Source organism: Hyperoodon ampullatus (genome assembly GCF_949752795.1).
Source record: "Hyperoodon ampullatus genome assembly, chromosome: 17".
NCBI lineage: Eukaryota > Metazoa > Chordata > Mammalia > Artiodactyla > Ziphiidae > Hyperoodon > Hyperoodon ampullatus.
This window is the reverse complement of record NC_136930.1, coordinates 18,142,357-18,214,445: the sequence shown is the minus strand read 5'-3', so window position 1 is coordinate 18,214,445 and position 72,089 is coordinate 18,142,357.

Here is a 72,089-nt window from a genome sequence, read left to right as displayed (position 1 = left end):
TTTGGAAGAGTTTGAGAAGGATAGGTGTTAGCCCTTCTCTAAGTGTTTGATAGAATTCGCCTGTGAAGCCATCTGGTCCTGGGCTTTTGTTTGTTGGAAGATTTTTAATCTCACTTTCAATTTCAATGCTTGTGTTTGGTCTGTTCATATTTTCTACTTCTTCCTGGTTCAATCTCAGAAGGTTGTGCATTTCTAGGAATTTGTCCATTTATTCCAGGTTGTCCATTTTATTGGCATAGAGTTGCTTGTAGTAATCTCTCTTGGTCCTTTGTATTTCTCCACTGTCAGTTGTTACTTCTCCTTTTTCGTTTCTAATTCTATTGATTTGAGTCTTCTCCCTTTTTTTTCTTGATAAGTCTGGCTAATGGTTTATCCATTTTCTTGATCTTCTCAAAGTACCAGCTTTTAGTTTTATTGATCTTTGCTATTGTTTGCTTCATTTCTTTTTCATTTATTTCTGATCTGATCTTTATGATTTCTTTCCTTCTGCTAACTGTGGTTTTTTTGTTCTTGTTTCTCTAATTGCTTTAGGTGCAAGGTTAGGTTGTTTATTTGAGATGTTTCCTGTTTCTTAAGGTAGGATTGTATTGTTATAAACTTCCCTCTTAGAACTGCTTTTGCTTCATCCCATAGGATTTGGGTCGTCATGTCTCCATTGTCATTTGTTTCTAGGTATTTTTTGATTTCCTCTTTGATTTCTTCAGTGATCACTTTGTTATTAAATAGTGTATTGTTTAGCCTCCATATGTTTGTATTTTTTACAGATCTTTTCCTGTAATTGATATCTAGCCTCATAGCATTGTGGTCGGAAAAGATACTTGATACGGTTTCAATTTTCTTAAATTTACCAAGGCTTGATTTGTGACCCAAGATATGATCTCTCCTGGGGAATGTTCCATTAACCCTTGAGAAAAATGTGTATTCTGTTGTTTTTGGATGGAATGTTCTATAAATATCAATTAAGTCCATCTTGTTTAATGTATCATTTAAAGCTTGTGTTTCCTTATTTATTTTCATTTTGGATGATCTGTCCATTGGTGAAAGTGGGGTGTTACAGTCCCCTAATATGAATGTGTTACTGTCGATTTCCCCTTTTATGGCTGTTAGTATTTGCCTTATGTATTGAGGTGCTCCTATGTTGGGTGCTTAAATATTTACAATTGTTATATCTTCTTCTTGGATCGAGCCCTTGATCATTATGTAGTGTCCTTCTTTGTCTCTTGTAATAGTCTTTATTTTAAAGTCTATTTTTTCTGAAATGAGAATTGCTACTCCAGCTTTCTTTTGATTTCCATTTGCATGGAATATCTTTTCCCATCCCCTCACTTTCAGCCTCTATGTGTCCCTAGGTCTGAAATGGGTCTCTTGTAGATAGTATATATATGGGTCTTGTTTTTGTATCCATTCAGCCAGTCTGTGTCATTTGGTGGGAGCATTTAGTCCATTTACATTCAAGGTAATTATCGATACGTATGTTCCTATTCTTATTTTCATAATTGTGTTGAGTTTGTATATGTCCCTTGGTCTGAAGTTGGTCTCTTGTAGACAGCACATATGCGGGTCTTGTTTTTGTATCCATTCAGCCAATGTATGTCTTTTGGTTGGAGCATTTAATCCATCTACATTTAAGGTAGTTATTGATATGTATACTCCTATTATCATGTTCTTAATTGTTTTGGGTTTATTATTGTAGGTCTTTTCCTTCTCTTGTGTTTCTTGCCTAGAGAAGTTCCTTTTGCATTTGTTGTAAAGCTGGTTTGGTGGTGCTGAACTCTCTCAGCTTTTGCTTGTCTGTAAAGGTTTTAATTTCTCCATCAAATCTGAATGAGATCCTTGCTGGGTAGAGTAATCTTGATTGTAGGTTTTTCTCCTTCATCACTTTAAATATGTCCTGCCAGTGCCTTCTGGCTTGCAGAGTTTCTGCTGAAAGATCAGCTGTTAACCTTATGTGGATTCCCTTGTGTGTTATTTGTTGTTTTTTCCCTTGCTGCTGTTAATATGTTTTCTTTGTATTTAAATTTTGATAGTTTGATTAATATGTGTCTTGGCGTGTTTCTCCTTGGATTTATCCTGTATGGGACTGTCTGTGCTTCCTGGACTTGATTAACTATTTCCTTTCCCATATTAGGGAATTTTCAACTATAATCTCTTCAAATATTTTCTCAGTCTCTTTCTTTTTTTCTTCTTCTTCTGGTACCCCTATAATTCGAATGTTGGTTCATTTAATGTCGTCCCAGAGGTCTCTGAGACTGTCCTCAGTTCTTTTCATTCTTTTTTCTTTATTCTGCTCTGCAGTAGTTATTTCCACTGTTTTATCTTCCAGGTCACTTATCCGTTCTTCTGTGTCAGTTATTCTGCTATTGATCCCTTCTAGAGTATTTTTAATTTCATTTATTGTGTTGTTCATCATTGCTTATTTCCTCTTTAATTCTTCTAGGTCCTTGTTAAATGTTTCTTGCACTTTCTCTCTTCTATTTCCAAGATTTTGGATCATCTTTACTATCATTATTCTGAACTCTTTTTCAGATAGACTGCCTATTTCCTCTTCACTTGTTAAGTCTGATGGGTTTTTACCTTGCTCCTTCATCTGCTGTATGTTTTTCTGTCTTCTCATTTTGCTTATCTTACTGTGTTTGTGGTCTCGTTTTTGCAGGCTGCAGTTTCGTAGTTCCCTTTGTTTTTGGTGTCTGTCCCCAGTGGCTAAAGTTGGTTCAGTTGGTTGTGTAAGGCTTCCTGGTGGAGGGGACTAGTGCCTGTGTTCTGGTGGATGAGGCTGGATCTTGTCTTTCTGGTGGGCATGTCCACGTCTTGTAGTGTGTTTTGGGGTGTCTGTGGCCTTACTATGATTTTAGGCAGCCTCTCTGCTAATGGGTATGGCTGTGTTCCTGTCTTGCTAGTTGTTTGGCATAGGGTGTCCAGCACTGTAGCTTGCTGGTCGGTGAGTGAAGCTGGGTCTTGGTGTTGAGATGGAGATCTCTGGGAGACTTTTGCCATTTGATATTACGTGTAGCTGGGAGGTCTCTTGTGGACCAGTGTCCTGAAGTTGGCTCTCCCACTTGAGAGGCACAGCACTGACTCCTGGCTGGATCACCAAGAGCCTTTCATCCACACGGCTCAGAATAAAAGGGTGAAAAAGTAGAAGTAAAGAAAGAAAGAGGATAAAATAAAATAAAATAAAGTAAGTTAAAATAAAATAAAGTCATTAAAATAAAAATAGGAAATAATTATTAAGAAAAAAAATTTTTAAGTAAAGAAAAAAAGAAAATGACAGACAGAACCCTAGGACAAATAGTGAAAGCAAAGCTTTACAGACAAAATCTCACACAGAAGCATGTACATACACACTCACAAAAAGAGGAAAAGGGGAAAAAATAATATATCTTGCTCTCAAAGTCCACCTCCTCAATCTGGGATGATTCGTTGTCTATTCAGGTATTCCACAGATGCAGGTACATCAAGTTGATTATGGAGATTTAATCTGCTTCTCCTGAGGCTGCTGGAGAGATTTCCCTTTCTCTTCTTTGTTTGCACAGCTCCTGGGGTTCACCTTTGGATTTGGCCCTGCCTCTGTGTGCAGGTCGCCTGAGGGCATCTGTTCCCGCCCAGACAGGACGGGGTTAAAGGAGCAGCTGATTCGGGGGCTCTGGCTCACTCAGGCCGGGGGGAGGGAGTGGTACGGAGTGCGGGGCGAGCCTGGGCGGCAGAGGCCGGCGTGACGTTGCACCAGCCCAAGGTGTGCCATGCGTTCTCCCGGGGAATTTGTCCCTGGATCACGGGATCCTGGCAGTGGCAGGCTGCACAGGCTCCCAGGAGGGCAGGTGTGGATAGTGACCTGTGCTCACACACAGGTTTCTTGGTGGCGGCAGCAGCAGCCTTAGCGTCTCTTGCCCATCTCTTGGTTCCACGCTGTTAGCCGCGGCTCGTGCCCATCTCTGGAGCTCCTTTAAGCGGCGGTCTTAATCCCCTCTACTCGCGCACCAGGAAACAAAGAGGCAAAAAAAAGTCTCTTGCCTCTTCGGCAGCTCCAGACCTTTTTCCCGGACCCCCTCCCGGCTAGCCATGGCGCACTAACCCCTTCAGGCTGTGTTCATGCCGCCAACCCCGGTCCTCTCCCTGGGATCTGACCTCCGAAGCCCGAGCCTCAGCTCCCTGCCCCCATCTGCCCCGGCGGATGAGCAGACAACCCTCCTGGGCTGGTGAGTGCCGGTCGGCACCGATCCTCTGTGCGGGAATCTCTCCGCTTTGTCCTCCGTACCCCTGTTGCTGTGCTCTCCTCCGCGGCTCCGAAGCTTCCCCCTCCGCCACCAGCAGTCTCCGCCCGCAAAGGGCCTTCTAGTGAGTGGAAACCTTTCCTCCTTCATGGCTCCCTCCCACTGGTGCAGGTCCCGTCCCTATTCTTTGTCTCTGTTTTTTCTTTTTTCTTTTGCCCTACCCAAGTACGTGGGGGAGTTTCTTGCCTTTTGGGAGATCTGAGGACTTCTGCCAGCATTCAGTGGGTGTTCTGTAGGAGTTGTTCCACATGTAGATGTATTTCTGATGCATCTGTGGGGAGGAAGCTGATCTCCGTGTCTTACTCTTCTGCCATCTTCCTCAACTCCCTCAGGGTTCATCTTTGAGATAAGGAAATAACAAGACTGAAAAGGAGGAAAGGAGAACTGAAGTGACTTTTTTTTCTTTTGATATACTAAGATGGTGTATGATAATCATGTTCTCTTTTCAATGTGGGAAGACAGTGGTCTCTAACCATTCCTGAATACCACCAATTCAAAAGTTTTACAAAATAATGTTTAGTGTCAATTTTCAGGGTGTAAAACTTTCCTATTCTATAGTCTACATTTTTGCTAAAAATACATATGTAAGCAAGAGCTAATATAGACCTACAGAATTAGTTTACAGCTATGACATGGGCCCACCATTGCCTTATCTGCATTAAAGCAAGCACTATCAATAGTGCAATAGACTATGAATAGTTTGTTCTTCACAGATACCTTTAGATCAAGCCAAACTTATTAGTGTGACTGCTTTTCAATAGATAAGCTATTCTTTACTATATTTCTAGGCAAAATATTTAATGTATATTGAGAATATGATACCTTTGAAAAGTGTCATTTAAGCAGCAATTGGAAACCTTCAGCAAACATGCATTGACAGTCTTCTCTGAATTAGAAATAAGTGCTGGCCACTGTAGATACCCTTGTGAATAGACCCAGTCTATTCTTTCAAGCCCCTTGTACTCTGGTAAAGCAAAAGATACGTTACCACTGTAGTCACGGGTCAAGCAAAGGTCAGTTTATGAAATAGTAAAAGTACTAACACAGTGTTACCAAAAATATGAATGAGAATTTCTGACTACAGCAGTAGGGATGGTTTGTAGGAAAGAAGTATTTGGTATGAATCTTGAGAGAAAAGTAGAATTTCATCAAATAGGGGGTGTAGATCAATGGCAAAAGCAAAGGCGAAAGGCTTTAAAGAATCTGAAGTGTTCCGGGCATAGAAAATAGAATTGTGTGATTAGATTGTAAGGTGTATAGAGAAGAAGAAGGTGGGGAGTTGAGACTGAAAAGTTATACTAGGTCCAAATTACAGAGGGACTTTCTGTTATGCTAAGACATTTGAACTTTATTCTCTACTAAATGAGGAACAACTGGTGGTTTTGAGTGAGTGAATGGCATGATGACGATTGTGTTAAAAGAAGATAACTCGTGACAATATGAACAATGGATTGAGAGAGAAAGACAGGCAAGAAAGCATTTTAAAGGATTATTGTTATAGTCCAGGTGACAGATCATGAACGACTGAACCAAGAAAGTGAGAGTGTGCTGTTCAGTGGGACAAATTCCAAAAAATTTGCATAACAGTAGAGTTGATTTAACAAGAAGTTATCTGAATAAATGAAACGAAAACAAGGGAAGAGTTCAAGGAACAGCTGAGTGAGAAGATGGTACTTCTTAGTTAAAGTGCAGGAGCCAGTTGGGGTAGGGAAATCAGAATTTGGCTTTGGTCCCATTGGATAACGTTTGAAAAGGAACAGTCGTACTTAGAAATAATAACTTCCTCTATAAACTTAGCATCAGTAAATTAATGGACAAAAACCAGATTTCAGTGAATACAAGGAATGAAGAGTAGAAGTTGTCAAGGCATCAGATGTAGGCTTCTTTTGAGAGATGTACAACTAATTGGTCTGGTAATGCATTCTTGGATCTGCTTGTCAAATATATTTCTGATATTCTTTTATCTTAAAATTATTTTGAGTGGGACTGTTAGGGAATAAGTCCAATAAAGTATTATAAAAAAGTATGAGGTTAGACAAAAAGAAGGTAACAAACAAAATTAGTCCAGACAGTAATGAGCTTAGGAAGATAGTGCTATCAAAACCATGGCTGCTTAGCTAATGCTACTGAGTTTGCTTGCATAAAATTAAAAATGGAAAAATAGTGTACTTTCAGAGAAAAGGAAAAGAAACCTACTTTGCATTCACCTTAAACATTTATATGTGAGAGCTGGAAATTACCCTAGAGATTACTCCATCTCATTTTACTTGGGAAACCTGAGGCAAAACAAACATCTCTTCCCAATTCAGTTTAAATTTCTCTCCATAATATAAAAGAACTGCATGTAATGCAGGCTCAATAAATGTTAGTAAATGGGAAAATATCTATGACACAGAAGCCTCTGGTTTGTTCCATTTTTATCTATAGATGGGATATAAATGATAAGAAGGCAATCAGACTTGTGCTGTATCTTAAGGGGAGAGGAGAAAACCCAAGACACAACCTCCAGTTACACACTGCAAAGAAACCGCAGCTTCAGACAAAACAGTGTGACCTGAGGAAATGGGAAGTCAAGATGCTGAGAGAAGACAAGTAATGTGGGTGACCAGAATTTGTTTGGTGTCATATGATGCTGAAGTTTAGTCTAGGAATATTTTAGGAAGGATGTTAATTTACATACAGTTTAGATTAATGAATTAGGGAAGATTTAGTAATAGGTTAAGGGGACATTTCATACAGAAAAGTTAGAATGTTTATGATCCAGGTGTATGGAAAAGAAATTATGAAAGGTGGGAAATAAATTGCTAATCTTGGTTCTAGTTTAGAGCATGGAATGGGATGTTATCAGATGGAAAGAAATGATTGCTATAGTGTCAGCATATAGAAAGTTGCTAAAAATATTATTGGGTTAAAATTGGATATGATAGTTGCTCATAACTTTCAGCAGAATCATGCTTATTAATATAAAATTGTGTTGAAGGGGCAAATCTGCTGAGTGTAGAAGGCTGCAAAGGAAATCATTACAAGACAAAGGAAATGGCCTTTAGGAGGAGGCAAAAATAGAAAAGTAGATCACTCTTAAAGGATTCCCAATAAATACTTTGAATAAATCAATTAATAAATAAATTATTGAAAACTAGTGATTAAAATGCATTTGATTTAAAAGCCAAGGCATAATTGGCTTCCTCAACATCACTGTCATGTTCTGACCTTTTGTCAACTCACCCTCATTCACTGGGAAATTGGTACCTGATTTGTTGTCTTTCTTTCCATTCAAATTTCTGATGTATATCCTAGGAGAGTTTATCATCTTCATAGAAAATTTGTCCCAGTATCTTTGCTTTGTAAAGTATCTTTTCTAAGTCTAGTATCTTTACTCCTTGACCTTAGCAGCTTTCACTTTTATTCCACATTCCACCACCTCCCATTCCCAAAGTCACATTTTGGGTCTTGTCATCAACAGGAACTGTTGCATGACAAAAATCATAATCTCAAATATCCCATTTTGTGGCAACTGTTCATGTATTAAAAACCTCAAAATGTATGAAACAAAAGTGTTGCTGGGAAAACAAAGCTAAAACAATCCTGGATTGCACTGTGAATAACATGATGTCCACACTAAGAAATACTGCAGTCTCACCTATTCAATAACTTAAAATTATTATCATTATGATTGCTATTATTATTTCTTTTTATTATGGTAGTTATGAAGCTAGATTTTTAAAATTGAAGTATAGTTTACTTACAATATTATGTTAGTTTCAGGTGTACAACATTCTATATTTTTATAGATTATACTTCATAAAAAGTCTTTATGAAATATTGACTATATTCCCTGTGCTATAGATTACATCTTTGTAACTTATTTATTTTATACCTAGTAGTTTGTACCTCTTAATCCCCTTCACTTACTTTGTGCCTCCTCCCCTCCCCCCTCCCACTCTTCCCTCAGGTAACCACTAGTTTGTTCTCTATATACGTGAGTCAGTTTCTATTTTGTTATAATTGTTTACTTGCTTTATTTTTTAGGTTCCACATATAAGTGAAAACATAGTATTTGTAGTTCTCTGTCTGATTTATTTCACTAAGCACTCTACCCTCCAGGCTCATCCATGTTGTCCAAATGGCAAAATTTCATTCTTTTCTATGGCTGAGTAATATTCATTATACATATATATATATATCATATCATATATACATACATATCATATATATATGTCATTGTACATATACATACATATATATATATATATATATATATATATATATATATATATATATATATATATATCACATCACATCTTCTCTATCCATTCATCTGTTGATGGACACTTAGGTTGTTCCCATATCTTGGCTATTGTAAATAATGCTGCTATGAACATTGGGGTGCTTGTATCTTTTCAAGTTAGTGTTTTAGTTTTCTTTGGATAAACACCCAGGACTGGCATTTCTGGATAATATGGTAGTTCTATTTTTGATTTTTTGAGGAACCTCCATACTGTTCTCCATAGTGACTGCACCAATTTAGACTCCCACCAGCAGGGCATGAGGACTTCCTTTTTGCCACATCCTCGACAACACTTGTTATATCTTGTCTTTTTGAAGATAGCCATTCTGACAGGTGTGAGGTAATATCTCATTGTGGTTTTGATTTGCATTTCCCTGATTTGCATTTTCCCTGACTAGTAATGTTGAGCATGAACCTAGATTTTTATGGCTAATTCTGGGAAACATTCTTGTACTAACAACACCCTACTGATTATCTAGAGGAGGGGACCAAAATGGTTAGAATGTAATCTGAAAGAGCCTGAACCTCAAAGAGCCTCGAGAATAAATAGAACCACACACAGACATAATATAAACTGATGAAAATGAAGGGAAAAGTCTTAAAAGCAGGCAGGGAGAGAGGGAAAAAAAGACAGTATTACTTAAAGGGAAAATGACAACACTAAAAGACCGAAAGACAAGTTAATGAGATCTTTAAAGTGCTGGGGAAAAAAACTTATCAACCCAGGATTCTATATTTAATAAAACCATCCTTTAAATATAAAGAGGAAAACATTTTCAAATCAAAGAAACAAGAAAATACAACATTAGTAGACCTTCACTGTAAGCAATACGAAAGGAAGTTATTCAACATGAGGGGAAATAATACTTGATGGAATCTCAGATTCACAGAAAGGGATAAAAAGTAATGGAAACAAAGCATTGTAATTCAACTACACTTCAATAAAAAATAAATTTTAAAAAAGCAATGAAAATGTTCAGTATCGTTCCTGAAGCCTAATATCTTCTGACAAGCAATGGTAGAAAAATCATAACATTTTAAAATAATTTTCCTTGGAGTTAGTAGAATTGGGAAGATTTCTCTTATGGATAGATATATAACTAATAAATTTTATATGCAGGTGTTCCACAAAAATAACTGAAATTGAAAAATACAGTTTGAAAAGTGGATGGGAATTTATTTCTACACAGATTGGGACAAAGCCAATCAAAATGATTCAGAAGCTCAAGAACATGAGGTTATAGAGGATCTGACTATTGCTTTCTTAACTGTTGCATAGATAATATTCAAAGCTTCCAGAATTTAGGCAACCACAGGAAATAGTTCATACATTATGCAGTTGTCAAAGACCCTAGAATATTTTATTTTGTGGTTTTGGGGTAACAAGATAAACCTAAGTGATGGTCAAAATTCTGTAGGAAAAGCCATTTCCAGCACAGAAACAACAGCAACTATCTGTACTTTGAAATGAGTGCAAAAGATGCCAGAAAATGTTACAGTGAGCTTTAAGGAAGCCAACTCGAAGAGTTCTTGATACTTAGAACAGGTCATATTTACAACAGACTGTTAATCTCTACTAAATCCTAAATCTAGTTTATCCTACTGTTGACTGGTACAGAGTGCCAATGTATTCTAACCAACTCACACACACACACCATATAACTACAAAAGGGGATTGTAGACTATATATTTGCAGAAATGTACCATCAACTAATGTCAATAAACTAAACTATACTGTTGCTTCATTCGTGGTTGGGAAAAAGAACATCTGCTCACTGAATAGTCTGCTTACTGAATCACAGAACTTCATACTGATAAACTTTAAGGTGTGTCTAATGGCAATAATTCTTTAATTATCTGACTAGAGAGCTGATAATCATAGAGAGAACCAAAATATTAATTATTATTAAAAGACTAATATCGTAAAAAGGATAAAAGAATAAAACCACACATTATAAACTTTTTTAAACATCTTTATTATAGTATAATTCCTTTACAATGGTGTGTTAGTTTCTGCTTTATAACAAAGTGAATCAGTTATACATATACATATATCCCCATATCTCTTCCTTCTTGCGTCTCCCACCCACCAACCCTCCCTATCCCACCCCTCTAGTTGGTCACAAAGTACCTAGCTGATCTCACTGTGCTATGCGGCTGCTTCCCACTGGTTATCTGTTTTACATTTGGTAGTGTGTATATGTCCATGCCACTCTCTCACTTTGCCCTAGCTTACCCTTCCCGTTCCCATATCCTCAAATCCATTCTCTAGTAGGTCTGCGTCTTTATTCCTGCCTTGCCCCTAGGTTCTTCATGACCATTTATTTTTTGTTTCTTAGATTCCATATATATGTGTTAGCATACGGTATTTGTTTTTCTCTTTCTGACTTACTTCACTCTGTATGACACACTCTAGGTCCATCCACCTCACTAAAAATAACTCAATTTCGTTTCTTCTTATGGCTCAGTAATATTCCATTGTATATATGTGCCACATCTTCTTTATCCATTCATCTGTTGATGGACATTTAGGTTGCTTCCATGTCCTGGCTACTGTAAATAGAGCAGCAATGAACATTGTGGTACATGACTATTTTTGTATTATGGTTTTCTCAGGGTTTATGTCCAGTAGTGGGATTGCTGGGTCATATGGTAGTTCTATTTTGAGGTTTTTGTTTTTGGGTTTTTTTTGTGGTGCACGGGCCTCTCACTGTTGTGGCCTCTCCTGTTGTGGAGCACAGGCTCTGGACGCGCAGGCTCAGTGGCCATGGCTCATGGGACCAGCCGCTCTGCGGCATGTGGGATCTTCCCGGACTGGGGCATGAACCCGTGTCCCCTGCATCGGCAGGCGGACTCTCAACCACTGTGCCACCAGGGAAGCCCTATTTTTAGGTTTTTAAGGAACCTCCATACTGTTCTCCAGAGTGGCTGTATCAATTTACATTCCCACCAACAGTGAAAGAGGGTACTCTTTTCTCCACACCCTCTCCAGCATTTATTGTTTCTAGATTTTTAATGATGGCCATTCTGACCAGTGTGAGATGATACCTCACCGTAGTTTTGATTTCCATTTCTCTAATCATTAATGATGTTGAGCATTCTTTCATGTATTTGCTGGCAATCTGTATATCTTCTTTGGAGAAGTGTCTGTTTAGATCTTCTGCCAATCTTTAGATTGTGTTGTTTGTTTTTTTGATATTGAGCTGCATGAGCTGCTTGTAAATTTTGGAGATTAATCCTTTGTCAGTTGCTTCATTTGCAAATATTTTCTCCCACTCTGAGGGTTGTTTTTTCATCTTGTTTATGTTTTCCTTTGCTGTGCAAAAGCTTTTAAGTTTCATTAGGTCCCATTTGTTTATTTTCGTTTTATTTCCGTTTCTCTAGGAGGTGGGTCAAAAAGGATCTTGCTGTGATTTATGTCATGGAGTGTTTGCCTGTGTTTTCCTCTAAGAGTTGTATAGTGTCTGGTCTTACATTTAGGTCTTAATCCATTTTGAGTTTATTTTTGTGTATGGTGTTAGGGAGTGTTCTAATTTCATTCTTTTACATGTAGCTGTCCAGTTTTCCCAGCACCACTTATTGAAGAGGCTGTCTTTTCTCCACTGTATATTCTTGCCTCCTTTATCAAAGATAAGGTGACCATATGTGTGTGAGTTTACCTCTGGGCTTTCTATCCTGTTCCATTGATCAATATTTCTCTTTTTGTGCCAGTACCATACTGTCTTGATAACTGTAGCTTTGTAGTATAGTCTGAAGTCAGGGAGCCTGATTCCTCCAGCTCCATTTTTCTTTCTCAAGATTGCTTTGACTATTCAGGGTCTTTTGTGTTTCCATACAAATTGTGAAATTTTTTGTTCTACTTCTGTGAAAAATGCCAGTGGTAGTTTGATAGGGATTGCATTGAATCTGTAGATTGCTTTGGGTAGTAGAGTCATTTTCACAATGTTGATTCTTCCAATCCAAGAACATGGTATATCTCTCCATCTGTTTGTATCATCTTTAATTTCTTTCATCCTGTGTTATAATTTTCTGCATACAGGTGTTTTGTCTCCTTAGGTAGGTTTATTCCTAGATATTTTATTCTTTTTGTTGCAGTGGTACATGGGAGTGTTTTCTTAATTTCACTTTCAGATTATTCCTCATTAGTGTATAGCAATGCAAGAGACTTCTGTGCATTAACTTTGTATCCTGCTACTTTACCAAATTCATTGATTAGATCTAGTAGTTTTCTGGTAGCATCATTAGGTTTCTCTATTTATAGTATCATGTCATCTGCAAACAGTGACAGCTTTACTTCTTCTTTTCCAATTTGGGTTCCTTTTATTTCTTTTTCTTCTCTGATTGCTGTGGCTAAAACTTCCAAAACTATGTTGAATAATAGTGATGAGAGTTGTGCAACCTCGTCTTGCTGCTGATCTTAGCGGAGATGGTTTCAGTTTTTCACCATTGAGGACGATGTTGGCTGTGGGTTTGTCATATATGGCCTTTATTATGTTGAGGTAAGTTCCCTCTATACCTACTTTCTGGAGGGTTTTTATCATAAATGGGTGTTGAATTTTGTCGAAATTTTTCTCTGCATCTATTGAGATGATCATATGGTTTTTCTCCTTCAATTTGTTAATATGGTTTATCACATTGATTGATGTGCATATATTGAAGAATATTTACATTCCCGGGATACACCCCACTTGATCATGGTGTATGATCCTTTTAATGAGCTGTTGGATTCTGTTTACTAGTATTTTGTTGAGGGTTTTTGCATCTATGTTCATCAGTGATATTGGCCTGTAGTTTTCTTTCTTTGTGACATCTGTGTCTGGTTTTGGTATCAGGGTGATGGTGGCCTCGTAGAATGAGTTTGTGAGTGTTCCTCCCTCTGCTATACTTTGGAAGAGTTTGAGAAGGATAGATGTTAGCTCTTTTCTAAATGTTTGATAGAATTTGCCTGTGAAGCCATCTGGTCCTGGGCTTTTGTTTGTTGGAAGAATTTTAATCACAGTTTCAATTTCAGTGCCTGTTATTAGTCTGTTCTTATCTTGTATTTCTTCCTGGTTCAGTCTCGAAAGGTTGTGCATTTCTTAGAATTTGTCCATTTCTTTCAGGTTGTCCATTTTATTGGCATATAGTTGCTTGTAGTGGTCCTTTGTGTTTCTGCAGTGTCAGTTGTTACTTCTCCTTTTTCATTTCTAATTCTATTGATTTGAGTCTTGTCCCTTTTTTTCTTCATGAGTTTGGCTAATGTTTTATCAATTTTGTTTATCTTCTCAAAGAACCAGCATTTAGTTTTATTGATCATTTCCTTCATTTCTTTTTCATTTATTTCTGATCTGATCTTTATGCTTTCTCTCCTTGTGCTAACGTTGGGGTTTTTTTTTGTTCTTCTTTCTCTAATTGTTTTAGGTGTAAGGTTAGGTTGTTTATTTGAGATGTTTCTTATTTCTTAAAGTAGCATTGTATTGCTATAAGCTTTCCTCTTAGAATTGCTTTTGCTGCATCCCATAGGTTTTGGTTCGTCGTGTTTTCATTGTCATTTGTTTCTAGGTATTTTTTGATTTGCTCTTTGATTTCTTCTGTGATCTCTTGGTTATTAAGTAGTGTATTGTTTAGCCTCCATATGTTTGTATTTTTTACAGATTTTTTTCCTGTAATTGATATCTAGTCTCATAGCATTGTGGTCTGAAAAGATACTTGACCCGATTTCAATTTTCTTAAATTTACCCAGGCTTGATGTATGACCCAAGATATGATCTATCCTGGAGAATGTTCCATGAGCACTTGAGAAGAAACTGTATTCTGTTGTTTTTGGATAGAATGTCCTATAAATATCAATTCAGTCCATCTTGTTTAAAGTGTCATTTAAAGCATTTGCTTCCTTATTTATTTTCATTTTGGATGATCTGTCCATTGGAGAAAGTGGGGTGTTAAAGTCACCTACTATGACTGTGTTACTGTTGATTTCCCCTTTTATGGCTGTTAGTAATTGCCTCATGTATTGACGTGCTCCCATGTTGGGTTCATAAGTATTTACAATTGTTATATCTTCTTCTTGGAATAATCCCTTGATCATTATGTAGTGTCCTTCTTTGTCTCTTGTAATAGTCTTTGTTTTAAAGTCTATCTTTTCTGATACGAGAATTGCTACTCCAGCTTTCTTTTGATTTCAATTTGCATGGAATATATTTTTCCATTCCCTCACTTTCAGTCTGTATGTGTCCCTAGGTCTCAAGTGGGTCTCTTGTAGACAGCATATATATAGGTCTTGTTTTTGTATCCATTCAACCAGTCTATGTCTTTTGGTTAGAGCATTTAATCCATTTATATTTAAGGTAATTATTGATACGTATGTTCCTGTTACCATTTTCTTAATTGCTTTGTGTTTGTTGTTGTAGGTCTTTTCCTTCTCTTGTCTTTCCTGCCTAGAGAAGTTCCTTTAGCATTTGTTGTAAAGCTGGTTTGGTGGTGCTCAATTCTCTTAAGTTTTGTTTGTCTGTAAAGTTTTTAATTTCTCCCCTAAATCTGAATGAGATCCTTGCTTGGCAGAATAATCTTGGTTGCAGGTTTTCCCCTTCATCACTTTAAATATGTCCTGCCACTCCCTTCTGGCTTGCCGAGTTTCTGCTGAAAGATCAGCTGTTAACCTTATGGGGATTCCTTTGTATGTTATTTGCTGATTTTCCCTTGCTGCTTTTAATATTTTTTCTTTGTATTTAATTTTTAATAGTTTGATTAATATGTGTCTTGGCGTGTTTCTCCTTGGATTTATACTGTAAGCACATACACTTTTAACAGGGAAAGGAAGGTTATTTTTGAATTTTGTTTAGATGATTTAACAGAAAGGTCGTTCCTGGACTGCAAAGGCTCCTATTGGATTTTAGCAAGCCTATCAAGGCAGGTGGTTTTCATGATGCAATAATTGCCAGAACAGCTCACTTGCTAATTATCTCTTTCAATAAATGAAAAAGCCTCAACCTATTCCCACAAATGTAATCCATTATTGGGAGTTCATGATCATCTTTGTCTGCATTTCTTATACTTTTGATTCATTTCACAAACTGATCATTTAGAAACTTTTTAGAATATGATATATAGGATTAACACTTCTAATGTGTCCCACTTGTTAGGAATATGTCTATTATGTATGACTCCATCTCAGCAACCAGGAGGGAAAGCAGAATGTATAAAGGTGTGCAGTTGTTTTTCCCACTGTCCTTCTCTCTGTCACTTACTAACTAAATCCCAGATGTGGATATTTAGTCTTGCCCTCCCTCCACTGGGAAATTACCTCATGCCTCCCTGACTCATGAGCTATGTACAGAGATACTGTAGCTCATTTCCCACTAATGTATTATATTTTGGAAGCAGAATACTAAAATTTTAAAATAACAGAATTAAAACAGTCCAAAATTCTGAAATTATCTTTGGAAAAGTTCGTGATATTTTATATTGCAAAAGTAGAGTGAGCATATTTACCAGTTAATCAAGACTTGTATTAAATGTTTACATCTACTATTAAGCATAATACATAGACATTGTATGTAAGAGGAGCAAAGCTAACAAACATGGGATAATAATGCAGGAATGCTTGGAAATATGTGACCAAGTGCTACATGAGACTGGTTATATAAATGCAATGAAAATTCAGAGATGGCTGAGAATCTAAGTAGTCAAAGTTTTCATTGAGGCAGAGAGAGGTTGGCCTTAATTAAAAGTGAATTTTAAAAGTGGATACCATTTGGATTGGGATAAAAGAGGAAGGACATGACCAGAAAGAGACTTGACCAATGACACGGGAGGAAAATCACATAGTGTTGGGTAGAAAGAGAAGCTGAGAGAGAAATTGTGAAGACTATATTAGAAGTTTAACTATGCAAAGAAGAACAAGGCAACCAAGGTTTGATTTTTGAGAAACTAAAAAACTGTAATGAAGAGATTAGACATTCTATGATGGGCCATCATGCACCATTTGTAGGTCCTGGAGGTAAAAGACCAGAAGATATTTTGTGTTTTAGGAAGTCTGGACTGAAATGCAAATAGATTGGCAGTGAAGGAAACTTGTGATACAAGGTTGAATCTGGGTGCTGTTGCAATAATCCAGATATAGAATTACAAAATTGTGACCCGGCATAATGGGAGTAGGAATAAGTGAGTAAATACAACAGACATTGAAAAGTAAAACTTAATAAAATTTAGTGGCTGCTGAGTTAATGGAACTAGTAATATGTAATGTCAGAGGAGTTTGTAAAGCCAGCAGCATAAAAGGTTAATAGTGACACAGATAAAGACATTGGCAAGGAATGGAAAGTGATTCCAACATTTTAATTTTTTAATTTAAACATAAGGAATTTATTTTGAACAAAGAATATCCAGATGGAGGTGTTTTATAAGAAGTGAAGAAGATTGAAAATGGAGTAAGAAGTCAGGGCAGCTGATGTTGATTTGAGCATCATTTACCCAGAACTAGTATTGGATTACACTCCTTAGCTCATGCCCCATTCCCCCCTATAATGTGGTGTGATGGTTAAATTTATGTGTCATCTTGACCTGGTCATGTGGTACCCAGACATTTGGCCAGATACCATTCTGGGTATGTCTGTGAGGGCTTCTCTAAATGAGATACCTATTTGAATTGGTAGACTGAGTGAAACAGACTGCCCTTCCTAAGTAGGAGAGCCTCATCCAATCAGCTGAAGCCTTGAATAGAACAAAAAGACTGTCCATCCCGCTGGTAAAGGAAACTTGTGCTGTCTGACTGCTTTGAGCTGCTGTTTCCTGCCTTTGGACTCAAATTGAGACATTGGCTCTTCCTGGGTTTTGAGCCTGAGGGCATTCAGACTGGAACTACACCATCAGTTCTCCTAGGTGTCCAGCTTGATGACTGCAGATCTAGGGACTTGCCAGACTTCATAATCATATGGGCCAATTTTTTATAGAAAATTAATCTATCTCTCTCTATATATAGAGAGAGAAATATTGATAATATTATATAAATTAATGTATGTTATTTATATATAAAATATATACAGAGGGGAATAATATATTTTATGTATATATATTGAGAGAGAGAGAGAAAATATATATGGTTATATGTGTAAGATGCTTTATTACCCCTACTGGACTGTATGAGATTGACAAAATCACTTATTCTTTTTATTTTTTTTTAACATCTTTATTGGAATATAATTGCTTTAAATGGTGTGTTAGTTTCTGCTTTATAACAAAGTGAATCAGTTATGCATATACATATATCCCCATATCTCTTCCTTCTTGCATCTCCCTCCCTATCCCACCCCTCTAGGTGGTCACAAAGGACCGAGCTGATCTCCCTGTGCTATGCAGCTGCTTCCCACTAGCTATCTATTTTACATTTGGTAGTGTGTATATGTCCATGCCACTCTCTCACTTTGTCCCAGCTTACCCTTCCCCCTCCCCAAATCCTCAAGTCCATTCTCTAGTAGGTCTGCGCCTTTATTCCTGTCTTGCCCCTAAGCTCTTCATGACCATTTATTTTTTTGGTTTTTAGATTCCATATATATGTGTTAGCGTATGGTATTTGTTTTTCTCTTTCTGACTTACTTAACTCTGTACGACAGACTCTTATGTCCATCCACCTCACTAAAAATAACTCAATTTCGTTTCTTTTTATGGCTGAGTAATATTCCATTGTATAAATATGCCACATCTTCTTTATCCATTCATCTGTTGATGGACACTTAGGTTGCTTCCATGTCCTGGCTATTGTAAATAGAGCTTCAATGAACATTGTGGTACATGACTCTCTTTGAATTATAGTTTTCTCAGGGTATATACCCAGTAGTGGGATTGCTGGGTCTCATGGTAGCTCTATTTTTAGTTTTTTAAGAGAACCTCCATACTGTTCTCCAAAGTGGCTGTATCAGTTTACATTCCCACCAACAGTACAAGAGGGTACCCTTTTATCCACACCCTCTCCAGCATTTATTGTTTCTAGATTTTTTGATGATGGCCATTCTGACCAGTGTGAGATGATATCTCATTGTAGTTTCGATTTGCATTTCTCTAATGATTAATGATGTTGAGCATCCTTTCTTGTGTTTGTTGGCAAATGTATATCTTCTTTGGAGAAATGTCTATTTAGGTCTTCTGCCCATTTTTGGATTGGATTGTTCGTTTTTTTGATATTGAGCTGCATGAACTGCTTGTAAATTTTGGAGACTAATCCTTTGTCAGTTGCTTCATTTGCAAATATTTTCTCCCATTCTGAGGGTTGTCTTTTGGTCCTGTTTATGGTTTCCTTTTCTGTGCAAAAGTTTTAAAGTTTCATTAGGTACCATCTGTTTATTTTTGTTTTTATTTCCATTTCTCTAGGAGGTGGGTCAAAAAGGATCTTGCTATGATTTATGTCATAGAGTGTTCTGCCTATGTTTTCCTCTAAGAATTTGATAGTGTCTCACCTTACATTTAGGTTATTACTCCATTTTGAGTTTATTTTTGTGTATGGTGTTCGGGAGTGTTCTAATTTCATTCTTTTACATGTAGCTGTCCAGTTTTCCCAGCACCACTTATTGAAGAGGCTGTCTTTTCTCCACTGTATATTCTTGCCTCCTTTATCAAAGATAAGGTGACCATATGTGTGTGGGTTTATCTCTGGGCTTTCTATCCTGTTCCATTGATCAATATTTCTCTTTTTGTGCCAGTACCATACAGTCTGGATAACTGTAGCTTTGTAGTATAGTCTGAAGTCAGGGAGCCTGATTCCTCCAGCTCCGTTTTTCTTTCTCAAGATTGCTTTGGCTATTCGGGGTCTTTTCTGTTTCCATACAAATTGTGAAATTTTTTGTTGTAGTTCTGTGAAAAATGCCAGAAGTATTGTGATAGGGATTGCACTGAATCTATAGATTGCTTTGAGTAGTAGAGTCATTTTCACAATGTTGATTCTTCCAATCCAAGAGCATGGTATACCTCTCCATCTGTTTGTATCATCTTTAATTTCTTTCATCCTGTTTTATAATTTTCTGCATACAGGTGTTTTATCTCCTTTGGTAGGTTTATTCCTAGATATTTTATTCTTTTTGTTGCAGTGGTACATGGGAGTGTTTTCTTAATTTCACTTCCAGATTTTTCATCTTTAGTATATAGGAATGCAAGAGATTTCTGTGCATTAATTTTGTATCCTGTTACTTTACCAAATTCATTGATAAGCTCTAGTAATTTTCTGGTAGCATCTTTAGGATTCTCTATGTATAGTATCATGTCATCTGCAAACAGTGACAGCTTTACTTCTTCTTTTCCAATTTGGATTCCTTTTATTTCTTTTTCTCTTATGATTGCTGTGGCTCAAACTTCCAAAACTATGTTGAACAATAGTGGTGAGAGTTGGGCAACCTCACTTTGTTCCTGATCTTAGTGGAAATAGTTTCAGTCTTTTCACCATTGAGGACAATGTTGGCTGTGGGTTTGTCATATGTGGCCTTTATTATGTTGAGGTAAGTTCCCTCTATACCTACTTTCTGGAGGGTTTTTATCATAAATAGGTGTTGAATTTTGTCAAATTTTTCTCTGCATTTATTGAGATGATCATATGGTTTTTCTCCTTCAATTTGTTAATATGGTTTATCACATTGATTGATTTGCATATATTGAAGAATCCTTTCATTCCTGGGATAAACACCACTTAATCATGGTGTATAACCCTTTTAATGTGCTATCACTTATTCTTAATCTTGTTGTCTCTGACATTGCCTAGCATAGTAGTAATAACAAATGGTCAAGTCAGTTTTGGAAAATAAGTCACCCAATGAAGACCCAAAGTTGAATGAGTCCTAAGGAATGGATATAATGTAAATAAAGATAATATGAATGAAACATATGCTGTAAAATCAGTGCAATATGGAAAGTTCTATGGATTTATTTTTGAAAAATTAGAAGAAATATGAAATTAGCAAGAAGGAGTAGGGCAGAGAACAGTAAAGTTGAACAATATTTCTGTTTGACAATTGGCTTCCTTTCAAGTTTTCATTTCTTGTAGTACAGAGGAATAATATTGCAATTTTTGAAACAAAGAAGGGGAATGGGGAAAATGTGTGAATAGGCAAAGTTAAATTGTAAAGTCAGTAGCATTTTCTCGTTTGCTTTTTATGCAAGCCTGCATGTAAGGTCTTTTTTTAAAATGGGTATTCCTTTTTAGTATAGTCTGAAGTCAGAGAGCCTGTTTCAAAACTCCAGCTCCATTTTTCTTTTTCAAGATTGCTTTGGCTATTCTGGATCTTATGTGTTTCCATACAAATTGTAAAATTTTTTTTCTATATCTGAAAAATGCCATTGGTAATTTGTTAAGGATTGCATAGAATCTCTAGCTTGCTTTGGGTAGTATAGTCGTTTTCACAATATTCTATCTTCCAATCCAAGAACGTGGTATAGCTCACCATCTGTTTGTGTCATCTTTGAATTCTTTCATCAGTGTCTTATAGTTTTCTGTATACAGGTCTTTGGCCTCCTTAGGTAGGTTTATTCCTGGGTATTTCATTCTTTTTGTTTCAGTGGTGAATGAGATTGGTTCCTCAATTTCTCTTTCTGATCTTTCATTGTTAGTGTATAGGAATGCAAGAGATTTCTGTGTATTAATTTTGTATCATGCAACTTTACTAAATTCATTGATTAGCTCTAGTTGTGTTCTGGTGGCATCTTTAGGATTTCCTATGTACAGTATTATGTCATCTTCAAACAGTGACAGTTTTACTTCTTCTTTGCCAATTTGGATTCCTTTTACTTCTTTTTCTTCTCTGATTGCCATGGCTAGGACTTCCAAAACTATGTTGAATAATAGTGCCGAGAGTGGGCACCTTTGTCTTGTTCCTGATGTTAGAGGAAATGCTTTCAGTTGTTCACCATTGAGAATAATGTTTGCTGTGGGTTTGTCATATATGGCCTTTATTACACTGAAGTAGATTCCCTGTATGCCCACTTTCTGGAGAGTTTTTATCATAAATGGGTGTTGAATTTTGTTGAAAGATTTTTCTGGATCTATTGAGATTACCATATGGTTTTTAGCCTTCAATTTGTTAATATGGTGTATCACACTGATTGATTTGCATATATTGAAGAATCCTTGCATCCCTGGTATAAATCCCACTTGATCATGGTGTATGATCCTTTTAATGTGTTGTTGGATTCAGTTTGCTAGTATTTTGTTGAAGTTTTTTGCAGCTATGTTCATCAGTGTTATTGGCCTGTACCACCACTATGAAGAACAGTATGGAGGTTCCTTTAAAAACTAGAAATAGAACTACCATATGACCTAGCAATCCCACTACTGGGCATATACCCAGAGAAAACCATAATTCAAAAAGACACATGCACCCCAATGTTCATTGCAGCACTATTTACAATAGCCAGGACATGGAAGTGACCCAAACGTCTGTCAACAGAGGAATGAATAAAGAAGAAGTGGTACATATATATCATGGAATATTACTCAGCCATAAAAAGGAATGAAATTGGGTCATTTGTAGAGATGTGGATGGACCTAGAGACTGTCATACAGAATGAAGTAAGTCAGAAAGAGAAAAACAAGTATCATATATTAACGCATATGTGAAATCTAAAAAAATGGTATAGATGATCTTTTTTGCAAAACGGAAATAGAGACACAGACGTAGAGAGCAAATGTATGGGTACCAAGGGTGAACGGGGATGTGGAATGAATTGGGAGATGGGGATTGACATATATACACTATTGATACTATGTATAAAATAGATAACTAATGAGAGCCTACTGTATACCACAGGGAACTCTACTCAGTGCTCTGCGGTGACCTAAATGGGAAGGAAATCCAAAAAAGAGGCGATATATGTATACATATAGCCGATTCACTTTGCAGTACAGTAGAAACTAACACAACATTATAAAGCAACTATACTCTAATAAAGGTTTTTAAAAAAGTAAAATGTGTATTCCTTCTTTTAAGTCTCAGTAAATAAGGTTGACAGTTAATGCTGTCTGGTGTTAGCAATGTAGCAAATCATGATTCCCACTTTATAATGTCATATAATTATCTTATTAATAATACTAGTCCATTTTTTTTCTATCGACCACACAGATGTAAGAAGCTGAAATTACTTAAAAGCTTCTAGAATTCTGGAAAAGGTAACGGAAATGTTTAAAACAGTAGAGATATTTAGTCATCTATCCAAAACCCATGGGTTTAGATAACAATCAAACAAATGTTCATTATCATTAATTCTCCAAACCAAACAAGAATAACGTGAATTTTGTAATCAAAACAACTTAAGGTATGTTTATATTTATGAAATTTAATATTCCAGATGACTCAAAGTAAAGAATCATAGTACACAGAAAATGAGATTGCCTAATATCAATCTTATTGGATATTTCAACTTTGCATCAGACTAAGATTTAACTACCACATATTGAGTATCTAGTACATAATAGGCCTATACCAGCAATATCTTGAAAATTGCCCTTTAATGTAAGTATTGTTATCCTAAATTTACACTCCAGTATACTAATGTTTAAAAAGGTAAATTAACTGTCAAAGATTAAATAAGCTAATAAATTTTAAGCTGGGATTTAAGCCAAGTTCTTTTGACTCCGAATCCAGTGCTTTTTCTGATTATACTTTGCTGCATTGGGTATAACTGGAAAATTTTGTAGATGACTGGGTCTTTTGTGATGCCAAAAAAAGAGATTGTTTTGATATGTGTTAGATAAGTATGAGAACCTTGCCTGCTAATGTATTCCAAAAAACCATCTTTAGAACTCTGCACAATGCTAATCCTAAATCTCTGCTATTGGGAAGCTATATCTCCCAGGTGGGATTTTTGCTTGTGATCACAGATGTAAGCAATAGCAGGCCCACAGCATATTGGTTACCCCTAGACAAACTGTTGGTCAAAGGACAGTTACTTATTTGACAAATAATTCTTACCAGCTTTCAAAAATATAAGTAAGTTATGAAGTACTGGAAACATTTGCAATTAATTTAAAACTAAAATTTCTGCATAAGCTTAATTCTGCAGGAGTTTAGAAATAAAATATTAAGGACAAACATTTACAATTTGCAGGGAATAATTGTACCAACTTTACAATACGGTCTAAAGGAAGCAAGAATTTTCTTCTTGGATCTTTTATAGAATTGATTATCATTATATTCAACAGAATCTATAAGGGTAATGGATCAGTGTCTAAGAAGCAAACATGACTAGGACACCAAAATTACCTCAAAATTCACTAATAACAAATCAAAATAATTAGGCTTATCACAGTTGTTTAGGTATGTCAAATTAATAAATTCATGGTGTTTTTATGTGGATTCTATTGAGAAAATCAAATTGACCTTTCAAAATATGCAATTCAGGGGCTATAGGAATAAATGACTATGATAAAATAAATGGTTGACCAATAAATGTTTCCTTACTTTTAAAAACGTCTTCACACCTGAATGACCAGATGATGCAATTCTTAAGAACAAACAAAAACTCTAATGAAATAGAGGAGAAGATCAACACTACATTTTTTAAGAAACTGATGATCTACTAATGCAAACCCATTAGTGATATTATCACTGCATCATTTGAGCATTAAAATTTACCTTATACCTGTCTCCGTCAACCTTTTTCTTTGATTCTCTTTCCTCTGTCTCTTTTTTTCCCTTCAATTGACTTTCTTCTTTACACTGTCTCCTGACATTGCCTTCTGGAAGCACTTGGGGAAAGGCACACTTCGTTCTCTATGAAAACCAATTAGGCAACATTAGGAATTCTCCCTCTAAGAAATATTTTCTTCAAATACATGTGACTTAGTAAAGAGTTTCAGATGAACATCACTTTATCCTAAGGGGAGAATCATATATTTCATTAATTTGAATGTAAAGCAGAGATATAATTCAATACATTTAATTCTGAAATATTCACATAATAGAAGTGAGCTGTAGTTGAATCCAAACAGTGACTAGTACAAAAATAATCTACATTGAGCTAATAATTTACATTTGTTTTTAGTTTGGGGGTTTTGTTGTCAAAGTTTATTTTCTCATTTCTTATTTCTTATGCAAGTAATTAAAATTAATGTTCACTTTCTGAATTAGGATCAGTTTAAAAAAAAGAATTAAGATTTTTCCCACAGAAGAATTCATCCAGTAAGTAACTCCACATATTTGAGTTGAATGTGAAACATTAATGGAATGGTGGTTGCAGAAACTCTCAAAGAGCAAGTCCTAACATTAGGAGAAGCATTCAAAGAGAAAGCCAAAGAGAAGCTATAACTTGTAAAGCATGGATAATAGAGTCTAGAACTTCATGAGACTATATGAATCTTCAAGGAATAAGAAAAATTAGAGACTCAAAGGAAAAGCTATGAATCTTTAAATATTTTCAAAATCTGGCTTGCTCAACTTCTCCTGAACATTATTGAAAATGCACAAAGAATGTATGAGGGGAGAAATGATTCATTCTTTTAGCTCTTACTTATCATAAATGGATTAGCAATATACATGGGAAACTTTGTAGACTTTAAGAGTCAGAACCAGGGTTTATCAATCTACAGACATCTGATGACAAGATGGGAAAGCTCCCTTGAATCTTAGATTAGTCTCCTCGGCTTTTCAGTGTTACTCAGAACCAGGAAATTACACAAGTTTTCTTTTTGTTGCTAAAACTTGGCTTTTAGTCAGAGTTAAGGGTAATGTTAGGTGTAAATCACAAGAGCATTTGGTCCAACTAAAATATTATTTTTGAACTGGGTCTTAGACTAGACCCTCATATATATCAGCTGTTCCCAGGCAGAGTAGTAAAAACATCTGTTTAAAAAACATTGTTTATTTTGTCCTATCTCCTAATGCTGTACTTAAAAACAATTATGACAATACTGGGAAAAAGACTGGGCTTTTCTGTTTTGCATTCATACCAGGGAATTTTTTATTTAAATAATAAAGCAAAGCAACATAGGATCAAAATTAATTCTATTACTTAGTTTCTATGAGTTCTGAACTTTTAGGTGCAAACAGTTTCTGTGATATACTGTCCCTTATATTAGAGCTTCCTAAGATTGTTCCCTCCTCCCTTCCCTCTCTCATTGCTACCCCCAGCACTGTTCCCTTTCCTTTTGCCTAGCCAGGTCCCCTCAGTAGGATCTGTTTTAAAAATAGTTCTATCTGTGTGCCCAGATGTATTCCAGACTGGGACATTAAGTATGGATGTCAGAAGCTTCATGTTCTATATCTAATGGATCTTGAAATTGGATCTTGTTGTCCTTAATGGTGAATTCTAATTACTGACTCTGTCCCTGGGTCTCAGGATTCTGGATGATTTCTCTCTACTCCTCTTTCGAACCAGGGCACAGTTCCTGTCATGTGATCGACAAGCTCATTCCCCTTAAGGAATGAAAACATCTTGAACACAGATTGTTTCTAGTTTTGTTAGCCTCCTCCCCTGTCAGGCTGGATTCTGTGGCCTGTTTCTCTTCTTGTGAGTGGATGGAGTTCCACCATCACCATGAGTGTAACTTTGAGGATAGCATACTCCCTCTGTGAGTCTGCTTGTAAATCAGTGCTCCTCCATGGCCACTGAAAGCTTGAACTGGGTCTGAAACCCCTACTCAGTGTACTCTGTGCAATTGATCATCCTACTGCTCTTATTAGGGCCAGCCCCTTAGATCTGTCAGTTTTCCTGGCCTCACAGGTCTGGCTTCTTTTCTTTCTGCTCACTTCTCTCTACGAACTGAATTACTGACGCCTCACTTGCCACAACTTATCCCTGCATGTTCTCATTAACATATCGACGCACCTGGACCCTTGGTGATATTGTAGAAATATTCAGACTTGTATTCAGGAAACGTGTGTAACGCTCCGCTTACTATTGCAGCCCTGCTCCTCCTCTTCCAAACTCAAACAGAATCGTTTTCTTTCCAAAGCCAATCAACAACAATCATAAGGAAGAAGAATTCTCTCCTGCTCATTTCTTTGTGCTCAACTTCTCCATCACCCACCACAGCAGCACACAGTGTCACCACCCTCCCACCAAAAATCACAAGCGCTATGGAGACAGTCAAATAAATAAGAGGGTCTTAAGGGAGGCCAGGGTGGCTGCAGCAGAGAGAAAAAAAAGAGAACTAGAACTGAGTTTAGGGATGCACATTGAAGCCAAATAACCAAATAGACTAAATCTCTTAAAGCATAGAAATAGACTGATGTAATTTGTCACCCAAAGAGGATCCATTTGAGAGTAGAAATGAACACTATCGATAACTTTACAGATAAAGTTAGGAAAATGATGTAAAATGAGACTACATAGGACTGATTGGAACATATGGTCAACTTATAAATAAGGGAATTTTGTTTCTAGTCTAAGAACAATAAGGAAGCAGTTGAAGTGTTTCAGACTTGTGCATGATTTGATTGGCATTTCAAGAATGCATCTGTGGTTAAAAAAAAAAAGCCAGTCCACACTATGGCTCCAACCCCTCTCTCTAAAATCGATCTTTACTGTGGGAAAGTCTCTTGGTAATTATCACCAACATGCCTGTTCCAAGTTGTGCTACTACCTGGGTAATACTCCTGGGACCACCAGTGGTATATGATTTTTTTCCCTTCACACTTCATAAGGCAATTGAGTTAAACCTGAAGCATTTAAAGATGGTGTGATGGTAGGATCTTAACAGTACTTAATTTTCAAGTGAAAACGTATGTGTTTTAAAAAATAATTATTATGTTATTTTTTCTTCAATACTATATACATGTTGAAAGAACTTTTAAAATATGATAATTATAAATATATTTGAGCCCCTTTTTCACATTACATTACATCATTTTCATTTTCCCATGTCATTAAGATATCTTGGTAAATATTATTTTAATTTCTGCATACTATGCCATTACATGGAGATAGCATATCTTAATTTCTCAATTGTTGAACATGTTGATAAAAACTTTGGCAAGTATATGTAGCCATATTTCAGAACATTGTTTTATAATGGATTCCTAGAAGTGGAATTAGTCTATAAACAGATAAAATCATGTTGAAACCTCTTGATACATATTGCCAAACTGCTTTCCAGAAAGTTTAAAGTGATATGATTTACAATCATATCAGTATTGTATTAGAAAGCACAAGTCAACAACACTGTCTTACCACCACTGAGTATGTGTATTATGTTTTTAAAAGTTTGTCAATCTTATAAGAAAATGCATGGCATATCATTACTGGTATAATTTGCATTTCCTTAATTCATGGTAAAAACAGGATCTCACACATATAAGCTATTTGCATTTTCTCTTTTGTGAATTGCCTATTCACAATGCTTACCCATTTCCTATTTTTTATTAAAGTTATGTTTCTTTTTCAATTAATTTGTGTGGACTTTAGAAAAACTTTTTTTAAACTTTCCTTCCTTTTGCTTTCCTTGGGTTTATATGATTTTTTCTATATTGTTGAATCATTTTAAAAAATTAAATGGTTTCAAACATAAAAATCTTACTTTTTCATTAAAATATGTACTGCATGCTCAGTGAAAACAGTTGAAAACATGGAAGAAAGAATTTAAAGCTTCCCCTTATTTTTCTATTTTACTAATAAAATTATTTAAGATTATAATTTGCTTTCTATGCAAAGCTTTGACGTGTGGTATTTCCTTGATATTAATGTGTCATTAAAATTTAATTTAGTCTTTGCTCTAATAATCATTTAAGGGAGTGTTATTTTGTAAAACTTCTCATACCTTTAAATTTATTGCAATTTTCTAGTTTTGTCACTTAGTTGGAAACACTGTTGGAAAGCCTGTACCATTACAGCTTTACAGAGTTTATTGTGGTTTTCTTTGTGTCCTAGTATGTAATTTAGTTTTGTAAATGTCCCATGAACAACAGAAAATATATCTTTTTAATTTTCCAATTTATAAGGAAGAGTTTATACTCATAGACTAATCAACTTTATTATGTATATTTTTCAAAACTTCAAAACTTCTATGATATCATTCATCTTGTTCTGCAATAAACTGAAAGTAGGATACATTTTGGCTCCTTGACCAGTAGTAAATTAAAAATACACTAAAATACACTAAAATCTTCCACCAGAATAAATTTGTCAATTTTTCCTCATATTTTATGTGACCCTTGATTTGTCCTTGTTTAGGTTCTACTTCTGGATACATGGACATGATCGTGACCCTTGTGTCTCCATTAGGAATTTTACCCTTTAGCAGTAAAAATACTTTATGTCTATTTTAACACATATTAATGTTTCTTAATTAATTATTTCACACATCTCTGACTATTTAATTTTTTTCCTTAAGGTTTCAACTTTGTTCAACAGCTTCAAGTTCATTTAACTGGTTCATGTAGCAAACATAACATTGGATTAACTTAACACAATCTGACAGTCTTTTACTTAATAATTTGATCCTTTCATATGTATTATACTATCATAATTTTATATTCATTCATGTTTCTGTCACTTTGTATCATATTCTCTTCATTAATGTTTTCTTTCTGTTCTGTAATTTTTAAATTTCCTTGTGTGTGTGTGTGTGTGTGTGTGTGTTCTTAGACATCCTAACTCTAGCTGCATAATTTGTTCAAAGACATTTTACAAATATGTGTTTAAATTGAACATCAAAGTCAATAACATACACATTTTTAAATCCTCTTTTAAAGTGGGGGATGTTCACTACCAAATGTAAAATAGATAGCTAGTGGGAATTAGCCACATAGCACAGGGAGATCAGCTAGGTGCTTTGTGTTCACCTAGAGGGGTGGGCTAGGGAGGGTGGGAGGGATTGTGACAACAAATAAATATGTTGTTTTTCTCTCTCTCCTTTACCAGATTTTGTTAATTCAATTAGAGTTGTAAATACCACCAATTTTCTTAAAAAGCATTAATCTTCCTAAAGAAGAATAAAAGGTAATTGTGTTATTTATCTCTATGTGGTCAGTTGTTTCAGTGCTCACTCAAACCATCTCAATCATGACTATTTCATTCCTCTGTTCCTTACTTTGATTTGCTCATCATCTGCCACCACCAGAAACACACCAACTCTTCAGATCTTAGGGCTGAAATTTGAGAAATAAAAATAAAAATTTGAAAAATAAAATCCCCATCTCTCCCATTATCTCCCACCTCAGGCTGATATTAAGAATCTGTACTTGCTTTAGAAGACATCTCAGCTGTCCCGTTGTCCCTTCGATGGATGTGACTGAACCCCTAGGGCTGTGTTAAGGGCTCTTTTCCTTAGGGCTGGAAATATAATGCAGATATGTAGTTACGATGTAAATTGATATGTTTCTTTGGATTAGAAAAATATTCTTTTCCCTTGAATGTTATTTTTCTTCCATCTTTTCTATTCTTTCATTTGTATGTTGGGTCTCAGGTTGAACCTTCCATACTTATTATAATTTTAATTCTATTATCTTATATACATTGCTGGGTGGCACAAGGTCTGTTGAGTCAACACTGGCTAGATGGAGTCCATGGAATGAGTCTCCTGTTTGATTCAGTACATTCTTACCGTAAACGTTGGCCACTCTGACTTAGAAGGGATCTATAGGGAATTGCTCAGGTTCAGCTCCCACTCGTTTTCAGGAGTGCCAGGGTCATGTATCAGTATTCCAGTGTGATTCTTTCCATTCATCTAATACTGTTTGTGATAGCGAAATTTATGTGTCAACATTGCTCAGCTATGGTGCCCAGTGGTTTGTTCAAACACTAGTTTAGCTGCTGCTGTGAATGCAGTTTTTCAATGTAATTAACATTTATGATCAGTTGAGTTTAAGTAAAGCAAATTAATGTGCTTTACTTCCTAAAGTGGATGGGTCTCATCCAATCAGGTGCGGGCCTAAAGAGCAAAGACTGAGGTTCCCCAAAGGAGAAGGAATTCTTCCTCAAGACTGCAACATAGAAATTCTACCTGAGTTTCCAGCTTGCTTGCCTGTTTTTAAGTATTTCAGACTCAACTCTGCAACTCTGCAACTGTTTTTAAGTATTTCAGACTCAACTCTGCAACATTTGCAACCCTACATTTCTAGCCTGCTAAGCTGACTTACAGATTTTAGATTTTCCAGTCACCAAAATTACATGAAAATAAAACCAGTTTGTTAAAATACATCTTTCTGTCTCTCTCACCCTCTGTCTTTCTTCACATACACATATGCATATGTATATTCATATATGTGTGTAAATACTTATATAACATATATTTGTAATATAAATATTATATTTAATATAAATATAATATAAATTATATAAATATATTTACAAATATAAATATACGTAATATAAATATATGTATATAAATATCCTATTCTTTCTGTTTCTCTGGAGAACAATGACTAATATCGATTGCAGCATGCTACCCTACTTTCTAGTGCTGAGGCTGATGTAGATTTTTATCCTACTTCTATATGGTATTAGATGTCTCAGTGGGAATTTGGGAGAGACAAAATACAGTATCATGCTGATCTATTAGACCTAAGTGTCAATTTGGTTATATTTTTCCTTTTGTTTTTTTCATTTTTAATATTCTCCCTAGGATAACTCATCCATTCCCTTATATAATTATTACCTATTTGAAAAAACATTCCAGAAAGTATATCTCAGGTATCAACAAAATACTTCCAACTGCTTACCTATAGTTTTAGCAGAACTGTATCCTCCTCAAATAATATTCAGTGCCTGCTTTCACAGAATACTAAATTTGCCCTAATAGGACATGTAAGGTGATTATGAAATGTGCCCTGTCCTCAAGAGGTATAAAGTATAATGGAAGAAAAACTAATCCTGTGCATGAGTAAGCATAACACAAAGTTGTAAATGTTACATGTCACAAAGAAAAATGTATATTCATTTCTCAGGAATTTCAGAGAAAGGAAAGACTAATCTGGTTCTCAAAGATCAGAGAATTCTTTGTGATGCTAATATCTGAGCTGGAGTTTAAAGGATAGGTAAGCTTTTAGACACATGGAGATGGGGGAAATAATAATACAGGAAAAGGGTAGAGTTTCAGTTAAGACACAGGTACGGATAATATACAGGTAACTATATATATGCCTGATATACTTGGTATAAATGTAAACTGTTTACAGAAAAATAATGGGAAAGGCATTTGGAAAGGTAAATGGAAGCAAAATGATGCAATGGAAAGACAATAAAGTTTTCTGAACAGGAAAGAGAAAGGAGAAAACTACAGAACCAATATTTTGAGTGCATGTTATGTACTTGGCACTTCTGTGTTATTTTATTTAATTTTTGTCCCTTTGGTGAACATTCAAATATTTATTTTGACCTCTTTCTCTGTGAAAAGCAATATTGAAGTCAGTGGGAATCATAGTGAAATAATAATAGCATCAACAGTCTCATTTTGTAGCCAGAGATGTCAGTCTCACACAGGTTAGGCAGTGCACCTAAGATAGTACCCTGCTAGTAAGAATCAATGCCAAGTTTAGAAGCTGTATCCATCTAAGTCTAAAACTAGTTTATTGTTTGTCTGTTGTTTTCCACCATAACATGCCACCTTAACTTGTGCTTCGAATTGAACTTTATGACAGCTTATCTCAAAGAAAAAGATTAATTTTCCATTTCCTGTGCCCCCTCCTTATTTCAGGCTGTTATTATTTGCTTTACCTCTTGACATCCCACCTGTCTCTCTGAGTGCCCAGTGTAAGCATCACTTCCTTTTGAATATTTCCTGATCTCCCCATCATCCTTAACCCAGCAGCCATCTCTGAACCTTAATAACAGAGATTGACCACACCAGTAACATGGCTCAATGTTTTGTAACTAGTTCCATGTTTATTATCACAAATATTTAACTCTCCTATTTGATGGTAAGTCCTGGGAATTTCAGGCTTTATAAACCAATGAAGATGCCTTGGGTTATGGAAACAGTAAGTGGAATGGGCCCTCCATTGCTCCAAGTGAAGCCTTATCTGATTGAAGAGTCACATGTGAACACAGATAGTGACAATATAGTGTGATAACTCCTTAGAGCTGGAAAAAAGTGACCCTTCTGCACCTACAAGAATACCTCACATATAAACAGATAATAAGTAACTATTTTTTGAACAAAGGGGTTAAAACATTCAAGTACTTGTTCATGACAAGATAATTTCTGATAAGTTCCTCTGGAGCTATTCACTTAAAAAATTCAAAATGTGACATATTTCATTTTAAAAACATGAAAAGAGACATTACCTTAAACTTTTCTTGTTGGAAAGCAGGAATGTTCTTCCTACCGTCTCGGCTGTGCTTACACCTTTCTTCTTCAGAGGTCTAGATTTAAGATTACCATAAAGTTGGCCTTCATTCTGTTTGCTTTTTCCATGCCACTAGAAACAGCATTTTTTTGGTATTTCTATTGAAAATACTTTCGGCTGATGTTATTTGTCTCTCTTGCCACAGGGTGTGTGCATGTTCGGGACGGGGGGGGGCGGGTAGAAAATGGGCAGCGCTACAGACTGGCAACAGAATTCTAGAGGAGAATGCTTTAAAACAAACCACACATGGTATTTTCCCAAGTCCCCAGGTGCCTGGATTTCGTCTCTACTGAGAATAAGGAAATAAAGACAAATGCTAACACTGCTTGCCTTTAGAAAGCAGAGCTCCTTAGTGGTCTTAGTGTGAAGAGTTTTCTTCTAATGCTTTTAGAAAGCATCATTGTAAATAAATACATTCAAGGGCCCTCCTTGAATACATTTAGTGACTATGCCCATTTATTTGCAAGGAGGGCCTTTGGGTTTCACTGACTGGTTTCCAAGATACTGGTCCTCTAAAAATTTGGCAGAGAAAAAGAAGAAGGTACGGCCAAAAAGACCTTTGTTATCAAAGATCTTCTTATACTGAACAATGCAGAGCAAAGCAGATGAAACGTAGACATCCTTTCTTTCACTATTCAAAAGATTCTGATGTGGCTGGAGAAATATGCACACCCTTCTTGACCCTTTTCTCAGTTTTTGGAACCTGTTCTCTCTCTTTGGGTATGTTTTTCCCTTAGCTTTGATTTGTCCTTTAATTTGACAACAACTCTAAGCCAACAATTTGAAATAGTTTTAAATATTATTTGGTGACAAGTTGTTCCAATTTTGAAAACTTGAAAAAAAACCAAAAGCCTAAGGTATAAAAAGAGCATATGGTAAGTTAACATCAGAGCTAAAGTGTTCATCTGTCTCTAGTACATTATGCCATAAAACTGTGTATAAATATTATATATGTATATATGAATATGTTATATATTCATATATTTTTATATATGTATGAGCATATACATATACATTCAAACAGGGCTGTGGCAATGTACCATAATTTGTATAATAAGATAGATCTAGTATTGAGTCTTGACTCTATTACTACTTGAGCAAGCAACTTAACCTGAGCTTTACTTTCCTCATCTGTAAAATTTGCATAATGATGTTCACCTGTTATTATTAGGATAAAATTTAATAACATGTATAATCCCCTATCAGAAAACTTGGTTCAAATCAGGAGCTCAATATTATCGTTGATGTTGCTTTTGTTAAAGTTCCCAAATTTACCCAAGAAGATAGCTGTAAAAGTTATCCCAGTTACACAACCCAAAAGAATACAAAAGTTTTCCTGGTAACTTTCCAATAAGCTTTTTTTTTTTTATTTCTTTCTCTTCCCCTGCTTTGACTTCAGTGTTCACCACCAGTATGATTCCAAAGCTAAAGATGGTTGGTCGGCTGGATGCCAGGAGAATAAGATTATTTCATTGGTTAAATGGTGCTTTTTTTTCCATGTTTTTCCTCATGTCTCCCTATATCATGGTCTTTGGTTTTACAAACCATTCTCACAATGAAAAAATAATCCATTTAGATAGTACAGTTAATGAGCAAGTCAATTCCATGTTTAAAACCATTAATTCTATTGCTTTACAAAATTGTGTTTTTTCTCTCCCTCTGGACCAATCAATTAGGTTATAATAATACACATTTTGTGGCTCAATTACACAAAATTTCTCTGCCATTTGCTGTCAAAACAAAAACTGTATTCTTTTACTTGACAACTCTGAAGAACTTGTTTTCTTCACTAGTTTGGTTTCCTAGTAACACAGAATCATGATGTAAGTGTTCACAATAGTGACTTGATTTTAAGCAATTATTACTATGGTAATATCACCAAGCATGAGTCTTGAGTCTTGAGTGGACTCACCATTACCTTCCAGTAGCAGTGCGAAGAGCACATAGGGATTATCTTTTCCTACAGGAACCTGGTCTTTTCTGTTTCAGCTATAGATTTAGGGAATGTGAAAACTCTTGACAGTTTATTTTAGTAACAAGGGGTTAAAGGTTTTGCTCAGCTTTTCACATTTGAAAGGAAGACATTGGCATGGATTTTTCCTAGACTTGTGGAATGCTTTGATAAGGACTGGCCCATTAACAAAGTAAAATATTTGCCAATATCTGACAATGGATATCTCCATGTTTACCTTGTATTATAGGCATCTTTAAGAATTTTTCTAGCACTCCATATTTAATCTATGCTTTGGAGACCTAAAACTCTCACTACTTTTGAGGTCATTGCTTTTTCCTCTATAATCTCTCCACTTTAAATTCAGTGTGTGAGTTTAAAGTTTTTACCTAGAAATCACGTGCATCTCTGTGGTTTATTCCAATGGCCTATGGCCAATCAACACAAAGATTAAGGCTTGAAATGTAACATTTTTTTCCTCATTAGTATAATTGGATATACTCTGAGGGTGGCACTAAATTTCCTTACCTTCCCAACTTTTTCTTGGAAGAATAAACTTACTAAATGCATTAGACAAAATTAAGTAATGGTGCCAGCATTGTTGCTCTTGTTATTTCAGTGAGAATATGCTATGCTTGAGGAGGACTACTTCCAGGGATGGCCAGAAAAAAATAATTAAAATGCTCCTGTTTTTTAGCTGACTTAACTGGGTAATGCCAGTAACTTTTTTTGTTCCTCTGTAATATACAAATAATTTCCTTTCTACAGTAACTTAATATTTCATAATGGATGGCACAACACAGGCTAAAATTTCTTGATATTTTCTTGATACTTGGCATGTAATAAACATTTTCCTTCACAATAATGAGGGCTGGGAATCTCTTGATTAAAATCTAATGCCTCCCAGTCATACTTGATATACAGTGATGTAGGTCATTTCATAATTACATTAGCTGGCCTAGAAGTGAGGATAAGGGAGGCAATATTGTAAAAATTTTTGCATCCTTCATAGTTGATGATAGTTCTACACGCCCTGTCACTTACTATGTCATTCCCCACAATCATTAAAAACGACCTATCTAAAGAACACCAAGAGTCACCTAATCTTTAAGGAGTTCTGATTGGTTTTTTGCTAGCACAAGTCAATGTGAGATCTTGGAAGCTATCTGAAGACTGCCTACCACAGCCTACAATCTGCTATTCAGTGTCCAAAAAATCGTCAGTCATGCAATCCTCTAAAGGGGCCTTAGAATTTATATAACATCCTAGGGAATTCTGCTTATTTAATAAAATACAGACAGGAGTTTTAAGTAAAACATTTCTATATTAACTATCAAATTAAGTGATTTTCTAAGAGGTTGAAATGGGAGATCCTTTTGGATTTGAGTAGTTATGGAAATTTTCATGACTGTAATTAGATATGAGTGAACAATTCTGGCCACATCATTGTCTATTGAACTTAATTTCTATTGCTTGCAAGAGTCCTTCACATACACTTTTTTTGTAATTGCAATTAAGCAGATGATGTGTCCTTCCTGAATGTGGTAATTGATTAAAGTTCTTATAATTAGAGCAGTGCTTCTCCACCGGGCTGATATTGTTCTGCCGTATGCCCCGCCCCACCCCAACCCGAGATATTTGGCAACACACTTTTGGTTGTTGCACCTGGGAGGGGTGATGCTTCAGTCATTTAGTGCGCAGAGGCCAGGAATACTGCTAAACATCCTACAATGCACAGGACACACACACACACACACACACACACACACCAGAAAATTATCCAGCCCAAATGGCAATAGTGCTGATATTGCAAAGCTGAGTTAGTTATAATAAAACAGGGTAGGTCGTGGGAGAAGACTTACTTCCTAAATTTATTCCACTCATTTGCAACTCCACAGCCTCAGTAGGATCAATGGTCACACTATTCATTGGGTTTCTATTATTCCTTCCACAAGATGTTTTAGGGAATCTACAATGTCCCAGGTGCTGGTCATTTAAAGATGAGCAAACACAGACTGTGTCCATGCTCTTATGGAGCTTAAGTCTGGTGGGGAAGTCAGATCAAATTAGGACACTAATGAATAAACAATTGCAAATAGGAATCTTTAAATTAATGGAATTTGATTCTATGAGATGACTTAACACAGGAAACACTAAATCTATAGTGCTAGTGAAGGCTCCCTTGTGGAAATGGTGCTTAAGCTGAGAGCTGAAGGCTGAGTTGGGGAAGCACAGGGGAGGAGTATTCCATATGCAGTCGTTGGTGGCTATAACACAGAGAAAAGGGAGAGAGGGCCCAGAGGAAGTAGAAGAAAGAACAGGCCAGACAGTGCCTCGCTGTGAGACACATTAAGGATGTGATCTCTAGATGAAGAGCAAGGACAAGCCATTAATGGTTTTTATGCAGGATATTGGCAAGATCGGGCTTATTTTAAGATGGCTAAGAGGTGGAATTCAGAGATGGTTCTTCAATGACCCAACATCAACCTTGAAGAAAGACTGGTAGAATGTCACAGTGCTCTGTTGTAGTCTCTTCCTATTCAATAATTTATCAGAAAGAAGATATGACACATATATACAATGGAATATTACTCAGCCATAAAAAGAAATGAAAGTGAGTTATTTGTAGTGAGGTGGATGGATCTAGAGTCTGTCATACAGAGTGAAGTCGGAAAGAGAAGAACAAATACCGTATGCTAACACATATATATGGAATCTAAAAAAAAAAAGGTTCCAATGAACCCAGGGGCAGGACAGGAATAAAGATACAGACATAGAGAATGGGATTTGAGGACACGGGTAGGGCGAAGGGTAAGCTGGGATGAAGTGAGAGAGTGGCATGGACATATATACACTACCAAATGTAAAATAGATAACTAGTGGGAAACAGCTGCATCACAAAGGGAGATCAGCTCGGTGCTTTGAGACCACATAGAGGGGTGGGATTGGGAGGGTGGGAGGGAGATGCAAGAGGGAGGAGATATGGGGATATATGTATACGTATAGCTTATTCACTTTGTTATACAGCAGAAACTAACACAACATTGTAAAGCAAGTGTACTCCAAAAAAAATGTTAAAAAATTTTTATCAATAACTTGGATGGAAATATAGATGTGCCAAACAAATTAATAGGTGGCACAATCCTGGAAGGAAACTCTATTATCATAGACAATAAAATGCTTAAAACCCCAAATTATCTCAACAAACCAGATCATTAAGCTAAAACTAAATAGATGAAAGCTGGAGAGATGCAAGTAAAAACCTCAATTTGGTCTTCTGAATAACTGAGTTTAGAGATTCAGTTATGGACTAGTTTGGTTGTAGTTCATGTGAAAATATCTAAATGTTTTAGCATACTACAAGTCATAATTATGCCATGATTGCATGAAAGAGCCAACACAAGCCCAAGTTAAATTAATAAAGTAAGTAGCCTCTACTTTTGCCAGCCCCTGTGGAGAGTATTATAGGCATGTCTGAGTACCACATCAAAAGCAAGACATTTAGATACTACAATACATCCAGATATAGACAAATTGTATGGTAAAGGAAACTGAAAAAAATGATTCCATGAACCGGAAATCATAATAACATTTTCTGAGCGAGAATTGCAGAGGATTAAAACATATTACCTGGCAGTGTGAAAAGTTCCCTATCATTGAAAAATTCAAGCAGAGTCTATAAGATTGTTTTCCAGAGCACCCTGAAGGAGACCACTTAACTGGAAGGGAGGTTAAACTAAATAGATGAGTTTGGCTTTTTTTTTTTTTTCCATTTCGAACAATCACTGAAGTCTATGAGCATGAATCCTCATGAATCCAGCCTTTTCTGACTACCAAACTTCTGAGCCCTGTCTATACATGTGGTAAATGTCTCACTGTATGAGTCTTGGTGGGAGACGGAGCCTTCCTTCCACTAGAGAAACCGAAAGTGGCAAATCCTTATTTTTACAACATTCCTTGCATGGAGGACATAGAATTTATAATTTCACTTCAGTTAATCAGAGGTACCTGCACTGGACTTTGTATAGTGAGCTGACAAAACAAAAGAAGAATCCCTTTTGGGAGCAGGTAGCTCCATCAGCTTGAGAAAGCAATAAACAGGACAGTGGCAGCAGCTCAGCCATGGGCAGTGGTAGCGGTGCTGGTGTCATCTGTAGCCTCTTTTACAGTCCTGGCTGCTGCCCAAGCTCCCTTGCTCCTGCCTGTTTTCCAAGCCCATTGCCACAGCTTTGCCTAAGATTCTGTGATTTTCCCAATATCATTTTAATAAATGCCGTTTCAGCTTAAATCATCCAGATTTGGTTTCTGTTCCTTGCAATGCAAACTGATTGGTACAACCTCAAATTTGTATTTCGCTTAATGTTAAAATCTATGTTTCTATGAGGCTCTAAAAGACAATAGATGTCAAATTCCAAAGTGAGGCTCCCAATCACCATGATCAGTTTTACAAAAGGAGTGGCCCCAAGCCTTCATTCCTGACTCTGGGAACCTTAAACCAGATCAAGAATATAGATACAAAACAGAGAGAGGAGAGAGGTGAGAATATGGTTGAAAATATTTACAGTGGATTCTTACTATTTGTGGATCTTGTATTTGCAAACTTGCCTACTCACTAAAATTTATTTGTAACCCCAAATCAATAGTTGCTTCACTTTTGAGGTCATTCCTCAAGAAATGCAGAGCAGCAAAAAATTTGAGTCACCTTATGTGCACGTTCCCAGCTGAAGTCAAACAAGACAATGCTCTACTTTCTTATTTTAACTCCCATAGTGTAAACAAACGTTCTTTTCATATCTAGTGCTATGTTTTTCTTTTTTGTGTGCCTTTTGTGGTTGATTTCACAGTTAAAATGGTGGGAAGCATAGCACTAAAGTGCTGTCCAGTTTTCTAAGCACAAGGCTGTGATGTGCCTTACATGTGTTAGATAAGCATCTTTCAGGAATGTATTATAGTTCTGTTGACTGTGAGTTCAATGTTAATGAATCAACGGCATATAGTTAATAAGGGGTCTTTAAACAGTAAAACAAGTTTATGTATTGATAGGTTAATGAAAATACTGTGACCAGAGATTCAGGAACCTAATCCCTGTTTCCCCTACTGTTTGTGGTGACTTTATAGAACGTAACAACCACAGATAATGAGAATTGACTGTATCTGGAGAGAACAATTTTTGTACTATGAGTCCTCATCACACCACAAGGGTGAGAGGGAAGGATGGGCTTCTTTTCTCACCTCAAGCTGAGGGAGGGGTCCCTTAAAAGACCGTCTGAGAGTTTGCTATGTGTTTTCCAAATCTGTGGACATGATGCACTGGTGTCTGACCCCAGGACATCAAGATGATAGAGAAGAAGGGCTGGTTACTGCAGTGATGACATCCAAGTGTTGCTGTATACTGCCTGTGTGGCAAAGCATAGAATAAATCGATGTTTCTGTCTCTCACACAAGAGAAAGATTGCCAGAACACAGGTATCTTAAGTCTTATCCAATAAGCCTATCTACAGGGATAAAACGGCCTCAGCAGGAAAAGGCTAAATATGCACTGCGAGATAGACCAGGAGCTGTGGATGCAGTTGCAAGTGGCCATACAGAATTGAAAAACTGTGGGAGAGAGAGGCCCAGCAAAGAACTTCTGGAGGATCTACAAAGTGTCCTTGGACAGAGAGAGTCAGTTTGCCAAGCCCAGGTAGCGCAAAGCCCTATTGTACCAGAAAAACGTGTCCTATCCCTTTTTATTTTCTCCCTCTTCTCCCCTAGCTTCAAACATGGTGGGAGTTTGGAAAAACAGATAGTGAGAGGAAGCCAAGAAGCTCAAACTGGGAAGCAGAGAAGCCAATACAACTTCCTTTCCCAATAAGGGTCTCCAGCCCAGAGCAGGACCAAGCTGGGGTGGTATGGTTTAACATCAAGTCTGTGCTTTTTTTTTTTTTTTACATGCATGGAAGTAGGCATTTCAGTTTCTGAATCAAGCTTATATTTGTGACTTAATGTGTCTGTAGGCTATCATAGACCTGCCAGAGCTTTCATACAGGAACACCCCGGCTGAATGGGAGTGGTTAGGAAATAAGGATTGAACTGCAGCTTAATTAAGTTGAGTTCATGCTTGTGTAACCAGTTATCTGCTCACATAAGATTTTGCCGTTGCACTATGAGATACCTGAGTGCTGGCTCCAGTTCTGGGTTCAAATTCTGCTTCACCACTTGGCAACTGTGGCCAAAGTTTAGAGTGATTAAACACCTCACTAAACTTGAATTTAGTCACATATGAAGGGGAGATGACATTAGTATTTTAGGAATATAGGTTTGTAAGCATTGTCCTTTTGCCAAACCCAGATAAGAGGACAGTGGCATGCCTGGAACTTGGCTGTTTTCTCAGACTCTGCAGGATATGGTGCTCATGAATAGTATCACCAGAAACTGGTGATACTGTTTTTGGGGGTTTTTTTAAGGGTAATTAGAGGTTTTACTTATTTGTGTATTTATTTTTGGCTGCATTGGGTCTTTGTTGCTATGCGTGGGCTTTCTCTAGTTGTGGCGAGCGGGGGCTACTCTTCATTGCGGTGCACGGGCTTCTCTTTGCAGTGGCTTCTCTTGTTGGGGAGCACAGGCTCTAGGCGCACAGGCTTCAGTAGTTGCGGTGCGCGGGCTCAGTGTTGTGGCTTGTGGGCTCTAGAGCACAGGTTCAGTAGTTGTGGCACACGGGCTTAGTTGCTCCACGTCATGTGGGATCTTCCTGGACCAGGGCTCGAACCCATGTCCCCTACATTGGCAGGCGGATTCTTAACCACTGCACCACCAGGGAAGCTCATTAGGGAGGTACGGGCAAAGTCAAGTCAAGATAGAGCATTCCTTCCTCTGTGGGTCACCTGCTTTCAATATGTTTCTATGTTTTTGGAAAAGTAAAAGGGGAATTCAATCTACTGTTACCATGGATATGTATGGAGTATCTTCCCAAGAAACCATGACCCACCTGAACTGTTGAAGAAAGCACTCCATAGGTTAGTGTGAGGATACAATAAAATAGAAATAATGCATATAAACTGCTTCATGGCATTTGGCATATAATAAATAACTTAAAATTAATCTAAAATTATTAATAAAATTAATATGATTTTGATATGTTATATTTCCAGGGTTTAATATGTTTAAGTCTTTTTTCCAGTTCAACTGGTTATCAGAAAATACAGCTGAAAGAGGCACGTAGGGATTATTTTTAATAGCCTCCCTCCCCATGGCCAAGTTAATTCTCCAAACATCCAAGATTTTCACATTTTATAATTTACTATTATTGGTAGCTCTACAGTGATGTTCCTTAATAATGTACTTGTATAGCACAAGAAGATATTTCTTATGATATCTATCTACATTTTCTCTCAATAAAATTTTAACGTATATTATTTTTAATACCTATAGAGATAAAAAATTGAATAGTAATTGAAATATTGGAGCCTCCCTCTCCCCCCACTGCACCCTCTAGACTCAAACATACTGTCACTAAGTTGCCACAGCACTTCTTATTCAGGCTCAGAAACCAAGTTCTTTCATGCATTACTTTCAATAATTTTCCACCAGTTTATCCTTTCTTTATTCCAGGCTTTTCACATTTAATTTATAATGTTTTGCCAAACTTGGGTATAGTACTTTAAAGGTCCTGACCATTGTTAAGTATAATGAAAGGATTATTTCTTAGCATTTAATAATGTAGCATTTAATACAATACTGTACTGTATTTTTTTACAATATCCTCCATAATAGTTATAATAATATTATATTATATTAAAATATTATATTAAATTATAAAATTTTAAAAAGAAAGCATCTGTTTAGCAATTATTGGCTGTCTACACAATCACATGGGTTCCATTAACTTTCCTTGAGCGTCAACAGATACATAGCCAAGTCTGTGTTTATCAATATAAAAAGTTTCACTGAATGGAATATTTAACTTGAATGTTTAATTTTCACTTTAAGGGAGTCTACAACTAGGGTCCAAAGCAAAAGGTATAAACAAAGGAGAAATTTAAAACGCAGATAAATGACTGAGAAGAAATCAATATTGTAAATGACAAAGTATCCAAATCCCACTGTAAGAACACAGATCCAAGAAGGAAGAGGAGTCAAATGGGAAAGCATTCATCTTGATTTCTCTGATGTGTGGCAATTTTTCTGGAGAGAGAAGAGGTTTAAAGGAATTCAAACATCAAAATACTCAATTTACCCAGCAGTTAGGTGCAATAGAAAAATAAGCTTAGTTAAAGGAGAGCTAGTTTTGACCTTTTGGCTGACCTGAGGGCAACTTAATTTTATAAATGCATTTTAGTTACAAAAGTTTTAATTTTCCTCCAAATGAGCTTTTATCTCTTAAAAAAAGGAGGAATCAAATGAAATAATAGTTCTTAAGAATATGAATCTTAGTTCTAATGGGATCTGAACCTGAGACTTGAGCTCTCATATGAACTCAGGGATCCTCCTGTAGTCTGCAAAATCTAATCAGCTCTTGGAAAAGAAACACAATCAGGGTTATTTTTTTAAGTCAAAATTTGAAGTGGATGAAAAAGAAAAAGTCAGAATACTCACAGTAATTGTAGAAATAAATTTCAAAATACTTTAGAAATAATTTTTCTAACTTGCAATGCATTCCCAGGTCACTAAGGAAACAAAATAGCACCACTGTTTTACTATTTAATTGGTCAAATGCATTGGAAAGAAATATTTTATATGCTCAACAGGCTCAACTTCATTCCTATTTGCATTGGCAGATCAAATGCACTTGACAATGACTACATCCAACAATCAGAAACTGGGTAAAAATTCTAAAAGATGCTATAAAAGAAAAAAGAAAGGAATGTTGTAACAAATTCATAACCAGATCAAAACAGTAAGGAATATCTAAAATTCCTCTTCCACAGTGAAAATGAATGAGTATTTGATATATGACCAAGGAAAAAAGATCATTATAAATTTTAATATTGACTTGAAGGAGGGTACAGTATAGCAGGGGAATAAAAAGCCATTATTACGTGTATTGAAGAATAATATTTCACAGTGCTATATTATAAAGCAGTATTCCTTTATATAGTTCACCTTGTTGTACTCTTTATATAAATCCTCTGTCAGATAATAAAAGTCTCAAAAATGATATCGTTTCAATACGGAATCTAAAAAAAGGGTACAAATGAACTTATTTACAAAACAGTAGTAGAGTCACGGATGTAGAAAACAAACTTATGGTTACAGGGATAAGGAGGGAAGGGATAAATTGGGAGATTGAGATTGACATATACACACTACTATATATAAAACAGATAACTAATAAGGACCTATTGTATATCACAGGGAACTCTACTCAATACTCTGTAATGGCCTATATGGGAAAAGAATCTGAAAAAAATTAAAGGTAGATATATGTATATGTACACCTGAAACTAACAAAACATTGTAAATCAACTATACTCCAATAAAAATATTTTAAAAAGCCTCATAAAGAGGTGTTTGTATAATGCACCTTTATAGTTCTAGTTCCTTATCTGCCTTATAGAAAATGTTCAATACATGCTTATTAACTTAATTGACAATAATATTTCATATTGATGTCTTAATTCTAAAGGGCGTTAAGTATCTTGATATAGAAAAATAGGGAGACTTGAAGCCAGGAAAGCCTGGGTTCTAATTCTAACTTTTCAACAAACTAATTGTATGTCTGTTCTTTTTCTTGATTACATGAGAATAATAAAAGAGAAACACAATAAAATGTAAATGGCTCAATAAAAAGAACACGTGAAACGCTAAATTAATATATGATGCACCTAGCATAATAGTATGCAACTTCAAGAAGAGTTGCACAATAAGGAAGAAAATACAATCATTTGTCTAAATTAGAAATAGACCATGTTCAATAAAAATATTTATTCTTTCTGGGCTGAAGTTTTGGGACACTTTCAATTTTGAAATCTTGAGGGAGCCTCTTAGCACGGAGACCAGCCAGGATTCCCAAATCAGCTGCTAGAATCATAGAAGCATGGGGGAAGGGAATGAAATATAAGACACTGACAGCAACTTCCTCAGTTTTTGCTAGAGAACACTGTTACTAAGGAATGGTAGGAATGTAGGTTTGTGGGTGGTTTTTTATTACTTTGTTTTGATTATCTATAATTTCTAATTTCTCAATACTAACTGCATTATTTATTTAAAAAGCAATCACAAAGGCATTTAAATACGGATATTGTTGGGAGGGCACACATCTGTAAAACAGAGGTACTTTATTGTTAAACAAGGAAAAGGCGGTGCTTCACAGACAATCTTTTCAATGTGGAGCATTAATACAAGTTAGACATAGATTTGCTGGGAGTTTTGCTGGTATGGTAGACATAACAACTATTTGCCAATATCCACGTCCTTCTCTTTTTCCAGATATGTGGAAGAATCACACTTCCCCACCATTTTGAAATTGAACATGGCTGTATGATGTGTTCTGGTGAATAAAATATGAACAGAGTTCATGAGTGTCGCCTCTGGGTAGAAACATTTAAGAGAGCTGATGTGCAATTCTGTTTGTTCTCTTCCCCAGCTCCCAGTGAAGAGGCTGTGTTTTGGACATGGTGTAGCACAAGATGGTGAAGTGTTGCTCAACCTGGGTCATGAGATTGATGTGTAGAAGAGTGTTGACGTGGAGAGTTGCCTGGTCCTGCAGCAGACCTTGCATGAGCAAGAAATAAACATCTGGTAGGTGAGCCACAAAATCATGGTGTTGTCTGTAACTACATCACCTAGACCTCTGATCAACATAGCTGGCGTATGTCAAAGCCCAAAATGCAAAAGGTTTGAGTTTGGTATGAGCCCTTTAAAGCTGGCTAAAGTTAAAACCAATAGATAATCTATGGCAAGGATCAAGAGTAAAGGATTCTCTTGGCTTACTTGGTAAAGTGAGTTGTGAATCGGGTGATACAAGTCAGCCCACGTTTCAGTTCAAGCTTTGCTACTAGTTAGTGCATGGTTTTCTCTCAGTCTATTACCTCACTTGTGAAATAGAAATAACAATCTAACAATAGACTAGGGTTTTGTCTATGTTGAGATTATCTAAAGGGTTTAGTACAGCTGATGCTCAACACATTTTGTTTTCTTCCCGTATTCTTCCTTCTTTCATATGAGCAAGCACCATATTCTGGGAAAGGAAAGGTAGTATTCTAGGCTCCGAGCTTCCAGCAATGGACAAAGCAAAAAACCTCTGTCCATATACAAAAGTGAGATGCAAGAAACCAGACATTCAATCAGAGGAATTATATATCTGTGACTTTCCTCTGGAGATATTCAATACGACCTTTAAAAGCTTTTAACATTTAGTATAATGTGTAGTCTAGACAATAAATCTACCTTTCTTTGGTGGGAAATAAGACCAGACTGCCAGCTGCAGGAGGTAAGATATAGTATTCACCTTATTCATAATTGTATCTTCAGTGCTTGTCACAGGTCCTAGTGAAAAGCAGAAATGTTCTAAGTATTTGTTGAATTAATGAATAAATGAGTGAACAAATTAAGCGTGCACCAGCCCAGAGAACAGATTAAAATGTGATGATCATAGATTATTTTATTTCTTTCATTCATTCACTCATGCACTAAATATTCAATATTCTGCTTCGGGTGTTGAAGGTAGAGCAGCGAAAGAAAGCAAGTCCTATCACCACTGAGCTTACACTTTCTGGGTCACTAAAATTATTTTTGATGACAGATGGGTGGGTAGGCCGATTTATGTTGTGAAAATCAGCTTATTCAGTGATCACACTTCAGTAGACTTTGGTAAATTGGAGTGTCATCAGAGATTAGTCTAAATACTTATAAAATCTTTGGCAGAATAGTACAAGATTTACTGTGTCTATGGTTTCATTTAAAAAAAATGGGTACTGAGATTTGCATTCAAACTACATTGCTACATCTCTCATTTGTTTTCACATTATTAGCCCATGTGTTAGTAATTAAGAATGCTTTGGCTGGAGAGGAAAAAATTAATCGGTTTGTTTTCATAACAGTGACTTAATCTTCGGCTTTTGATAGAAATAAACAATAACAAAAGAAAGAGTAAAACCTTGAAATAAACTACATGGTGCCTTGAAGGTAAACAAGTCAACTGTTTCGACATAAATTGTGTGACGGAGTGGGTGTGGAGGTGCTGGGGAGTAGTGGTTTAATCTAGATATACTTTATGTCCTACAAATAAGTGAGTTACTGTTCTACCCTGGATGCTCAATATAGAACTTCCTGACCAGTGTCTTGTTTTCCCCATACATTCTCATCTGCTTCATGAAGATGAGAAAATACCCAGTATAAAAGCTGTAGACAAGGTAGACGATTTCTACTCGTTTGTACTCCAAAAACATTGTAAAGAGTTAATATAATATATAAAGTGCCTTGGCCACTATTTCTACTATCTATTTTTAATATTAAAAAATTACATTTATATTGAAATAGAAGGGATTTAATCCAGACTTTAAAATGTACTGTATTAATAAACATAAGATCTGCTAGTTGCTTGTAGCTAAGAGAATTTTGGGAAAATGCCAACCCTCTGCACTTATATAGTAATGTTACTTACTCCAAAATATTATTGAGAGATTAAGTAAGGTGATCCACACTCAGTGCTTAGCACCATACCTCACACAAAATGCATACAAAATTTTCAATAAATGTTAGCTGCTTTATGGTCATTTTTGTTATGGGTTCTCAATAACAGGAGAAAGAATATACTAGTGTAAAAAGAAGTCATGTGTCTTACTCATAATCAGAAAAAGGAACTGAATTATCTTTTGATGACTCTTACAGCAATAGAATAACATTAATAACTTATTACTATTATAACAATGTAAGCCTAGCAGTAATACTTATTTTGCCACAATTATTAAATGCAAATTTCTAATTTCTAATAACAAATAACTTCTAAAATCTTTACCTTCTCACTCTGCATGTAAAGCACCACATTCCAATCTTCACTCAGTTTTCTAGGGATACTAAGTTTGCTGCTTTGGCAGTTATTTTACTAAGCATGTACAAGTGTAAACATGGTACGGTGCTGTGAAGGAGACTACCAGTCAATATCCTTCATGTCAAGATTTCACGCTGGAGTCGGATCCTAAGTGATGAAATGGATGGGGGCTAGAGGCATCTCTACAAGCCCTGTCATCCCCAAAACAATGCTTCATTCCATAGAGTCTACAGGAAAGCAGTCCAATTTGCAAACCAAACCAATCCTGGATAAGACTCCAACAATGACACAGCCCAGAGTCTTAAACTCTCTAGGTATAAGAATACACCATTGACAGCTTTAGGTCATTTGCCCAACTTTGGTGAGCCACAGTCTTTACTTCTCATGCCTGTTGAAAAGGAAAGGTGAAAACCTGAAACCAGCATTTTCTTGACAGACACATGCTGTCCTGACATGTAAGCTATTTCCCCCAAATTGAGAGAAACTACAGATTTGCTAAATATCTCTGGGGAGTGAAAATGGTATTTGCCAATGGATCAAATACAACAATAGCCACTTACAAAGTGCTACTGTACAGAAGACGCAATCCCTGAAAACAAGAGAAATCAGAATTCAGAAAAAGCATGTGATGTTGTGCCTGCCCATCAAAATGTATTTCGAATGAAACATTAGCACTTAAGAACAAAGGAATTAAAGCACGTTCTTGGGGGAGACCTTCAAGACGGCAGAGGAGTGAGACCTGGAGATCGCCTTCCTCCCCACAAATACATCAGAAATACATCTACATGTGGAACAACTCCTACAGAACACCTACTGAACGCTGGCAGAAGACCTCAAACCTCCCAAAAGGCAAGAAACTCCCACATACCTGGGTAGGGCAAAAGAAAAAAAGAATAAACAGAGACAATAGGATAGGGACGGGACCTGCACCAGTGGGAGGGAGCTGTGAAGGAGGAAAGGTTTCCACACACTAGGAGCCCCTTCGCGGGCGGAGACTGCGGGTGGCGGCGGGGTGGGGGGAACTTCGGAGCCACAGAGGAGAGCACAGCAACAGGGGTGCGGAGGGCAAAGCGGAGAGATTCCCGCACAGAAGATTGGTGCCGACCAGCACTCACCAGCCCGAGAGACTTGTCTGCTCCCCCGCCGTGGTGGGCGGGGGCTGGGAGCTGAGGCTCGGGGCTTCGGTCGGATCCCAGGGAGAGGACTGGGGCTGGCGGCGTGAACACAGCATGAAGGGGTTAGTGCACCACGGCTGGCCGGGAGGGAGTCTGGGGAAAAGTCTGGACCTGCCGAAGAGGCAAGAGACTTTTTCTCGCCTCTGTGTTTCCTGGTGCGCGAGGAGAGCGGATTCAGAGCGCCACTTAAAGGAGCTCCAGAGACGGGCACGAGCCGCGGATAACAGTGTGGACCGCAGAGATGGGCATGAGACGCTAAGGCCGCTGCTGCCGCCACAAAGAAGCCTGTGTGCGAGTACAGGTCACTCTCCAAACCTCCCTTTCGGGAGCCCGTGCAGCCCGCCACTGCCAGGACCCCGTGATCCAGGGACAACTTCCCCAGGAGAACGCACGGCGCGCCTCAGGCTAGTGCAACGTCACGCCGGCCTCTGCAGCGGCAGGCTCGCCCCGCACTCCGTACCCCTCCCTCCCCCCGCCTGAGTGAGCCAGAGCCTCCAAATCAGCTGCTCCTTTAACCCCGTCCTGTCTGACGGGGATGCCCTCAGGCGACCTACACGCAGAGGCGGGGCCAAATCCAAACCTGAGCCCGCAGAGCTGTGCGAACAAAGAAGAGAAAGGGAAATCTCCCCCAGCAGCCTCAGGAGCAGCAGATTAAATCTCCACTATCAACTTGATGTACCCTGCATCTGTGGAATAACTGAATAGACAACGAATCATCCCAAATTGAGGCAGTGAACCTTGGGAGCAACGATATATATATATTTTTTCCTTTTTCCCTTTTTGTGAGTGTGCATGTGTATGCTTCTTTCTGTGATTTTTGCCCGTATAGCTTTGCTTTTACCATTTCTCCTACAGTTCTCTCTGTCTGTTTTATGTTTTTTTCTTTAGTATAGTGAGTGCTTAGCACTTGATGAAATTGGTGGATTTGTTTTTTGGTTTGGTTGCTCTCTTCTTTCTTTCTTTTCTTTTTCTTTTTTTTAAATTACTTTTTAATGTTTTTATTACTTTTTAATTTTTTAAATTTTAATAATTATTTTTTATTTTAATAACTTTATATTGTTGTATTTTATTTTTTTCTTCCTTCCTTTCTTTCTTTTTTTCTCCCTTTTCTTCTGAGCCATGTGGCTAACAGGGTGTTGGTGCTCCAGCTGGGTTTCAGGCCTGTGCCCCTGAGGTGGGAGAGCCAAGTTCAGGACATTGTTCCAGCAGAGACCTCCTGGCCACACGTAATATTATATGGGGAAACTTCTCCCAGAGATCTCCATCTCAATGCTAAGACCCAGCTCCACTCAACGACCAGAAAGCTACAGTGCTAGACACCCTATGCCAAACAACTAGCAAAACAGGAACACAACCCGACCCATTAGCAGAGAGGCTGTCTAAAATCATAATAAGGTCACAGACACCCCAAATCACACCACCAGGTGTGGTCCTGCCCACCAGAAAGACAAGAGCCAGCCTCATCCTCCAGAACACAGGCACCAGTCCCCTCCACCAAGAAGGCTACACAACCCACTGAACCAACCTTACACACTAGGGGCAGACACCAATAACAACAGAAATTATGAACCTGCAGCCTGCAAAAAGGAGACCCCAAACACAGTAAGTGAAGCAAAATGAGAAGACAGAGAAATAAACAGCAGATGAAGGAGCAAGGTAAAAACGCACCAGACCAAACAAATAAGAGGAAATAGGCAGTCTACCAGAAAAAGAATTCACAGTAATGATAGTAAAGTGTGGTCCAAAATCTTGGGAATAGAATGGAGAAAATACAAGAAACATTTAACAAGGACCTAGAAGAACCAAAGAGCAAACAAACAGTGATGAACAGCCCAGTAAATGAAATGAAAAATTCTCTAGAAGGAATCAATAGCAGAATAACTGGGGCAGAAGAACGGATGAGTGACCTGGAAGATAAAATAGTAGAAATAACTACTGAAGAGCAGAATAAAGAAAAAAGAGTGAAAAGAATTGAGGAGAGTCGCAGAGGCATCTTGGACAACATTAAACACACTAACTTTCGAATTATAGGGGTCCAAGAAGAAGAAGAGAAAAAGAAAGGCACTGAGAAAATATGTGAAGAGATTATAGTTGAAAACTTCCCTAATGTGGGAAAGGAAATAGTTAATCAAGTCCAGGAAGCACAGTGAGTCCCATACAGGATAAATCCAAGGAGAAACATGCCAAGACAAATATTAATCCAACTATCAAAAATTAAATACAAATAAAAAATATTAAAAGGAGCAAGGGAAAAAAAACAAATAGCATACAAGGGAATCCCCATAAGATTAACAGCTGATCTGTCAGCAGAAACTCTGCAAGCCAGACGGGAGTGGTGGGACATATTTAGAGTGATGAAGGGGAATACCCTACAACCAAGATTACTCTACTCGGCAAGGATGTCCTTCAGATTCGATGGAGAAATTAAAACTTTACAGACAAGCCAAAGCTAAGAGAATTCAGCACCACGAAACCAGCCCTACAACAAATGCTAAAGGAACTTCTCTAGGCAGGAAACACAAGAAAACTAAAAAACCTACAATAACAAACCCAAAACAATTAAGAAAATGGTAATAGTAACATATATTTGATAATTACCTTCAATGTGAATGGATTAAATGCTCCAACCAAAAGTCATAGACTGGCTGAATGGATACAAAAACAAGACCTGTATATATGCTGTCTACAAGAGACCCACTTCAGACCTAGGGACACATACAGACTGAAAGTGAGGGGATGGATAAAGATATTCCATGCAAGTGGAAATCAAAAGAAATCTGGAAAAGCATTCTCATATGAGACCAAATAGACTTTAAAATGAAGACTATTACAAGAGACAAAGAAAGACACTACATAGTGATCAAAGGATCAATCCAAGAAAAGATATAACAATTGTAAATATTTATGCACCTAACGTGGGAGCACCTCAATACATAAGGCAAATGTTAACAGCCATAAAAGGAGAAATCGACAGTAACACAATCATCATAGGGGACTTTAACACACCACTTTCATCAATGGATGGATCATCCAAAATGAAAATAAATAAGGAAACACAAGCTTGTAATGACACATTAAACAAGATGAACTTAAATGATATTTATAGGACATTCCATCCAAAAACAACAGAATACACTTTCTTCTCAAGTGCTCATGGAACATTCTCCAAGTTGGATCATATCTTGGGTCACAAATCAAGCCTTGGTAAATTTAAGAAAATTGAAATCATATCAAGTATCTTTTCCAACCACAATACTATGAGACAGGATATCAGTTAGAGGAAAAAATCTATAAAAAATAAAAATACATGGAGGCTAAACAACACACTACTTAATAACCAAGAGATCACTGAAGAAATCAAAGAGGAAATCAGAAAATATCTAGAAACAGATGACAATGAAAACACGACTACCTAAAACCTATGAGATGCAGCAAACACGGTTCTAAGAGGGAAGTTTATAGCAATACAATCATACCTCAAGGAACAGGAAACATCTCAAATAAAAAACCTAACCTTACAACTAAAGCAATTAGAGAACGAAGAACCAAAAAACCCCAAAGTTAGCAGAAGGAAAGAAATCATAAAGAGCAGATCAGAAATAAATGAAAAAGAAATGAAAGAAACAATAACAAAGATCAATAAAACTAAAAGCTGGTTCTTTGAGAAGATAAAAAAATTGAGAAATAATTAGGCAGACTCATCAGGGAAAAAAGGGAGAAGACTCAAATCAATAGATTTAGAAATGAAAAAGGAGAAGTAACACATGACACTGGAGAAATACAAAGAATCACAAGTGATTACTACAAAAAATTATATGCCAATAAAATGGACAACCTGGAAGAAATGAGCACATTCTTACAAAAGCACAACCTTCTGAGGCTGAACCAGGAAGAAGCAGAAAATATAAACAGACGAATCACAAGCACTGAAATTGAGACTGTGATTAGAAATCTTCCAACAAACAAAAGCCCAGGACCAGATGGCTTCACAGGCGAATTCTATCAAACATTTAGAGAAGGGCTAACACCGATCCTTCTCAAACTCTTCCAAAATATAGCAGAGGGAGGAATACTCCTACACTTATTCTACTAGGCCACCATCACCCTGATGCCAAAACAAAACAAGGATGTCACAAACAAAGAAAATTACAGGCCAATATCCCTGATGTACATAGATGCAACAATCCTCAACAAAATACTAGCAAACAGTATCCAACAGCACATTAAAAGGATCATACACCATGATGAAGTGGGGTTTATCTCAGGAATTTAAGGATTCTTCAATATAGGCAGATCAATCAATGTGATAAACCATATTAACAAATTGAAGGAGAAAAACCATATGATCACCTCAATAGATGCAGAAAAAGCTTTCAACAAAATTCAACATACATTTACGACAAAAACCCTCCAGAAAATAGGGATAGACGGAACTTACCTGAACATAATAAAGACCATATATGACAAACGCACAGCCAACATCATCCTCAATGGTGAAAAATTGAAACAACTTCCACTAAGATCAGAAAGAAGACAAGGTTGCCCACTCTCACCACTCTTATTCAACATAGTTTTGGAAGTTTTAGCCACAGCAATCAGAGAAGAAAAAGAAATAAAAGAATCCAAATCGGAAAAGAAGAAGTAAAGCTGTCACTGTTTGCAGATGACATGATGCTATACATACAGAATCCTAAGGACACTACCAGAAAACTACTAGATCTAAACAATGAATCTGGTAAAGTAACAGGATACAAAATTAATGCACAGAAATCTCTTGCATTCCCATACACTAATGATGAAAAGTCTGAAAGAGAAATTAAGGAAACACTCCCATTTACCCTTGTAGCAAAAAGAATAAAATATCTAGGAATAAACGTACCCAAGGAGAGAAAAAACCTGTATTCAAAAAACTACAAGACACTGTGAAAGAAATTAAAGATGTTACAAACAGATGGAGAGATATACCATGTTCTTGGATTGGAAAAACCAACATCGTGAAAATGACTATACTACCCAAAGCAATCTACAGGTTCAAGGCAATCCCTATCAAATTACCCATGGCATTTTGCACAGAACTAGAACAAAAAATTTCACAATTTATATGGCAACACAAAAGAACCCGAATAGCCAAATCAATCTTGAGAAAGAAAAACAGAGCTGGAGGAATCAGACTCCCTGACTTCAGACTATATTACAAAGCTACAGTAATCAAGAGAGTATGGTACTGGCACAAAAACAGAAATAAAGATCAATGGAACAGGACAGAAAGCCCAGAGATAAACCCATGCACATATGGTCACTTATTTTTGATATAGGAGGCAAGAATATACAATGGAAAAAAGACAGCCTCTTCAATAAGTGGTGCTGGGAAAACTGGACAGCTACATATAAAAGAATGAAATTAGAACACTCCCTAACACCATACACAAAAATAAACTCAAAATGGATTAAAGACCTAAATGTAAGGCCAGACACTATAAAACTCTTAGGGGAAAGCATAGGCAGAACACTCTATGACATAAAATACAGCAAATCCTTTTTGACTCACCTCCTAGTGAAATGGAAATAAAAACAAAAATAAACAAATGGGACCTAATGAGACCTAAAAGCTTTTGTACTACAAAGGAAACCATAAAGAAGATGAAAAGACCACCCTCAGAATGGAAGAAAATATTTGCAAATGAAGCAACTGACAAGGGATTTATCTCCAAAATTTACAAGCAGCTCATGCAGTTCAATATCAAGAAAACAAACAACCCAATCAAAAAATGGGCCGAAGACCTAAATCTCCAAAGAAGATATCCAGATTGCCAACAAACACATGAAAGGATGCTCAACATCACTAATTATTAGAGAAATGCAAATCAAAACTACAATGAGGCATCATCTCTCACCAGTCAGAATTGCCATCTCCAAAAAATCTACAAACAATAAATGCTGGAGAGGGTGTGGAGAAAAGGGAACCCTCTTGCATTGTTGGTGGGAATGTAAGTTGATACAACCCCTATGGAGAACAGTTTGGAGGTTCCTTAAAAAACTAAAAATGGAACTACCATACGACCTAGCAATCCCACTACTGGACATATACCCTGAGAAAACCATAATTCAAAAAGAGTCATGTACCAAAATATTCATTGTATTTGTATTTACACTAGCCAGGACATGGAAGCAATGTGTGTCCATCAACAGATGAATGGGTAAAGAACATGTGGCACATAAATACAATGGAATATTACTCAGCCATAAAAAGAAAGGAAATTGAGTTATTTGTAGTGACGTGGGTGGACCTAGAGTCTGTCATACAGAGTGAAGTAAGTCAGAAAGAGAAAAACTAATATCATATTCTAACACATATACATGGAGTCTAAAAAAAATTGGTTATGAGAACTAGGGACAGGGTAGGAATAAAGATGCAGATGTAGAGAATGGACTTGAGGACACGGAGTTGGGGGAAGGGTAAGCTGGGATAAAGTGAGAGAGTGGCATGGACTAATATGTACTACCAAATGCAAAGTAGATAGCTACTGAGAAGAAGCCACATAGTACAGGCAGATCAGCTTGGAGTTTTGTGACCACCTAGAGGGGTGTTATAGGGAGGGGGAGAGGGAGATGTTAGAGGGAGGGGATGTGGGGATATATGTATAGGTATAGCTGATTCACTTTGTTATAAAGCAGAAACTAATACACCATTGTGAAGCAATTATACTCCAATAATGATGTTTAATAAATAAACAAACAAACAAACAAACAAACAAACAAACCAAGTTCTTGAAGACTGTACTTCCACATAGTTAGGTCTGAAACGTAATCCTCTAGTTGAACTCTTTCATTATTGAAAAGCATCAGCAACCTCATAAATGTTTCCCATGTCTATGCTAAATATAGGAGCAATAAAGCAGTAAGTAAGATACATGTTAGGAAAGAAAATTGCAATGTTATTATCTAAATCCAATGGAGACATTTATTAAATGTTATTTAAATAAAACATTTATTAAAATGTTAACTTTAGCTTTGAAGATTGTTTCCAAATATCATTAAGTTCGAAAAAGTATTATTTAGCCACAAACTATGTAGTAGTCTTGCCCTCAGCTATAATGAGTATTAGATGCCTCCCCACCCCACCTCCCTCCATCTACCATCTGGATTTTCTTTACTCACTCCCCACATCAATATGTTAACCTAAATAGAGAAGAGATCCTGCACCACTAAAGATAGTTCTAATTTCAGAATCTTTCCCTCTTTATACTTTTCATAATATCCTTAATTGACACGTTTTTATTATTCTAACACATGATCCCCTTGTTTCCCCATTATTCCTCCTCTTCTTTTTTTTAATTTTAGAATTTTATTTTATTTTTATACAGTAAGTTATTATTAGTTATCCATTTTATACATATTAGTGTATATAGGTCAAACCCAATCTCCCAATTCATCACACCACCATGCCACCGCCCCGCCACTTTCCCCCCTTGGTGTCCATACGTTTGTTCTCTACATCTGTGTCTCAATTTCTGCCCTGAAAACCGGTTCCTCTGTACCATTTTTCTAGGTTCCACATATATGTGTTATTATACAATATTTGTTTTTCTCTTTCTGACTTACTTCACTCTGTATGACAGTCTCTAGATCTATCCACGTCTCGACAAATGACTCAGTTTCGTTCCTTTTTATGGCTGAGTAATAGTTCATTGTATATATGTACCACATGTTCTGTAACCATTCGTCTCTTGATGGGCAATTAGGTTGCTTACATGTCCTGGCTATTGTAAATAGTGCTGTGATGAACATTGGGGTGCATGTGTCTTTTTGAATTATGGTTTTCTGTGGGTATATGTCCAGTAGTGTGATTGTTGTGTCATATGGTAATTCTATTTTTAGATTTTTAAGGAACCTCTGTACTGTTCTCCATACTGGCTGTATCAATTTACATTCCCACCAACAGTACAAGAGGGTTCCCTTTTCCCCACACCCTCTCCAGCATTTCTTATTTGTAGATTTTCTGATGATGCCCATTCTAACTGGTGTGAGGTGATACCTCATTGTTGTTTTGATTTGCATTTCTCTAATAATTAGTGATGTTGAGCAGATTTTCATGTGCTTCCTGGCCATCTGTATGTCTTCTTTGGAGAAATGTCTATTTAGGTCTTCTGCCCATTTTTGGATTGGGTTCTTTGTTTCTTTGATATTGAGCTGCATGAGCTGCTTGTATACTTTGGAGATTAATCCTTTGTCTGTTGTGTCATTTGCAAATATTTTCTCCCATTCTCAGGGTTGTCTTTTCACCTTGTTTATGGTTTCATTTGCTGTGCAAAAGCTATTAAGTTTCGTTAGGTCCCATACATTTATTTTTGTTTTTATTCTCATTACTCTAGGAGGTGGCTCAAAAGGGATCTTGCTGTGATTTTTGTCATAGCGTGTTCTGCCTATGTTTTCTTCTAAGAGTTTTATAGTGCCTGACCTTACATTTAGGTCTTTAATCCATTTTGAATTTATTTTTGTGTATGGTGTTAGGGAGTGTTCTAATTTCATTCTTTTATATGTAGCTGTCCAGTTTTCCCAGCACCACTTATTGAAGAAGCTGTCTTTTCTCCATTGTATATTCTTACCTCCTTTATCAAAAATAGGGTGACCATATGTGCATGGGTTTATCTCTGGGCGTTCTATCCTGTTCCATTGATCTATATTTCTGTTTTTGTGCCAGTACCATACTGTTTTGATAACTGTAGTTTTGTAGTATAGTCTGAACTCAAGGAGCCTGATTCCTCCAGCTCTGTTTTTCTTTCTCAAGATTGCTTTGGCTATTCATGGTCTTTTGCGTTTCCATATGAATTGTAAAATTTTTTGTTCTACTTCTCTGAAAAAGGCCATTGGTAATTTTATACAGATTGCATTGAATCTGTAGATTGCTTTGGGTAGTAGAGTCATTTTCACAATATTGATTTTTCCAGTCCAAGAAATTGGTATATCTCTCCATCTGTTAGTATCACCTTTAATTTCTTTCATCAGTGTGTTATAATTGTCTGCATAAAAGTCTTTTGTTTCCCTAGGTAGGATTATTCCTAGGTATTTTATTCTTTTTGTTGCAGTGGTAAATGGGAGTGTTTCCTTAATTTCTTTTTCGGATTTTTCATCATTACTGTATAGGAATGCAAGAGATTTCTGTGCATTAATTTTGTATCCTGAAACTTTACCAAATTCATTGATTAGCTCTAGTAGTTTTCTGGTGGCATCTTTAGGATTCTCTATGTATAGTATCATGTCATCTGAAAACAGTGACAGCTTCACTTCTTCTTTTCCAATTTGTATTCTTTTTATTTCTTTTTCTTCTCTGATTGCCATGGCTAGGAATTCCAAAACTATGTTGAATAATAATGGTGAGAGTGGACATCCTTGTCTTGTTCTTGATCTTAGAGGAAATTCTTTCAGTTTTTCACCATTGAGAACGATGTTTGCTGTGGGTTTGTCTTCTATGGCCTTTATTATGTTGAGGTAGTTTCCCTCTATTCCCACACTCTGGACAGTTTTTATCATAAATGGGTGTTGAATTTTGTCAAAAACTTTTTCTGCATCTATTGAGATGATCATATGGTTTTTCTTTTCAATTTATTAATATCGTGTATCACATTGATTGATTTGCATATATTGAAGAATCCATGCATCCCTGGGATAAATCTAAATTCATCATGGTGTATGACCCTTTTAATGTGTTGTTGCATTCTGTTTGCTAGTATTTTGTTGATGATTTCTGCATCTATATTCATGAGTGATATTGGTCTGTAGTTTTCTTCTTCTGTAGTATCTTTTTCTGGTTTTGGTATCAGGGTGATGGTGCCCTCATAGAACGGGTTTGGGAGTGTTCCTTCCTCTGCAATTTTCTGGAAGAGTTTGAGAAGGATAGGTGTTAGCTCTTCTTTAAATGTTTGATAGAATTCACCTGTGAAGCCATCTGCTCCTGGACTTTTGTCTGTTGGAAGATTTTAATCACAGTTTCAATTTCATTACTTCTGATTTGGCTGTTCATATTTTCCATTTCTTCCTGGTTCAGTCGTGGAAAGTTATGCCTTTATAAGAATTTGTCCATTTCTTCCAGGTTGTCCATTTTATTGGCATAGAGTTGCTTGTAGTAGTCTCTTAGGATGCTTTGTATTTCTGCAGTGTCCATTGTAACTTTTCCTTTTTCATTTCTAATTTTATTGATTGGAGCCCTCTCCCTCTTTTTCTTGATGAGTCTGGCTTGGTTTATCAGTTTTATTCATCTTCTCAAAGAACCAGCTTTTAGTTTTATTGATCTTTGCTATTGTTTTCTTTGTTTCTATTTCACTTATTTCTGCTCTGATCTTTGTGATTTCTTTCCTTCTGCTAACTTTGGGGGGGGGGGTTTGCTCTTCTTTCTCTAGTTCCTTTAGGTGTAATGTTATATGGTTTATTTGAGATATTTGTTGTTTCTTGAGGTACGATTGTATTGCTATAAACTTTCCTCTTAAAACTACTTTTGCTACCTCCCATAGGTTTTGGATCGTCATGTTTCCATTGTCATTTGTCTCTAGGTATTTTTTGATTTCCTCTTTGATTTCTTCAGTGATCTCTTGGTTATTTCATAATGTATTGTTTAGCCTCCATGTATTTGTGAAAAAAATGTAAAGGTTTTTTCCCTGTAATTGATTTCTAATCTCATAGCATTGTGCTCAGAAAAGATGCTTAATATGATTTCAATTTTCTTAACTTTACTAAGGCTTGATTTGTGACCCGAGATGTGATCTATCTTAGAGAATGTTCCATGCGCACTTGAGAAGAATGTGCAATCTGCTGGTTTTGGATGGAATGTCCTATAAATAACAATTAAATATATCTGGTCTATTGTGCCTTTTAAAACTTGTGTTTCCTTATTAATTTTTTGTTTGGATGTTGTGTCCATTGGTGTAAGTGAAGTTTTAATGTCCCCCACTATTATTGTGTTACTGTCGATTTCCTCTTTTATAGCTGTTAGCAGTTACCTTATGTATTGAGGTGCTCCTTTGTTGGGTGCATATATATTTATAATTGTTATCATCTTCTTGGATTGATCCTGTGATCATTATGTAGTGTCCTTCCTTGTCTCTTGTAACATTCTTTATTTTGAAGTCTATTTTATCTGATATGAGTGTTGTTATCCAGGTTTCTTTTGATTTCCATTTGCATGGAATATCTTTTTCCATCCCCTCACTTTACATCTGTATGTGTCCCTAGGTCTGAAGTGGGTCTTTTGTAGACAGCATATATATGGGTCTTGTTTTTGTATCCATTCAGCGAGCCTGTGTCTTTTGGTTAGAGCATTTAATCCATTCACGTTTAAGGTAATTATCGATATATGTATGTTCCTATTTCCATTTTCTTCATTGTTTGGCGTTTGTTTTTTTTAAGTCCTTTTCTTCTCTTGTGTTTCCTGCCTAGAGAAGTTCCTTTAACATTTGCTGTAGAGCTGGTTTCATGGTGCTGAATTCTCTTAGTTCTGCTTGTCTGTAAAGCTTTTGATTTCTCCATCGAATCTGAATGAGATCCTTGCCGAGTAGAGTAATCTTGGTTGTAGATTTTTACCTTTCATCAATTTAAATATGTCATGCCATTCCCTTCTGGCTTGTAGAGTTTCTGCTGAGACATCAGCTGTTAACCTTATGGGAGTTCCCTTGTATGTTATTTGTCAATTTTCCCTTGCTGCTTTCAGTAATTTTTATTTGTCTTTAATTTTTGCCTATTTGATTACTATGTGTCTCAGCCTGTTTCTCCTTGGTTTTATCCTGTATGGGACTCTCTGTGCTTCCTGGACTTGGGTGGCTATTTCTTTCCCCATGTTAGGGAAGTTTTTGACTATAATCTCTTCAAATATTTTCTCGGGTCCTTTCTCTCTCTCTTCTCCTTCTGGGACCCCTATAACGTGAATGTTGTTGCATTTAATGTTGTCCCAGAGGTCTCTTAGGCTGTCTTCATTTCTTTTCACTCTTTTTTCTTTAGTGTGTTCCACAGCAGTGAATTCCACCGTTCTGTGTTCCAGGTCACTTATCCGCTCTTCTGCCTCAGTTCTTCTGCTATTCATTCCTTCTAGTGTATTTTCCATTTCAGTTATTGTATTGTTCATCCTCTGTTTGTTTGTTCTTTCATTCTTCCAGGTCTTTGTTAAACATTTCTTGCATCTTCTCGATCTTTGCCTCCATTCTATTTCCATGGTCTTGGATCATCTTCATTATCATTATTCTGAATTCTTTTTCTGTAAGGTTGCCTATCTCCGCTTGTTCTCATTGTTTTTCTTGGGTTTTTCTTGTTCCTTCATCTGGTATATGGCCCCCTGCCTTTTCATCTTGTCTATCTTTCTGTGACTGTGGTTTTTGCTCCACAGGCTGCAGGATTGTAATTCTTCTTGCTTTTGCTGTCTTTCCTCTGGTGGATGAGACTATCTAAGAGTCTTGTGCAAGTTTCCTGATGGGAGGGACTGGTGGTGGGTAGAGCTGGCTGTTGATCTGGTGTGCAGAGCTCAGTAAAACTTTAATCCATTTGTCTGCTGATGGGTGGGGCTGGATTCCCTCCCTGTTGATTGTTTGGCCTGAGGCAACCCAACACTGGAGCATACTGCGCTCTTTTGTGGGGCTATTGGCAGACTCTGGGAGGGCTCACGCCAAGGAGTACTTCCCAGAACTTCTCCTGCCAGTGTCCTTGTCCTCACAGTGAGACACAGCCACCCCCAGCCTCTGCAGGAGACCCTCCAACACTAGTAGTTATGTCTGGTTCAGTCTCCTATGGGTTCACTGCTCCTTCCCCTGGGTCCTGATGCACACACTACTTTGTGTGTGCCCTCCCAGAGTGGAGTCTCTGTTTTCCCCAGTCCTGTCGAAGTCCTGCAATCAAATCCCACCAGTCTTCAAAGTCTGATTCTCTAGGAATTCCTCCTCCTGTTGCCAGACCCCCAGGTTGGGAAGCCTGACGTGGGGCTCAGAACCTTCACTCCAGTACGTGGACTTCTGTGGTATAAGTGTTCTCCAGTTTGTGAGTCACGCACCCAGCAGTTATTGGATTTGATTTTATTTTGATTGCACCCCTCCTACCATCTTATTGTGGCTTCTCCTTTGTCTTTGGATTTGGGGTATCTTTTTTGGTGAGTTCCATTGTCTTCCTGTCGATGATTGTTCAGCAGTTAGTTGTGATTCTGATGCTCTTGCAGGAGGGCGTGAGAGCACATCCTTCTACTCCGCCATCTTGAACCAATCATCCTCCTCTTCTTGTCTTTTTATCTTAGCTCAATAAGTTGTGTTTACTTTCAGTTCTGTTATTTCTTTTCTATACCTTAAAATTTCCATTTTTCAACCTCACTTTCGTAGTTTCTTCTGTGACCCACCTTCTCTAGATTGGTCCCTGGATTTTGCATCTAACTACTTTATCTTACCTAGTCTGTGTTTTTCATCTGACCTTAACACCCCAGTGAATATATTTGGAAATTCCACTACCTCTAACCTTTGGCATGTAGATAAAATTTTCCAATTTGGAATAACAAGAACACACGCCTCTGTTCAGAGAGCTCGGCACTAATGCTGACCAACCAAACAGCGATGGAAAAGCATGGATGAGCTTATTACATTTATGTTAGGTCCTTAGCCTGCTTTCCATTACGACAGCTCTGCTTTCTTATATGCTTTGTGCATTTGGACCAGCAACTATTTTCATAAGTACACTAGCTGCAGTTTATTAAAATTCAATGCAAAACACCTATCGCCCAGATCTTGGTTTCTAATATCCTCTGCAATAAAAGGAACCAAAATTCTTGAAGTAAAGCCTGATTTTAGAACTAGTGTAGGAAGTATAGAAAATGAGCCTGGAGCACTAGTAGTGCCAGAAAATAAAATAAAATTAAAAATCTACCTTAATGGGGGTATGTCAAAGGGACACAGAAGCCATGTGAAAGAGTTTCCAATGGCCAATATGGAATAATATGAGCAAAAAAATAAAATAAGTAGTATTGGATTATAATCCAAAGTGTAAAATAAACATCCATGAGTCCATACTGACATAAATAAGTGATCAATTAATAAATAAATGAGGAAAGACAGATCTTCCATACAGGAGAATCCCAAATAATTTATGTAGCTACTCTGCCCACAAGGAGGAGGAGAATATCTCTGCATTCCTTAGGTGTTGACTGAACGTGGTGACTTCCTACCAAAGAGTACAGTATGGAAAGGGGGGAGACAGATAAATGTTACAATGGAGAAAGTTGACACCTCAGCCAGGATCATGATCAACATCAACAGTGATGTTATATTGATGTTATTAGCATACAGTCTTGATATGACATGATGAAATAGCCCTTTACATTTATTGTCTTCTCCCTTAAACATATGATTCCAGTCTATTCATGAAAAAACAATCAACCAAATTCCAAAAGGAGGGCATTCTAAAAAAAAACAAAAATAAAAAATCCTGAACAGTACTCCTCAAAACTATCAAGGTAACCAAAAGGAAGGAAAATCTCAGACATGGTCACAGTCAAGGAGAAACCAGGAACCCAAGGAGACATGACAAATAAATATGTCCTGGATGACATCTTGGAATAGAAAAGGGACATTCAGTAAATACTAAGGAAGTCTGACTAAAGTGTGGTTAACAGTCATGTATGAATATCGATGCACTCATTGTAACAAACATACCGTACTAATGTAAGAGGTTAATAATAGAGGAAGCTCTGTGTAGGATATATGATGAATGCTGTACTATCTTCTCAAGTTTTCATTCTAAAACTAACCTAAATTTAAATCTAGAAAATAAATTATCTTTAAAAATTGATGGGATACAAATGAGGAAAGAAGAGAACAAGTAAGATTTTTAGGAGTTGTTGATGGGAGACAACTTAGAGCCAGAAGGAGGCATCTGCAGCAAAGGATGGATCCCAGAGATGTTTTTCCCAAGAGTGTGTGACAAGTCTGGAGAATGTTTGTACTTTGATGAAAAGATGTTAATGCCTGGCCTTCTCCCACCTGAGGGATGCATCAGCACTGTCCTCCTGCCTACAGCACTCCCACCCATGTCATGCTTTGGGGCTAAACTTTAACTTCACATTCTCGGAACAGTTTTTGCAGACCTTCAGATGAGGTTAGGTCTCTCAGTATTGCTTCTCAGCACCTTCTACCTCTCTTTCACAGCATATTTGTAAGGGAATCATTTAATGCCCTTTCTCATGGGGCTGTCAGCTTCATGAAAGTAGAAAATATGGAGTTCAGTAGACAATAAGTGCCTAACACACTTGTGTGTTCATTGATAGATTAATAAGGTGAATTCCAGGAGTAAGGAAAGTGAAGTCATGCCCATGTGGAAGGTGAATGACCTAGAGATAATTCCAGATTAGATGTGTAAGACACAGAAATTTAAAAATATTGGAAATCTACATTTGGTTTGATCACCCAACCATGTGCTGTGTTTCGGATGTGACATTGGTAGTGAAAAATACTTGCAAAAATCGTGGTGGGCAGCCTTGGTTGGTCAGGAAAGCCTTCTGACTTCAATAACAGAACAACTTGGAATCTATTTATGAAATTTTATAATAATAATAGTGGCCATTATTTATTTAGTAGTTACTCTATACCAGGCACTGTGTTAAGCACTTTGAAAATTATTTTGTTTAATCTTCACAGCAGCCTGTAATGATAATAGCTAAAAAGTATCCAGCACTTGCCCTGTTCTAAGCACCTTATACACATTAGCTCATTCAGTCATCCCCAAGATTCTATGAGATCAGCACTATTATAACTGCTATGTAATTATGGATGATACCAAAGTACATAAAAGTATAATGACTAACCCAAAGTAATAGAAAGCCACAGAGCTTGGATTTAAAAACAGAAGAGAAAGAAAGGGAATCTTGGCTCTAAATCAGTTTCCTATGCTGCCTCACCATTCACCCCTAGACTAAGTTTTATTTTCTGAATTTTTCAGATTTTCAAAAATCAAACAAAGTCTTAGGGAGACTAAGTTATTTGCCTCCTCAAATCGCATAAGTAACTCCAACCCAGTCTCCAGACTCTGTCTGTCAGGTTCTTAATCAAGTATGACATAATGTCTTGACATTATAGTTTCCTGGAACAACAAGATCTGCATACTTCCCACATACCATGTAAGCCACTCATTCTGCTATGTACCCTTAATTTACCTTGTTCAAATTCAAAACATTGTTTCCTATTTAAGAGTCCTAAGTAGGATCAATACACCTTACTGAACAATAAGCTTTACCTTATTCATATCCATTGGAACTTTCAAAGAATGACTTAATGGTTTTCTTAGTCTTCTCCTTTCAGGACTTGTGTTCCACCAGTACTAATTACCATTGTATTTATCCCTTTCATCATTTATGTTTACCAGAGCCTGTTCTACTCTGCTCATTCTAGTTTGTCCTATAAAAGAGAGTGACGGGCTTCCCTGGTGGCGCAGTGGTTGAGAGTCCGCCTGCCGTTGCAGGGGACACAGGTTCGTGCCCCGGTCTGGGAAGATCCCACATGCCGTGGAGCGGCTGGGCCCGTGAGCCATGGCCGCTGAGCCTGCGCGTCCGGAGCCTGTGCTCCGCAATGGGAGAGGCCACAGCAGTGAGAGGCCCGTGTACCGCAAAAAAAAAAAAAAAGAGAGTGACTAGGATTGTATACTATATTGAAATCACTCATGACATATGGCTTTGAAAAGAGGAAAAACTTACTGTCAGCTTTTTTTCCCATACATTTTTTGGTGATTCACTTTAGAATCACACTGGTTAAACTCTTCAGGAAAAGTTTGTTTTCTTCTATGCATTTACCCCATAGGACCTTTTACTTGTACTAATACTAGGCAGTACAAGTAAATATAGGCTCATTTTTCTGCAAGCTTCTTGAGCGAAAGATGAATTATTTATTTTTGTATTCTTCATAGTGTCTAGTACCATGCCTGGTATACTGTAGGTGTTCAATGAAAGTTTACTTTATGAAAGATGTTTAACGACTGTTGAGGATAGAGTCCTTCCTCTTGTTGACAGAAAGCTCCCTGGTACACACTTCAGTGACCTCTATGTTCCCTTCCTTAGCTTAGCACCAGATAACAGATGGTAGCATTGGGTAAATGTTTATTGAATTGAATAAACTGTTGCCTCAAATGATTTGTCTATGCTTTTTTTTTACGTAATCCATTGTCACACATTTCACACATTATTCAATTTAACAAACATTTGATAAAAGAAAATAAGATAGATAATCCTGGTTTGCTTCTCAGCTCTATCACTTGGTATATAACCTTGGAGAAAATAATTAGCCTCTCTGAGTCTCAGTCCCTTCACCTGTAAAATGAGGAGAATAAGATTAAACACTTTATAGAATCACTGTAAGGATTGTATAAGATAATAAATATTAAACACTTAGTACTATGTCTGGCACGTAATAAGTGCTCAATAAGTGTTTCTTAAATCATCTTAATATTAGTTATTCAGTAATATAAAGACATCACATTTAGAGGCAGGTAAGTGAATATTGATTGTTTATAATATACATATGGTTCAAACGACAGTGATGCTGGTGACGATGGCATAGAAAACTCATAAACTAGGGAAACAAAGGAAAGAATGCACCAGGAAACAGCAAAGAGAGTTCTTATGACCATTTATTGGCAAAGAGAGTTATGTCTGTCCTGAAGGGGCTTCCAAAGTCAGGACATGCCCATAGGAGACCTCTGAATTCCTCTCCTCTCTTACTCACTAAGCTTTCCCTTGGCCGCCTCTGCCTTGGTTTCCTTGCCCCCTGCATAGATACGAATTCTTTTTCAGAATGGCGTGGGCTTGTTTGTCCAGGCTTAATTCTTAGGTAAGCAATTCCAAATTTGCTGCATTTTTCAAGCAATCTGTAGAGACTGGAATAATAGAGAGCAATTGTGTTGCTTAGCCAAAGAATAGCTTTTTCCTTTGTTTTTATCCATCAAAGAATGAATACCATCTGAGCTGAACTGAAACGCCTGAGTCACTAAGTCACACATTCTGAGCATTTTTCCAGGACCATGAAGGAAGCCATGACTGCTGACTTAGAAAAAGCAAGGGGAAATTAGTTGCTATTAAAATATATAAACATTTTAATGAATCTTCTGAAATTTCATGCTGTCATTAAGCAGGGCCATGTAAACTATCAATGTATTAGAAATCATCAAGTGTTTTGAGACTGTAAGAAAACAAAATGCTCCTATATTTCCACCAGGAATCTGATTAGGTAGATCTTTACCATGTTTGTAAAACACCCATTTCTATGACATAAACACAATATAGCAGAGGTCAGTCCACGACCTGTTTAGGAACTGGGCCACACAGCAGGAGGTGAGCAGCGGGCAAGCAAGCGAAGCTTCATGTGCCTCTCTCCATTGCTCGCATTACCAGCTGAACCATACTCACCCCCCTTCCGTGGAAAAATTGTCTTCCATGAAACCGGTCCCTGGTGCCAAAAAGGTTGGGGACCACTGCAATATAGAATATAGAACATTTAAAAAATAAGAGACAGGAAAGCCACGTTCAATAACGTGAACAATGATATTCTTTGAGTAAAAAAGTTAAGTGTAGTTTTAATTTTTACTTTGTGTTTTTTCAAATTGTCAACAATAAACATGTATTAAATGTGAATGCTATTGCTACTTTGGCTATTGCTATCTGTCACTTTGACATTTGTTCAAGAGACAAACTAAATGAGAAATTGTGAAAGAAATGACGTAAATTAATCACACCCAGTGGAAAAAAAAGAACTCAAAATTTAGGCTTTACTGAGGATGGCCAATACAATAATGCCATCTCTAGAAATGTGCATAACAGTAAATTAAAATTCTTGAAATTTGGTAATTTAGCTGAAATAAATGCAGGTTAGCTCTAGATAAATGGAAAAGAAATGTTCTGGGAAAAAGTTTTTAAGGAAGAAAAAACATCTGCATGTTGTAGGTTGTTTTTCCCATTGGTTTTCTATGTGCAGGGGAGACATATGAGAAACATTTTATTCAACAGAAATTTTCCTAGCAAGGAAACTACATTTTCTCGGGTGAAATAACTTGATAGGTGCAAGAGTGTAATGGGAAGAGCCTGCCCTGCACCAAATTAGCCATTAAACTGAAGAACAAAGGGGAGAAGTGAAAAGGGGCACAGAAACAGATATGGTAGAAGTCTACTGTCCTGATATTTGACCCTAGAATATTAGTTACCAATAATTATAATAGTAATAATAATCATAGCTAATAGAAGTTGAGCATTTACCATGTGCCAGGCATCATACTAAGTCCATTATGCATATTAAATCATTTAACTCTTCTAACTACTCTAAACGGTTGGGTTCACAAATGCTTGTTCTGGGGGTTTAGTATTTGGATTTTTTGTGTAACACAGGCACCTGGATGCAGAAACAAATATGGGCAAGGAAGCCTGGTGACCATGGAAAACCAGGGGAGATCCCTAAAATCTTACACATTTGGGATTAGGGGCAATTATACTTGGATCTAAAAGAGAAAGGAGGTTCCAACTGATACAAGGGATACACTTATTTGTAAAAAAAAAAAAAAATAGGCTGGAGAATAACAAAAGGAGAAAATATGCCCAATTTTTCCCACTAGGAGAGACAGAGAGGTCTGGTGGAAAGAATACTGGCTTTGGAATCAGGCAAACATGCATTCCAGGATTTAATCTGTCCTTCTCCGAATGTGTGACCTTAGGCAAATCACGTAACTTCTGTAAACATCAGTTTGGCTACATGTGGGACTGGCTTTATGTGCATACTATCTGTGCAGTCACAGAGGACCCTGTGCTTCAAAGGGCTCCTTGCTTGGTTTAATGCTCTACTATCTTTGTCTTGAAATTCTTAATAATTTAAAACAAAAACGTCCACAGATTTCTTTTTGCATAGGCCCTGCAAGTTATGTAGACAGTCCTGCCTATCTACAAAATGAAGATGGCAATTCCTGCCTCACTGATCAGCATGAAATTACCTGTGCTTAGGACGTATCTAGGAACCTGGCATATAGAACTCAGAATTACTCTTTTAAGCTTAAGCCACAGAACAACAAAGACCAATGTACTTTCAGGCCCCAGGTTACATTTTGTCAAAAAAATTGATGGGAGGAAAGAGAAGAGGAGAAAAAGACCGTGATTATAGTTACTGTGGTGGTGCTACCTACAGTTCTCTCTTCTGTCCAGCTGTAGAAACGAGGATATTTCCCAAGGTACTCAGACCACATGACCAGCAATATTCTATAAATAAAATATTATGGTATTGCATAGAGATTTGTTTTCTGAACTGCAAACTTTATACCAGGAGAATTTTGCAAGTGATAATTCCATAAATCCTACTCCTACTCAAGACTATGGAAATGTAGTGTCCAAAATCATACCTGTTAATAGGGCCTGGTGAATTGCAGAAGTATTAGGTAGGTCAACTCAATTCAAATCACTTAATTCACCAAATATATTCTTAAAACTTAATAGGTACTGAGTCTCTGTAAATGCCGTGCAGTGTTCTGGAGAAATGCATAGTGAATGAAGATGAAAAGAAAATTATTCAGACGTACGATAACTTTTTTAAGCTGGGTAGGAACCTGGAGAGAATTTTGTGTGTGTCCTGATTTCACACTGTCCAGAGAGCTAAAAAGATTTAGTTTCAGCAATGTAACTAGTCAAGGAGAGATTAGAAACTAGAATCCACATCTCCTTTGTGCTAACCCAGTTCTCTTTGGCTAGTCCCGTCTCTACGGGTCATCCAACGTAGTTCACAATGACCTTGGAAAAAAGAAAGAGGCAATCAGTGCACTGTGCATTATTCAACAGTGTGCTTTAAAGAGCTCACACTCACAAGGTTACTATAGGTTTTCAAAGTCTGAAGAAATTTGCTCTTCTCTGCATGTGAATACCAATCCTTCTATAAATAAGCCATAATTCATTTCAACAAATAATGTCAATTCTATAATAGGAACAAAAATGTTGTAGAAAAAAGTGCAGCTTTATTTTTGGAATAGTTTGAATTGGCCACATCCTATTTTATTGGAGATGGAGTATAGTATAATGACTAAAGCCAGAGCTTGAAAGGGAAAGGTTGAAGGCTGGGGGAACCTATCCACTTACCTCTTGGTACCTCTACTTCTCTTCCTGTAAATTAGGGCCAATAATGTAAGAATAACTGTAAGAATAACATGATTTTCTCTATGTGAAGTATTTAACCTAATGTCTGCCCCATAGTAAGTTCTCAATAAATGGAAAATATTAATATTATCATTATTACTCTCACCAATAATGGCAGCAGTGAGAGTAGTTGAAATATCATAGTTCTGGAGAGTCCTGGCACACAAGACCAGAAGGCAATGAGAGACTTGAGAAACCTTTTTTAAAAAATTTATTTATTTATTTATTTATTTATTTATTTATTTATTTATTTATTTATGGCTGTGTTGGGTCTTCATTGCTGCCCGCAGGCTTTCTCTAGTTGCTGCAAACAGGGGGTACCCTTTGTTGCGGTGCACGGGCTTCTCATTGCGGTGGTTTCACTTGTTGCAAAACAGGGGCTCTAGGCGCGTGGGCTTCAGTAGTTGTGGCACGCGGGTTCAGTAGTTGTGGCTTGTGGGCTCTAGAGCTCAGTCTCAGTAGCTGTGGCTCACGGGCTTTGTTGCTCTGCGGCATGTGGGATCCTCCTGGACCAGGGCTCGAACTCTTGTCCCCTGCATTGGCAGGCTGATTCCCAACCACTGCACCACCAGGGAAGTTCGAGAAACCTTTTAAACGTGAATTTTAGATCATTTAAAACTGTACTTCACAGTCTGAAAAACATTTTGAAAACTTATTTCATAATGTTTTCTTTCAGACTTTAGCCCCTTTTGAGGGTGGATAATCTAGTGCTTTCCCTTGTAACCAGAGTGCACCATCCAGAGATTTAATTCCATGTGAGTAGTTAAGATAACTCAAGCTACATGAACAAATAACTCCCTATAATCTAAGGAAGACCGAAAGGCATTACAACCATTAAACTTAAATAATTCATTTTGTTCAAGTTTCTCCTAAGCAGTTTATTTTCCCTCATGTCTGAAGTTACATCTGAAACATGATTAAACCATTGTACATTTAATGGATTTTTAAAGCAATTAATGGTATTCAGATATATATGTTCTACAGTGTAAATATAATATGCAGCAAATAACCAGTTTGAAAAATTCAGTGTTGTTTGGGTAATGGGGAATACTATTAATGTCTCACCAATTTTAATATTTAACTAAAAATCCAGGAATCATGAGGGTATACTGGGGTGTTTACAAAAAGACTGAAATACATTCAGTGTTTTCATACTGTTTTTAAAAGTTTCTAATTTGCAAGGTCATAATAAAGTGTAAAGGTTAGATAATAGTAAAGTACTAATTTTGATAATTTTACAGTGGTTAAAAAATACATTGTAAATTATTTAACGGCAAAGGCATCATGTATGCTACTGACTCTTAAAATAGTTTTTAAAAAATCTATCTCACAGAGAACAAGGGATAAAACAGATGTAGTAAAATGTTAACATGGGAAATCCAGGTGAAAAGAACATGGGAATTCTTTATATTCTTCTTGCAATTTTTCTTTAAGTCTGAATTAATGTCAAAATAAAAAGTTAAACAAAAAAAGAACTAATTTGTAACAATTGTCTGGGTAGGCTTTTACCAGGTAGACAAAGGGAAAAGGACTTTAATGGAAGTAAAGGTATAAATCAGAGAGCAGGAGCATTGAGAAACATAAGTAGTTCAGAAGGCCTTGAATAGTGGGTGCAATGAGAGTTAAGGCTAGAGAAAGAGAGAGCCTAGGCCAGTGTTGTCCTGTGGGAAGCTAATTTAGGATGTTATAAGCAGAAGAGTGAAAGAAGATAACGTTTTAGAAAGATTGCACTAGCAGAAGTGTGAACCATTCAAGATAGAAGTCAGGAAAGTCAGTAATTAGTATAATAATGTAAAGAATGAGTATGAGGGTCTGAATTAGAGTAGTATTTGTATGGACGGAAGAGCAAGTATCATAAAATGTAGTAGTTACAAGCACAAGCTCTGGTTTCAAATCCCAGTTTCTGCATTTCCTAGCTATGTCACCTTTAGTAAAGTCACTTAACCTCTATGAGCTTTAGTTTTTCTCATCCACAAGATGGACAAAATAGGAGCAGATCTCTCACAGAGTTGTTAGGATTAACAAAGGGTACAAATAA